We start from the raw sequence: 72,089 nt of genomic DNA, 5'->3' as shown, positions 1-72,089 counted from the left end.
TTGTTCCTTACATTTTTGTTTCCACAGCTGAGAGACATTGTTTTCATATATATATATTTGTGAAATAAAGACCGTAGGGCCGCGCGTGTACTTCCTCCTGGTTAGTAGGTCTTGACGCTAGGTTAAAGACCGTCGGTTCCTGGGAACTCCTAGGAATTGACTATTGCTACACAGAACGAAGTGCGTCAAGAAACGTTGCGGACGGTCATAGGGAATGGCATTTTCGAAGCTGATGGACTTGGAAAGAGCTCAAGCACAAAGATTCAAGCTGCAGCAACTCAGTCGTACCAAATGTTTTGTGTTCCAAATATTCGTACTGTTTGTGACTGTTTCTGCGTTATTGGCGGGTGGAGTGTATTACACAATGTCTTACTTCTTGCCTTCTACTATACCTACTCCTACCCCTGACTTTAAACTCACCTCCACTGTTTCTCCTCATTCTTTTCACATGTTACCTGAACACGAGCAGGCTAGACGTGCAGAATTCCGCAACAATTCCTTTATTCAGCTCCTTCATCAGCATCAGTTAGTGGTTAACACTACTAATTGTTGGGTGTGTGGGTTGATGCCACATACTACGGATAAGGGAATTCCATATCTGGTGTTACCGTATAGCTCCCAAGGGTCTGCTCGAGCATTTCAAACAATGTTTGGAAGCGCACTGGGTTTCCACCCCATTCGAGAACCACGTTCCCCCTACTCTGGTCCTACCTCGTACCAAAAACCTTTGTCTATAGCAATAGAGGATTTAGATAGCGATATCTATGATCCCTCGCTCATCCCTGAAGAAGAGGTACAAGCCTATAGGGTCCTAAGTAGAGGCGAATATAGTGTGTTCACTGGTGAAAAACAGCTTAAAAGCTTGCCTCCGATATGGGTCGTACCCCACACTGGCAATTTTTGTTTAATAGGTCGCGGCCGTAGATCAAAAGCCCGACTTGGAGAGAGTGCTTGCACTGAAAATTATATTTTGCCAATGGTCTCGTCCCCTGTGTTTTTGGCTGCCAAGGGTACATACTTTATTTGTCATGATCGTGCATATGCATGGTTGCCCTCTGACTTCATGGGCTCATGTTTTATCGCAAACTTGTTGCCTCCGACGTTTACTGTAGATGCAGATTATCACAAAACTAGAGTTGTGAGGGGCGTAATTAGCGAAGAGGATACTGCCGGTCAAGAGGCAGGAGACTTTTTCAAGGGTTTCCTCCCATTTTGGGGACCTATGGTTAATAGTAGGAACCTAAGACAGTTGACTCGAGTGGTAGAATCGACAGCTAATATTACTACCAGTGCCCTTGGTAATATCACCACAGAACTTCAGGCGGATAGACTTATGACGTTACAAAACCGTATGGTTTTAGATGTGATCTTAGCAGATCGAGGTGGGGTATGTAAGGTGATCCATTCGAGCTGCTGTATTTTCATTCCTGATAACGCTCCGACTGTCTATCAAGCCATCTCGAAGTTGCATAAGATCTCCGAATCCATACACGTGGATGTAGGGGATTGGACGCTACTTGGATGGTTTTGGGGCCTGATGTCGACTTGGGGTTGGAAAATTCTGACGATCATTGGAGTCGTTGTAGCGTTCCTGTTCACGTGTTGCCTTTGCGTGCAGTGCGGTCCTGCCTTATGTGGCCTCTGTGCTACAACGTGTATAAGACAGCCACCTGTTACCAAAGGGTCTCAATTGGACAGAGCTATGCTACAGCAACATCTCGAGGGTCTGATGAATATCGAATATGATTCCGACTAGTGCTTGCCTACATGAGGGCAAAAGGAGCGTCTGAGGTTCCGTGACAATTTTAAGTGATGTTTTCGACTCGCACGAATATGGTCGAGTCTGGTATCTAAGAACCGCAAATGACGAGTTTAGTAAGTGTGCGCAGTTTCGCTGTGCTAACTTAAACCGTTCGTTTGATATGTGGGTTTTTCATCTGTACCCACGGGTTCCATCTTAGATACGGCATCCATTTTGTCTCTTGCCCTCAAGTAGCCAGCGAACGGACACTGTCCGCTTCGTCACCCTGGGACTCTCAGGATATTTGTGGAAGACACATGTACTTTGTAAATATCTTTTACGATGAGGGGGATGATACTGTAAGGCAGATGGCCCCGCTCGAGGCTCATCTTGCCGTCCGGTTTATTGTCTCAGCCGTGCATCTCATTAGGCACGTCCCTTTGATGCCTGTATCTCGTGTTTCCCGATACCTCCCCTTTTACACTCTTTTCAATCCCCCACTGTCTCCATCTTCCTCTGCACCTGTCCTTGTCCCTATTTCGATCTGTTTTACTGCCGATTAGAATTCACTAATGTTGGGAAGATGGGTTTTTACAGTTGGGAACCGCCAAATGTTTCCGCACTTATGTTCCGGACCTTATGTGTACCAAAGTGACCAAAGCGACCCCTCTGGGGGATAATTATGGGAACCAGGTTGTAAACTTTTGTGTACCATGTTGTCCTATGAGTTAATTTTGTATAAAAGGAGCGATCCACAGAACCAATTTGAAGCAGTCTCCCCAAGTTGCACGTGTTGTACTTGTTGTGACTTCTGTGTTCCCTGCAGTAAATAAACCTTGAATCTTTGACGCCGAAGGAAGTGTCCCGTGTCTCTGTAGTTTGTGCGCCGAAACAGGTATCCCATGAAGGTTATAGGTGTTGTTCCCTGGCACCGCTGGTACTGTTAAAAAGTCCAGTCCTTCAGTACTCCCTCCTTCCTGGAATAGTGAAAGGATATTCTGGGTCTGTATATGTGATGGTATTCTTCTCTGTAAATAAAGGGGTTTGGGGTATTCCCTGACCTCTGAGGACAATTGCAAAAACACTAGATAATCCCAAATGTTCCCTCACACTCGGAGGCTCTGCTGGCCCAATTCAAGATTATCATATACAATAACAGCAAAGTGGAGGTCTTGGTTGTGCCTCCACTTTGCTTTTATTATATATGATAATCTAGAATTGGGGCAGCAGAACCTCCCAATGTGAAGGAACATGCAAGAACGGTGTATGCCAGCTTTTTGTCGCCATTAAAATATCCAGTCTTTAAATGTCACCTCACATCGTATTTTGTTGACATGTAACCATTTTGCAAAGTTCCGAGGTCGCATTTAGCTCCTGCTGCCCACTCTGTGTTAACTTTGTTTCCCATTTTCTTCATCCCCTAACAAACTGTACTGTCAGTTTTCTGTCTTCCTCAACTACCTAGAACTGACTGATTCTCACATATCATTCTTTATTCATCAGCCACTATCACCGTCACCTCTCTGACTTCTGCATTTAATAGCTCCAGTCACAAGTCAGGTATCATAAGTAGCAACTCACCTCACAACATGCATCAAATCATCTGTGAGTATTCATCTCTTCCACTTCAGCCACCTTGGCATTGAATCCTCCTAGGCCCTCCTTGTGAGGAGAAATGGTTCTTCCCTTCATGACCCACCTTGCAATGTAACCTGCAGAATCCTGGCTCCTCAAGGCTGATGGTGCGCACCTTGGCCCAGATGCTAGTGACCATATTCCCCAATAGTGAACCTTGGCACCTGTTGTCTCCTAACCAGTTCTGTTAATGTAAAAAAGTGAATCCCCTATCCACCGGTGTGCACACATTTGGGGGTTGATTCTGATCGTGGAAAAACACCGTCCGTACGATTCATATCCGGAGCCCTCTCCGTACGAATCGTAAACAAGCCGTACGACCCGACGAGTACGATCTGGACCGGGGTATGAGGACGGGATTCGTACGGCCCACGTCAGGTAAGGGCGATTCGTACGGAAAAGCACACAATCACATACACACCGTACGGTCCGTACACCCCATGATCTCAGGCGTATGCACCGTACCCCTGCGATCATGGGGTGTACGCACCCTACCCCGCGATCGCAAGGTGTACGCACCGTACACCCTGCGAACATGGGGTACGGTGCGTACACCCCATGATCACGGGGTACGGTGCGTACACCCCATGATCGCAGGGGTATGCACCATACCCCTGCGATCATGGGGTGTACGAACCGTACCCGGGGGGGGGGGTGTTCTGTACCTGTTTCGAGGCGAACTCTGCTTCTCCGGATGTTTTCGGCTCCCGTAGAAAAAGCATCGTACGGTGCGTACTCGACACGAATCGTACTTGCTGGGTCGGAAAAACCAGCCGCGAACTGTACGGATGTCGCGTACAGCGGGTTACGAGGGAGATTCGTACGGGGCTTTGATTCGTATATTCTCTGTACGATTCGTACGGAGTCCAGCTGCTGGTACGAATCGTACTTCGTCGTACGTACGGGGGACGTTGCAGGGTACGATTCGTACGGGAAAAACGCTCCGTACTGCTATTCGGAGCGTTTTTTCCCCAATCGGAATCGACCCCAAAGTGATGATCTCACGTTGAGTAAAATGTCAAATATGCTGTTCCTAACCAGCCCCCCCACAGCAATTTGAAGACTGTAGGTCTTACCCACTAGGGTAATGTTGTGTAATTAACAAATTCAATTTGAAATTTTGATTCACGGAAAGACTATGGTCCACCCGTCCAATTTAAATGCGGTCCGACCATAGTTTGACAACAGCAGAAACGTCTTTCGTTTCCTCCGTGGTCAAACTTTTCCGACTGTCCAGCGCTTTGGGATGTTTTTATTTTTTAAATAAAAAAAATGTGTAACTTTTACATATGGCCCCATCATGTTAGATGGAACTGTCCAGCAAACCTACAATGCATTGCCAGAAACCACCTTGACGTCTGTTCTTGATATGTCTGACAGCCTGGTGGGCTGCAGAGTGATTTACTCTGTCGCCCTGGCAGAGGACGAGCCATTTGCAGAAAATAAATTGAGCCCTTAGTCTCAAAAGTCAAAAAAGTGCTCCTGAGCCTGATTCCTCTCCGCTGATCTGACCCTAATATTTTGTTCCACTATTGTTAAGGGTAAAGAATGTTGTACTAAAATGTAGGAACATTGTTAACGCATGTCATCATTAAACGTACTCACAAACCCTGAAGTATATGTGATCCGCTGGGTGAGAACCATCAAGATCTTTAGTATAGTACCTCTAGGCCACATTTAGAAGGGCATGGATGATAATCACGTTATCACTGGTAAGTGTCACAACTTCACCTTGTAGAAGAGTGTAGAAGCGCAGAGCCCACCCTATACTAAAAAAGGATGACACAGTAATGCAAATAAAGAGAAGGGAAGGGGAGAACAGCAACAATAGGGCTGGAAGAGATGGGGCACAGTTAGCGCCAGCGTCCCCGTAATCTCAGCCCTCATAATGTCCACTATTCTGAATTAATCTGGGCATCCCCATACATGGCATTACTTGCCGGTAAATGCACTCCTTACCTGAGATTTATAGATTTAAAGAAAGCTTGCTCTTGGATTAGTGTTTAGGGGCAAACCTTGCACCTGCTAGGGTCTCCATGCTGAAATTACCAGAAAGCCATATAGTGTTGAATGTAAGGAAAGGCTGTTTTTTGGTGTTAACTCTATTTAGTCTTTTTCTAAATATTTTTGAGTGCCGCATGCTGCAACGGCCCAAAGGCAATTGAGTCAAATGTGCTAACATATTTTATCTCATTGCCCAATACATATTCCTATTGACAAACACTTACGTTTTAATGGTTTGCATACTGTCATAGGTTGGACAGAAGATTGCAGAAAAGGAACTGCTCTAATTATTATTGAAGATATAACTACATTTATGATCTTTGCTATCAGATATCTACTGTGCTGCTTTTTCTTGCCATTATCTATGTGTACGTGTTTGCAACGGTCTATACTAGTCAGCGACACTCGAGAAATCGTCCTCCATTCTTGCTCATTCTGCTAGCACAGTTTTTCGGATTAAAGAAAGTAAATTTTTCAAAACAACGGGTTCTGTCAGTGCTTAATTTAAGCCCGGTGGTTGCCGGGAGGGGCATGGGGGAGGCCGGGGGTGCGCCAGCACTCATTTTGGGGCCGGTGGACTCCATCAGGACATATTTTTCCTTTTCAGACATTCCCGAAGAGGGAGAGAGGGGAAAATACACAAACAGAAAAGAAGAAGGAAGAGTAGACGGAAGAATTGTCAACAAGGGAGAAGGCAGGAACCAGCGAGAGTGATGAGATAAAGGGTCAGGGAGTGCCTGGCAGCGGATGAAAGAGGCCTTAGATGGTTCAGGACTGCGCATCCGCAGTATTCAGTGCAAGGACATTTAATAGCACCGGCCAGGGACGGATTGGTACTACCCGCACTCGGGCATTGGCCGAAGGGCCGGTGTCTTAGTGCCCTCTGCGGGCCATTCTTTTTTCATTTCCCAGTCCACAGAGGGCACTGGAGAGAGATAGTAAAGCATCCTCGCTGCATGTTATATGATCATTCAGCGATTATCAATTGTGGCCTCTTCTAGAACCCCTGCCAAGCAATCACACTGATGGTGGACTGGGCAGTGGGTGATTGTGTGCCAGAATCAGCCTCCTTGGGGGCCAGGTGTTGCTCAGGCCATTGAGCCATTTTCACCTCGGCCCCGCTGGGGCCCACAAAGCACAAAAACAGTGTTTGCACTTGACACCTCGCCCACAGCCCTTCTCATTCAGGGTATAGTGGGCGAGGAAGAATGGGTCTCGCTGTGGGGCCCAGTTGATGCTGTGAACTCGCACCATCTTCACCTCAGCCTCCCTGCCTTCCCATTTATTTATTTATTTAATGCAATTTTATATAGCGCAAACTTTAACCAAAGGTGCCAGATCACTTTACAAAAGGACCAGTTACATAACATAAGGACTTCAGAGTACATGAGTTACATGAAAGATACAAACAGATAAACACATAGGGGCCCATTACGATGTCGGGCGGATTGCTTCCGCCTGGCTGGCGGTAGCCACTGCCGGCCAGGCAGAGGCAATCCGCCCGACATCCATTCCCGAATTCCCCCCGCCATATTAGTATGGCGGGGGAAATGCGGCGGACGGAAAGACCGTCCGCCGGGCGGCCGGGGCGGAAAATGTTTAATATGATGGTGGTGTCTCATAGACACCACCAGCCATATTAGTATGGGCTGTCAGTCATGCCTTTCTGTGGCGGCAATGCCGCCACAGAAAGGCATGCAGTCTTCACTCTGGGGGGCCCCCAGAATGAAGGAGGGGTGAGGGCTGCACAAGGTTTGCATACAAGGAAGTCACAGCACCGAGGTACGAGCCTGAGGCAGCCAGGAGCAGGTAAGCTTAACTTTTTTTATTTTGTAATATTATTTTAAACACTCCCGTGCCCCCTCCTGTGCTCCCCCCGTACCTCTGCTCCCCTGCACCCACTTCTGCCGCCCCTCATCTTTTGGTATGTGGCGCCCACCACTGCAAATAGTGAATAATATTATTCACCATTACTGTAATAAAAAATGGAGTGAATTAGCTGGAATATAACCCCAACAGTAAGCTAAGATAAGTAAAAAATGCAGTTGAATGTATGTTGTATGCATGCTAGTGGGTGAGAGTGAGAGGAACGGGTGTAGAAGAGTATAACAAGAGGGCCATGAGGAGAGATACTACTAAATCTCGGTATGTTAAGCAATGGGGCACCTGAAGAACAAAGGCAGCGTACTGGAACACACTTTGAAAAAAATCCTCAGTTAGTGCAGGCCAATATGGTGAACTGCTTGGAACACGTGACATTGAGATTTAAATCTGTTTCTCTTGTCAACTGGAAGCCAGTGCAGAGTCTTGAAAGCCGCAAGAGCAGAAGTGAAACTGGAAGCCCCTGGGCCAATCTGGCCACCGAATTTTGGACCCTCTGCAGATTTTTTGTATCAGGCCCACATGCAAATCCAAATAAATAGAGCCACAGTAGTCCAGGGGACTTAATGTAATCCTAAATCTTCCCACAATGGTAATACTACAGTGACACACCTCTCCAACTAAACAAATAAGTCCTCTTGCAATTGCTCTAGACAGTTAGAGTGCGAGGGTGCCACACTAGTGGCAGTTGTGAGCTATACAAATGCTACATACCTTAACATTTGATGTGTTTTATATGCCTTTTTAGATCCACACCACAGTTATCATTGTAATACAATATGAAGAGTTCAGAAAGCAATTGGAGAAAGGATAAATAACAACAAAGTAGCAAGTCGGTCCCAAGACTTGTTTGACACCCTTGCCCAGTTCCTCGTTATATGCTGGAACATTAAGTCCATATTTATGAGGGGGGAAATTTACTATTTAGAAATTGCTGTTAGATAAAACACTAGGACTCGTTGAGAGTGCGCCACACACCATACAGGGCCACTGGGTTGCTGTGAACTAGTGCATCTTGCAAAAGCCATCCAAAGGGGCTTTTGCTCCCGCTTTGTGACCCGAGCACTTTTACAGAAGGGTCCGCAGGCCCTTGTGCTTCCCCTTCTGTAATACCGATCAATCAATCAATCAATCAATCAATCAATCAATCAATCATAACATTTGTATAGCGCACTACTCACCCGCAGGGGTCTCAAGGCGCTTGGGGGAAGGGGTCTGCTATTGCTCGAACAGCCAGGTCTTGAGTTGTCTCCTGAAGGAGTGGTGGTCCTGGGTCAGTCGAAGGTGGATGGGGAGGGAGTTCCATGTCTTGGCCGCCAGGTAGGAGAAGGATCTACCTCCGGCGGTGGCTCTTCGGATGCGTGGTACGGCGGCGAGGGCGAGGTTTGTCGGGGGATGTCCAGGATGAGTCGGGTGGAGGCGTTCTGGATGAGTCTTTTCTGTAGCTTGGCTGTGGTTCCGGCGTAGAGGGTGTTTCCGTAGTCCAGTCGGCTGGTGACGAGTGCCTGGGTGACCATCTTCCTGGTTTCGGTCGGGATCCATCGGAAGATCTTGCGGAGCATGCGTAGGGTGTTGAAGCATGATGAGGAGACGGCGTTGACTTGTCTGGTCATCGAGAGGGAGGAGTCCAGGATGAAGCCCAGGTTGCGTGCATGGTCTGTTGGCTTGGGAGTGGTGCCCAGGGCGGGGGGCCACCAGGAGTTGTCCCAGGCGGAGGGAGATGGTCCCAGGATGAGGACTTCCGTCTTGTCTGAGTTCAGTTTCAGGCGGCTGTTCTTCATCCACTCGGCGACGTCTTTCATCCCTTCGTGTAGGTTAGTTCTGGCGGTGGCGGGGTCTCTGGTGAGGGAGAGGATCAGTTGGGTATCGTCGGCGTAGGAGATGATGTTGAGGCTGTGTTGGCGTGTGATGGCTGCAAGAGGTTTCATGTAGACGTTGAAGAGGGTGGGGCTGAGTGATGATCCTTGCGGTACACCGCAGATGACTTCGGTGGCTTCGGATCGAAACGGGGAAGGCGGACTCTCTGTGTTCTTCCGGCGAGGAACGAGATGATCCACTCCAGTGCCTTCTCTTGGATACCGATGTTGCTGAGTCGTTGAACTAGGGTGCGGTGACAGACAGTGTCGAACGCTGCAGAGAGGTCTAGGAGGATGAGGGCCGCTGTTTCCCCGTTGTCGAGCAGGGTTCTGATGTCGTCGGTGGCTGCGATGAGGGCGGTCTCGGTGCTGTGGTTGGGTCGGAAACCGGACTGCGAGGGGTCGAGGGATCCGTTCGTCTCGAGGAAGGCGGCAAGCTGTCTGTTGACGGTCTTCTCGATGACTTTGGCAGGAAAAGGGAGGAGCGAGATGGGGCAGAAGTCCTTGAGGTCGGTGGGGTCCGCTGTTGGTTTCTTCAGTAGGGCGCTGAGCTCGGCATTCTTTCAGCTCTCCGGGAAGGTGGCGGTGTTGAAGGAGGTGTTGATGATGTTCCGGAGTTGGGGTGCAATGGTGGAGTCGGCCTTGTTGAAGACGTGGTGGGGGCAGGGGTCGGTTGGAGATCCGGAGTGGATGGTGTTCATCGTGCAGGCTGTGTCTTCGGTGGTCACCGTGGTCCAGGTGCGGAGGGTGGCGGTGGGGGGCGTTGGTTCGACGGTTGGGTACGTGGATGGTGCGCCGAAGCTGTTGTGGATGTCGGTGATCTTGCGGTGGAAGAACGAGGCGAGAGAGTCGCAGAGATCTTGTGAGGGAGTGATGTCGTTGTTGCCGGTGCTGGGTTGAAGAACTCCTTGACGATGCTGAAGAGTTCCTTGCTGTCATGGGCGTTGTTGTCCAGTCGTTCCTTCAGTGATTTCTTCTTGGTGGTTCGGATAAGCTGGTGGTGCTTATAGTGCTGTGCCGTGTGTGTGTGCCGATAGCACTGGCACACACAAAGCGCCAGCGCTATCATCAGAGGGCTTTCCCTCATTTGCATGAGGACATGGCAAAATGCAAACAAGGGAATTCCCTGGTCTCTGAACCCATGCCATATTACAGACGTGGGCGCAGAGGCAAAGAAGCTTTCAGGAAGCGCACTGAGGTGGCACACTGTCAGTGTGCCCCCTCATGGTAGCCCGGTGGAGGGGGAAAAGGGGGTCCCTTGGCCCCCCAGACATCTCCTTGCAGGCAGGAGCAATCACTCACTGCAAGGGGATCTCTAATCTCCTTTAAAAGTGCAGGCGGGTTGCCACCTGCACAGTGAAACACAGAACAGCATCAAAGCAGCCTCTCCATTTTTTCACATAAATGCACTGCACTGGGGGAAGCAGAAGTTCACGGCTGCCCTGGGGACAGCGCATTCATCCTAATATGGTGCAATGTCCTTGGTTGCCCTTTTAAAATGCACAGTATGTATAATACGACCCCTGGTGTGGCTGTGTTTAAGGGGTAGTAGGTCGCTCGGGGTTTGAGGAGTTGTTGGGAGTATAAGTGGCTGGAAAAATGATGTTTTGAAAGATTGACAACGTTCTTGAAGACATTCAGATCTCTCTAAGCTTTGAAGTATGTGCCTGTTGTACAAAAAGAGCTTGAGAAATTGAACATCTGCCAGTGAAAATCTGCCATTTTCAGTGTTGGCATGGAGTAACAGTAGTCTCCCTTAACAAGTACCACCACCTGAGATAAAGACACCATTTGCAAGGTGGAGGAAGGAATAGAGACAATAAGATGGCTTCACTCCTGCCTCTTTACCACCAGTGGCCTATGAAACCCCTATGATGTAATATGTATGATGTAATATTTAGGGGCAGCAATAGCTATCTGTTTTTTACATCAATTGGCAAGATGAACCCCCTCCAGGTAGGACCGCCCTCCAGTCCACAGGTAGATGTAGTGCCCTGGAAGCCAAGTTAAAAGGGGGCCTGGGGATTCCCTTGGTGATATCCCGAGCATGTGCAGTGCTAGTGAGAGGATTTCCCTATTGATGGGCAGGGATGCTTGCTCACATCAGTAAAGGTAATCCTTAGAACTAACGCTGTGCCTCAGGAGCCCTGGATCTAAGTAATGCTCAGGGTTCCCTGCTGCACTGCTGGTATACCTTGGACTTCCAATCACTTGGAGACTGCTACTAGGCACTGTTTCCACCAGACAGACCCCCAGGCCCACCAGGTGGACCAGGGATATCAATATGGTTGTGCTTGACTCACCATGCAGATATCTGACACTGCCGCACCATTCTCCCACCCTAACTCAACCACCCAGGTAACCAAGTGCAATTATTGTCGGTGGCCCTTGTGTGGTAGGAAGGAGTAGGCCTTGGCGGGTCATTGCCTCTCCCCCAATACTTTATCTCCTGCTGGTTACAGCTCCAGGCCCAATGAAGACTGCTCAGGAGGTGGAGTGTCTGCTACAATGATCTGTGTGTAACCTGTATGTCACAGGTTCCAATAACAGGAAGACAGCTTGGTGGCTTTACGCACCTGTTGTGCAATTGAGCGAATGTATATGTCACATAAAGAGAGTCCCTTGAATGTCTTCATGAGGTAGGGTGACCAAATGTCCGCTAATTTCATTGAATGTGTGCAAATTAAGCCCAAAGTTCACTGTGCTATGGCAGTAGTGCACTGTGCTTTGTATGTTGGTGCACTATGTCATTTTATGGAATATATTACGCAGTGGGTGTTGGTGCACATTGCCACAAGTGGTGATGGATGCATTTACATTTTCTCACTCTGTGTCTCTGGACTATTAGTACCTATGAGATAGAAATCCCTGTTTATCAACAAAGCTCTGCTTCTTCTATTGTTATTCATCTTAAACTAGGAGAATAGTGTGGTGACTGTCTGTTGTGTCAGATGTCAAATTTTGCAAATGTTTGATAGTTTTCGATCTGTAAATTCGTCAAGTTGTATCCGATGTTCAACACTGCTGCACATAATATACAAACCAAAGAACATCCATCCATTTTTACTTTTACTTGCATCAACAGTCTATTTACTCACTGCTATAATATTGATTGACTTACAGAGATGTGGCCTTAAAATTGGCCTTTTGTCCTTATTTGTGTACTCAGTGTTTAACCTTTGTCCTGAATTTTTACAGTCCTAGCCCAGAATTTGACTCTATAGCAAGCGATCACTTTAAAGGTAACTGGGAACTGTTATTAACACCCTGAGAGGCCCATGGTTGGCTACTTGGTCATTGCATTCCTGGCGCTGTTACTACCAAGGGAGCCAACTGTGTCTGAGAATGAGCTCCTCTTGGCCGGAATAGCACTCCGTCCTTCTCCCTGGTGGTAGAGGTTGTTGCGCGTCCCTTGCGCCAGGCTGCATCTAGCACGCACAGCAGTCCTGCACTTTCTTGTTCTCATCCCTATAAATTGTTCCGTTGTTATTATGCTGGTCATGTACTAGAAAGAATCAGTACCCTTTCTGTTTAGAATTGTGACACAGTTTGTGTATGATCTTGGAATGTAGCACCCAGGGTGAGGCAATGTTACATTTCTGCTCCATTTGTTTTAGGATATGGTACTCCCTCCTTCCTGGAATAGTGAAAGGATATTCTGGGTCTGTATATGTGATGGTATTCTTCTCTGTAAATAAAGGGGTTTGGGGTATTCCCTGACCTCTGAGGACAATTGCAAAAACACTAGATAATCCCAAATGTTCCCTCACACTCGGAGGCTCTGCTGGCCCAATTCAAGATTCTCATATACAATAACAGCAAAGTGGAGGTCTTGGTTGTGCCTCCACTTTGCTTTTATTATATATGATAATCTAGAATTGGGGCAGCAGAACCTCCCAATGTGAAGGAGCATGCAAGAACGGTGTATGCCAGCTTTTTGTCGCCATTAAAATATCCAGTCTTTAAATGTCACCTCACATCGTATTTTGTTGACATGTAACCATTTTGCAAAGTTCCGAGGTCGCATTTAGCTCCTGCTGCCCACTCTGTGTTAACTTTGTTTCCCATTTTCTTCATCCCCTAACAAACTGTACTGTCAGTTTTCTGTCTTCCTCAACTACCTAGAACTGACTGATTCTCACATATCATTCTTTATTCATCAGCCACTATCACCGTCACCTCTCTGACTTCTGCATTTAATAGCTCCAGTCACAAGTCAGGTATCATAAGTAGCAACTCACCTCACAACATGCATCAAATCATCTGTGAGTATTCATCTCTTCCACTTCAGCCACCTTGGCATTGAATCCTCCTAGGCCCTCCTTGTGAGGAGAAATGGTTCTTCCCTTCATGACCCACCTTGCAATGTAACCTGCAGAATCCTGGCTCCTCAAGGCTGATGGTGCGCACCTTGGCCCAGATGCTAGTGACCATATTCCCCAATAGTGAACCTTGGCACCTGTTGTCTCCTAACCAGTTCTGTTAATGTAAAAAAGTGAATCCCCTATCCACCGGTGTGCACACATTTCGGGGTTGATTCTGATCGTGGAAAAACACCGTCCGTACGATTCATATCCGGAGCCCTCTCCGTACGAATCGTAAACAAGCCGTACGACCCGACGAGTACGATCTGAACCAGGGTATGAGGACGCGATTCGTACGGCCCACGTCAGGTAAGGGCGATTCGTACGGAAAAGCACACAATCACATACACACCGTACGGTCCGTACACCCCATGATCTCAGGCGTATGCACCGTACCCCTGCGATCATGGGGTGTACGCACCCTACCCCGCGATCGCAAGGTGTACGCACCGTACACCCTGCGAACATGGGGTACGGTGCGTACACCCCATGATCACGGGGTACGGTGCGTACACCCCATGATCGCAGGGGTATGCACCATACCCCTGCGATCATGGGGTGTACGAACCGTACCCGGGGGGGGGTGTTCTGTACCTGTTTCGAGGCGAACTCTGCTTCTCCGGATGTTTTCGGCTCCCGTAGAAAAAGCATCGTACGGTGCGTACTCGACACGAATCGTACTTGCTGGGTCGGAAAAACCAGCCGCGAACTGTACGGATGTCGCGTACAGCGGGTTACGAGGGAGATTCGTACGGGGCTTTGATTCGTATATTCTCTGTACGATTCGTACGGAGTCCAGCTGCTGGTACGAATCGTACTTCGTCGTACGTACGGGGGACGTTGCAGGGTACGATTCGTACGGGAAAAACGCTCCGTACTGCTATTCGGAGCGTTTTTTCCCGAATCGGAATCGACCCCAAAGTGATGATCTCACGTTGAGTAAAATGTCAAATATGCTGTTCCTAACCAGCCCCCCCACAGCAATTTGAAGACTGTAGGTCTTACCCACTAGGGTAATGTTGTGTAATTAACAAATTCAATTTGAAATTTTGATTCACGGAAAGACTATGGTCCACCCGTCCAATTTAAATGCGGTCCGACCATAGTTTGACAACAGCAGAAACGTCTTTCGTTTCCTCCGTGGTCAAACTTTTCCGACTGTCCAGCGCTTTGGGATGTTTTTATTTTTTAAATAAAAAAAAATGTGTAACTTTTACATATGGCCCCATCATGTTAGATGGAACTGTCCAGCAAACCTACAATGCATTGCCAGAAACCACCTTGACATCTGTTCTTGATATGTCTGACAGCCTGGTGGGCTGCAGAGTGATTTACTCTGTCGCCCTGGCAGAGGACGAGCCATTTGCAGAAAATAAATTGAGCACTTAGTCTCAAAAGTCAAAAAAGTGCTCCTGAGCCTGATTCCTCTCCGCTGATCTGACCCTAATATTTTGTTCCACTATTGTTAAGGGTAAAGAATGTTGTACTAAAATGTAGGAACATTGTTAACGCATGTCATCATTAAACGTACTCACAAACCCTGAAGTATATGTGATCCGCTGGGTGAGAACCATCAAGATCTTTAGTATAGTACCTCTAGGCCACATTTAGAAGGGCATGGATGATAATCACGTTATCACTGGTAAGTGTCACAACTTCACCTTGTAGAAGAGTGTAGAAGCGCAGAGCCCACCCTATACTAAAAAAGGATGACACAGTAATGCAAATAAAGAGAAGGGAAGGGGAGAACAGCAACAATAGGGCTGGAAGAGATGGGGCACAGTTAGCGCCAGCGTCCCCGTAATCTCAGCCCTCATAATGTCCACTATTCTGAATTAATCTGGGCATCCCCATACATGGCATTACTTGCCGGTAAATGCACTCCTTACCTGAGATTTATAGATTTAAAGAAAGCTTGCTCTTGGATTAGTGTTTAGGGGCAAACCTTGCACCTGCTAGGGTCTCCATGCTGAAATTACCAGAAAGCCATATAGTGTTGAATGTAAGGAAAGGCTGTTTTTTGGTGTTAACTCTATTTAGTATTTTTCTAAATATTTTTGAGTGCCGCATGCTGCAACGGCCCAAAGGCAATTGAGTCAAATGTGCTAACATATTTTATCTCATTGCCCAATACATATTCCTATTGACAAACACTTACGTTTTAATGGTTTGCATACTGTCATAGGTTGGACAGAAGATTGCAGAAAAGGAACTGCTCTAATTATTATTGAAGATATAACTACATTTATGATCTTTGCTATCAGATATCTACTGTGCTGCTTTTTCTTGCCATTATCTATGTGTACGTGTTTGCAACGGTCTATACTAGTCAGCGACACTCGAGAAATCGTCCTCCATTCTTGCTCATTCTGCTAGCACAGTTTTGCGGATTAAAGAAAGTAAATTTTTCAAAACAACGGGTTCTGTCAGTGCTTAATTTAAGCCCGGTGGTTGCCGGGAGGGGCATGGGGGAGGCCGGGGGTGCGCCAGCACTCATTTTGGGGCCGGTGGACTCCATCAGGACATATTTTTCCTTTTCAGACATTCCCGAAGAGGGAGAGAGGGGAAAATACACAAACAGAAAAGAAGAAGGAAGAGTAGACGGAAGAATTGTCAACAAGGGAGAAGGCAGGAACCAGCGAGAGTGATGAGATAAAGGGTCAGGGAGTGCCTGGCAGCGGATGAAAGAGGCCTTAGATGGTTCAGGACTGCGCATCCGCAGTATTCAGTGCAAGGACATTTAATAGCACCGGCCAGGGACGGATTGGTACTACCCGCACTCGGGCATTGGCCGAAGGGCCGGTGTCTCAGTGCCCTCTGCGGGCCATTCTTTTTTCATTTCCCAGTCCACAGAGGGCACTGGAGAGAGATAGTAAAGCATCCTCGCTGCATGTTATATGATCATTCAGCGATTATCAATTGTGGCCTCTTCTAGAACCCCTGCCAAGCAATCACACTGATGGTGGACTGGGCAGTGGGTGATTGTGTGCCAGAATCAGCCTCCTTGGGGGCCAGGTGTTGCTCAGGCCATTGAGCCATTTTCACCTCGGCCCCGCTGGGGCCCACAAAGCACAAAAACAGTGTTTGCACTTGACACCTCGCCCACAGTCCTTCTCATTCAGGGTATAGTGGGCGAGGAAGAATGGGTCTCGCTGTGGGGCCCAGTTGATGCTGTGAACTCGCACCATCTTCACCTCAGCCTCCCTGCCTTCCCATTTATTTATTTATTTAATGCAATTTTATATAGCGCAAACTTTAACCAAAGGTGCCAGATCACTTTACAAAAGGACCAGTTACATAACATAAGGACTTCAGAGTACATGAGTTACATGAAAGATACAAACAGATAAACACATAGGGGCCCATTACGATGTCGGGCGGATTGCTTCCGCCTGGCTGGCGGTAGCCACTGCCGGCCAGGCAGAGGCAATCCGCCCGACATCCATTCCCGAATTCCCCCCGCCATATTAGTATGGCGGGGGGAATGCGGCGGACGGAAAGACCGTCCGCCGGGCGGCCGGGGCGGAAAATGTTTAATATGATGGTGGTGTCTCATAGACACCACCAGCCATATTAGTATGGGCTGTCAGTCATGCCTTTCTGTGGCGGCAATGCCGCCACAGAAAGGCATGCAGTCTTCACTCTGGGGGGCCCCCAGAATGAAGGAGGGGTGAGGGCTGCACAAGGTTTGCATAAACAAAGCGGCAGGCACCACGCGGTGCCTGCCGCTTTGTCTATGCAAATGCTGAAATGCATTTCTAGCATTGTGGCGGGTGGTGCTGAGAGCACCGCCCGCCACAATGCTAGAAATGCAGGATGTGCCCTCCACTGTGGCGGGCACATCCTAATGCCCCCCACGGGACCCCTGCCCTTATGGCGGGCGGTCCCAATCCCCGCTAGGATGACGGGTGGACTTTGTCCGCCCGTCATCCTAATGGACCCCTAAATTCACATAAGAATGGTAGTAAGTGCATAAGTCTACTACAGATACTAGGGGTTAGAGTTACATATATACAAGTTGCAAATTCAATCAAGATTACATTTTAATGAAAGTTGAAGTGGTTAGGGTTGGACAAATATAAAATATATATTTACACAGCAATATCTTCACCCCATTGTTTGGGCTTGTGCTTTTAGCCAGGACTTCAGGGTGTTGTTCAACTCACATGCGGTGATTTTGGGCCTGGAGGGATCCCCGAGCTAGTAATGTCCAGAGCGCTCCACATGCAGCAGTCTAGGGACATAGCAGGGCCCCTTTTTGCCATGTTTTTTACAGGGACAGGCAGTTCCCACCAGCAGGAGCGCGGCGCCCCCCACGCTTCGAGGCACCAAGTGTGCCCTTGCAGCACCTACCAGTAGCAGGTGAAGTCAGCAACAGGCCTCCTCCCCACCTTGGCATCCACTGGTACAGGCAGTCCCTGGCCACATGACATTGCAAGCCATCTTCTAGAAGCCCCAGGTATGAAATGGCGACTGGCCTCTCCTCAAGCAGGGAGTATGTGTCTTGTCCCCACACAGATCTTCCGCAGCAACGGGGAAGGGAAAGCTCCCGAGGGTGGCGCGACCAGCGTGGCCCGCTCAGTCAGAGTCTCCCCCCTGAAGCCTACCTGATGACTGCCAGGCAGCTTCGGATCCCCAAGGCTTCCGCCGCATCTCGACGCCTCAAGTGTGGACTAGGGAAGATAGGAGAGAGAGCACACTTGATGTCCAGCGGATGCCTCCAGATGTGCGGAGCAAGGGGCTCCTGTTCACTCCTTGGGAAGGTCACCCCCCACCATTGATGTAGCGATTGCCCCGCTGTGGCGGGGAAGTGGAGACCTCAGCTGCAGTGTGTTCTGGGCTGCCCTGAGGCAGTGGAGGGCTGGGGAGGGTTGAGTTTTTAGTAATAGCAAGGGCCTCCCTGGTGTTCGGGGGCTCCTGCGCTAGAAGGCTGGGGAATAGTTTTGTAATAGAAGGGGCCTCGCTTTTTTTCAGTTGCTCAGTTTGTAGGCCACTGTCAACTTGACGCCGGTGTCCTTCCCAAGAACAATATCCTCCCATTTTCATGCCTTGCGTGTGAATATGCATATGTGGCCTACCAGCCAGAGTTGCAGAGATAGGGAATCAGGTTTGAATCCCAGCGTCTGCTCAACATCCTGTGATTCTTGGGAGATCAATTCTTCTCCCAGGCCCTTAAATAAAAAATCTGATCTTGTGTACTGTAATTGGTGCTCATTAATAGCGCTCAAATAGCCTTTCTCTTGGGCTGAATTCACACTATATAAAACTGTCAAAAGGAAAAACATCAATAAAAAAATAACCATTTGTTCATGCTTTATGATTCTGCAAAGGAACCATGGAAAGAGGTCGCTTTATAAAAAGACATCTGTATTTTTTAACACAGATTTTCTGATGCAAAATTTTCATTTAATTCCCTTTACTGCCTCACTGTTTTGTTCTCTTATCTTGTGGAGGCTGAGCTCTGACACTTAAGTCATTCCGTACCTCTTGTCCAGTGCACCATTCTATTTACATGTTCTTTTTGTTATTGTGGGAGAATTTAAGCTTACACTAAAATAACATTTCATTGCATTCTTATTTTCCAGTGACTCCCTCCTCAGCCTGCAAAGGGGGATATTGTTGAGTGATGTTTGTAGCTTTCCTTTCCCTCCCCAGCAGAAAGGGACACTCACATTTCCTGACTCACCTCCATATAGACACACCCCTCCCTCACTGCATGCATGAGTGGGAAAACAGCAGGCCTATAGGTTTCTGTCACTGCTCTGACCACAACCCCTTTCTCAAGCAGCCAGTAAGACTCAGTTTTTGGATTGAAGTTGGGGTAAGAATTCATAGATTTTCTTCCCGCCTCCTGATTACCACGCCCACGCTAGCCAGATGAGGGACATAAGGACTTACAGCACCCACAACCAGGAGGATCTTATCCAGAAGTAGCAGCAGGAGGTCAAAACGAAGACCTACCCAGCCCTCAGGTGCCCATAAGACCTGCTTCAACAGGCTGCCGACCTTGTACTATTCCTCCCAGGAGGAAGAAATTGATGCGTAGACCTTCAGTGACCCAGTCCAACTCCCGTGCCTTAGGAAGAAGACAGTCCTGACCCTCCCACACAGAACTACCAGGTGTTCACCCAGCCTTTTCTATTTAGTTACTCTTCTAACCAGATGCACCACAAGGCCAATCTCCAACTCAAGAGGGCCATCTAATCCCCTTGGCACCCCACTCTCCACAGGGCTTACCAAAGTAGGCTGAATAAAGCAGTATTCAAAGCCACATCTAGTGCGCCTCAATCGCGGTCCCACCAGATCCAGAAAATCCTGCACTATGCTCAGTGCAGTAGGTCTGCCCCAAATGCTTTACTGACTTACCACACCCAGCACCCAGAAATGCAATGTGTTACAAGCCAACCCATTCTTATGAAGCAACAAGGAATAGGTAGGAACCATTTTTAGAGAATTGTTTACCAATTTTTTGCAAAATTAACTGATTCATTTGTGTGCCATTTTTGCTCTATTGTAAAGACCTCGTCCACATTGCCGACATGGGACATATTTCTCTATATGCCAGGAATATTAATTAGTACGCTTTGGTTCGTTTTTAGCTGAAGTTTGTAGGTCATTCTGACTGAACTTTGTTTTAGGCCCTAGGTCGGAAAGTGACAAGATGTGTGTGTGTATTGATTTGAGGATATGTCTAAGACTTTGTGCAATGTGCTTTCTCAAAAGAGAACTGTTTGAGCCTCATTCTAAGCTAGGCCCTTCTCCATGCAATTCTTGACACTTTTTTTCTGTGCAGAAAGATTCCCTTTTCTAGCATGTTAAAGGTTCTTTTTGCTGATTTTCTATAGTTTTCATGGTTATTGCCATCCATAGAGGAGCTTTTCTGAAACGTAATTGCATCGGGTCTATTTAAGGGCTTAGGCCCTGTTAAGCCCAAACACGTGGCTCTATTCTGCCTGCAAGAGGAGGGCCATTTGGTATTGCACAACTTTTTCTGGTTGGTTGTGTTGTGTTATCATGCATGTGGCCCCCAGACCGTTCTTCAGAGTTGGTGCTACAGAATGTATCTTACACTTGGAGGAGCATTTGAAGAATTGTGAGGGATTGTTACACAGAACTGCAGTGCTCTTAGTCTTCTACAATGGTACAGGCTCTATAAGCTTTAAAAGGCTTAATTTACCAAAGATTTCTCTACAAATGAGACCTCTAAGAGTAACCAAATGGTATTTCACGAAAGGGCATGCCCCGTGAATGTGGGCCACTTTTTTCGGCAGTGCCTGGGCCAAATTGTGATCCCAAGCTTACCCTGGTACTAGCTGCGGTCTTTTGAGCAGTGTTTTGAGCATTGATCCTCCTTACATCACAAATTAAGCACTGGCTTCTGTACTCTACGCTCACCATAAAAAAGCCTTGTCTGCTGAATAATATGCAACAGTGCTCTGGGGAGATCCAAACACAACTGGAATCTCTGCCTGCAGGTTTCTGAGGTCTCTGTAAAACATGTGCCTGTGTGGTGGGTACCTCCCTGCATCTTCTGAAACATCATAAGAATGGCAATCTCCAATATTGTAGCCTTCAATCACATGCTACATTGGGCAAAGCCACAAAAGAATATTTTAAGAAGCCCCTCCTAATACATATTAGTTGATGTGGATAGGGCCAAGAAAGTAGAAAGAAATTGGTTCAAACATTTTTTTCTCAATTAAAAATCAACAGTTTGTAAATACTGAAATGTTCCTAATTTCACAACAAGACAATCAATAAACCTGATAGAGGTAAGGTGTCAGTGCTGGTTTGCTCCAGGTAGACAGTAAAGGCTTTTGCCTGCACATTCATCCTTTCAATAAAACCTAGGAGTGCTTAGAAACCTCTATGCCGCTAGTCCATCAGATAAACCATGTACTCAATGGGCCAATTCATAAAACATTTTTTACGCTGGCTATTTCATGTCCATGGTGATAAGTTAAGGGTGCAAACACCTTTACTACCTTATTATGAAAGCTGGTTTCTGGGTGTGGTAATGTGTGCCAAGAATGTTTTTCCATGTTTGTTGTGGCGGTGATGTCTTCTGTTGTTTTTTTTGTGCTGCATTATTGCAACGTGATGTTGTGCTGTACTGAGGTTGTTGTGTTGCCTTCTGTTTTAACTGCTTGGTTGTGCTGTGCCGTGTTATATGTTAATTGTATTTTTATGTTACTTTTTGCATGTTATCGTATTATGTTCTGTTCCTTACTTTGGGTATGTTGCTACATTTCAGGCCAAAAACAGAAGATGCCTTTCATGTACCCATTAGAAGCAACCATTCACCACTCTCTAAGGTGGTAAACATAGCACTGCACCAGCTATTAAAGCTCTTCAACTATTTAAGATACCAGTGAGAAACATAACTGCACACTCATGGTTTCTTAATACCAATGCTTCCTTGCACATGAATGTTATGATTTGCACTGATATATTACATAACTGAGTTTTCATGTTTATCCTGTAATAACCTGAAGTATTCAATAGCCTTAATATGCATGCTAAGTTTCTTGGGCCTTGAAGCCATTTTATATGAGTTTCTGCATCACATTGTAAAGTGTTGCATCATTTTCAAACTTGGCAAATAGATGCATGATTTTCAGAAAGTTGTGCCACACTATGTTTATATATTGTTATCTGTGTCTCCAGGACTTCTTGCAGTCTCTCAGAGAGAAGATCCTGCCTCCTGCTCATTAGATATTTTTGTTGAAGTAACAGGTTCTCTATCACATATTCATGTTCCATTGACTTGTATTAAAGAGAAACTTATAGGAACCCTCCAAAATTGCATGCATTTTAGCATTCTATGTTCCAGTTGCCTTTTTTGAGTGAAAGCTCTGGTTGGTTGAAATGACAATTGTCACTTGTTATTTTGCTATCCTTTGATTGCATTAAATGCAAGTTAGACGTTTAGGCTTTCTGACGTGCCATGTCATATTGTCATATTTTAACACCAGTCAGCTCAAAACAGCTGCAGAGTAAATAGTACTTGCAGCAGTCTTTCTCAGCTCCACATCTCTAGTTCAAATTGTGAGCACTCCTTTTGAATACCTTTAGTGGGGTTCCTCAAATAAATTGGGCTCTTTCAGGTGGGATGGCTACTCTCTGGGTATCATTGAGGGATGAAGCGAACTCTACCGAATTCCACTGAGTTACAACTCAGCGAGATTCTGCAGAGTTTTGTGAACTGGCAGGATTTGGCATGTTGTGCTACTCACTCAGATTTTTAGCACTGGGAGTTTGTTCAGTGGTAAAAATCCACACAAACTGCAACACGCGGTGCAGCAGAGGACTCTACTTCTCGAGTTGATTTTGCTGCCACTCCTGTAGATGTTCTACTTGAGCCGCAGCTTTCTGACCACAAACAGTCAGGACCACCTGCGATTGCCCGCGTTGAGAAAATCACTCTGGTTGCCCTCCTAGCAGCCAAAAATCACACTAGGGGACGTCAAATACTTTTTTGCATATAGATTTTGCGAATTATCATATGTATAGAACGTGTAGTAAATCACTTTAACTGTGCTATATTGTTTTTTTCTTTGTAAAGAAACTATGATATTAAAAAGTTCAATACATTTTCTTATCATACAAATCTGGCAATTTCACCTCCATCCAGATCTGTCTCCCTTCATCAAATAAAGAAACGCGTTGCTAAGCTCAAGATGTTTACCTTTATGTAAGTTGATATTTTCTACAATATGGGTATGTCTCCCAAATCAATGTGTTATACCTATCCTGACTTTCATCCTGGAAGACTGGAGTATATAAAACCTGCTTCATCAGATATGGATTCGGTATTTGGTACCCAAATTGTTTCTGACCTTTCTTACATTTCACAGGAAAAATATGAACCACCACCCAATTCTTTATTCACATCATATGTAAATGAAGTGATGGGTCCACATGGTTTTGTTGTGCCATCAATTAAAGGAACTTATTCTCCGACAACATTCAATTTTTTTAACATTTCTTATTTGTTTTAAAACAACGCAGAAAACATAGAGATTAAGCTCAGACTCGTGAGGCATTTAGATACATTGCTGATATATTTTACAGTCTCCAGTCAGATTTGTGAATTATCATAGGTTCATTCCAAGGGGAACAAGTAACTATGGTGCCTGTTCACAAAGATATTTTTCAATATGTAAGTTACTACTTCTGTTGTACTATTTTACATAAGCTCACTTCCGTTGTGGGGTGGCCTAAAAAAGTGTAAAATGTGAATGAAATTGAATTTTCCTGTTGAAAGTCTTATAAAATTAGTACATATAGAAAGGGATGTGTCATGTTTGGGTTTAAAAGTGCTTTATTGACAAAAGTATTTAAACACACACATTTAGCAATGGTAATAAAATTAACTATTTGAACATATGTGACTACAAAATTACAATTGAACAGGGGAAAATATATATTTTAAAAACATCAAGAAACAGTTCTATCAAAGAATTAAAAAACATATCTATAGAGAGTATATTGAAAACAAAATTGTTAAATAAAACAGTTATAATTTTGGGATTTTAACAAAAAAAGTAAAACAATGAATACATAATATGAACTAGAAACCATGTGTTTCTAATCCACAGAAGTACATTTGAGTGCAATTTGAATCGAAAGAGTAAGCCTTAAATAAATCAAATTCTGTTAGGAATTAATTAATTAATCAAGGACGTTTTAAAACTTCAATTGTTGTATTATCAGAAGTACTGTTTTCGGATAAAAGGGAAGTCAAAAGCAATCTCAACAAATCTCTTTTAATGGCTAATTGAACAAAGGTGCAACGTGACTGTATCTAATCTATGGTTATGGCACATCAAATTCCACCACTTAGGAAAGACAACATTATTAGTTTTTTCAAACTAGATGTTATAACGTACAATGCGATAGCAATAAGATCAACAGTGTTGCCCATAAAGATTCGCACACCAGATATCAGAGGAACTGACAACAATTGTTGTAAAATATCAAAAGGTGTCCTAAATTGAAAACGTTGCAGTAGTTTTAAACCATACGTATCTCCAAAATTGGCTAACTATGGGAAAGTAAAAAACATACACAACACAAACCTTTTTTCTCTATTACAGGACTTAATATAATTGTAGACTTCCATATTATATAGAGAACAAGGGGTACAAATTATCTATTGTAAAAGAAAAATAATGAATGAGTGGTTCTGAATGAGAAGTTTAAGGAATTTTATGACAGATTTGATTCCATAGGGAAATAGGAAAATACTTTTGATGTTCCTTTTTCCATAATATTTCAACATTACTTTTAGGTCTTTCAATATGCAAGTCATACATTTTGTTATACATGTAAGAGACATTCATTTCAGTGGAAAAGTCACAAATTTGAGGTGAAGTCAAAACATCTTCAAGGTGTATAGAGGAATGGTCTATATTATTTTGTCTAATAGCAACTATAGGCAACTCATATTTATTTTTAAAGCAAACTGAAATATTAAATGCTTTTTGTACCTCTGAAAGATGTAAAATGATTTTCAGTGATAAGTTAACTGATGCTTGTAATACCTTTATCTACACAGCTCTCCGATTTAGGTCTTTATTAGCTATTTTGAGATTAAAATCATATCATAATGTGGAGAATATTAGTAGTTGTCAATAAATGTGTGACATGAAATACCTGGCCATAAAACTAGAATCATTTAATAAAGGTGAAGAAAGTGACTTGGTCCTTTGATAAGTAAGGGCAAATTCCTTAAAAGAATAAGGTGAGATTAATGAAAGTTCAAACATACGTCAAATATTGGTGTGAGGAGGGCCGTTTTCCAAAAGAAAGGTTCAAACCTCTTTAAGGGTAAATGCTGAAGGATTCTTATTGAAATTGAGAAAAAACACATCACCATTAGCTTTTGTTTTTTAAGTTTAAAAAGAGAAATACTAGTTGGTTGTTCGTTCCATAAGAACTTATACAAAATACTATCAATCCATTTAGACATTTTTTGTGAAGGTATAACTGGAAGCATTGATAGATAAAAATTGATAATTGGTATCATCATCATTTTGCTTGTTTCTAGTCTACTACAACAGGATAAAAAGAGCATAGCCAAAATGCAGAACGAGTTGTTATCTTGGTTTGTAATACTTCGAATTTCACAGGAATCATGTCTTTAATAGTATGGGAGCAAAAGAGACTGTGTCCTGTTTGCAATGTTGCTAATAGAGAGTTGAAAGTTTCAAGGCCGATCCACAAAGACATGTAGGAAAATGTAAAGGAGTATTTCTGTAGTACTGTTTGCCATATGAATAAATGCCTTTGTAATTTCCTCCTGTTATATCCAGACCCCATCTGAAAAGCCTTGGCCATCTTCACTAGACATGTCCCATGTCATGGCATTGAGTATAGGCACACAGGTACAAGTGATGCTGGAGATGCCGGAGATGTCTTTCTGCTAAGTACACTGAAGAAAATATTTGTAGACATGCAGTTCACATCAATCTTTCAGCAATGAAGGCACGGACATCCTCCTCTCATGACTATACAATTGTCTGTGACATTCCTTTAAAGTAACGCTACTCCATGAAGGGCAGAAATGATCTGTTTCCTCTAGGGAAATATGTGCTAGGCTGATCACATAACTCTTGCTATCCTGTCACTAAATTGGCCACTAATTGCCAAGCAAATTATGTTTATGCATTTTTGTTCAAGCCTTTATTTTCCAAGGTTCCAACTTCTTTGCACAGAAATACAAGCCCCTCTGTGCCTCCAATGTTCACCTTTGGCTGAATCCACATAATTGCAAAGCGTGTAAATGGTTATGCATTCTCTGTTGCAGCTGTCTCCCCTGAAACAGCCTGTGTTTCGAAATAAGCATTATAGAGTCTGAAAGGGCAGGACATCTATAAAATATATGTCTCTAAACTCGAGATGTTAACTGAGGACTCATGTTTTGTCTCCATAGGTCTTCTTAGCAAGAGAAACCCTAATACAAGTAAAACAATATTCCTGGTTTTGGACGAAAAAGCCCCTTTTCAGCTAAAATGAACTTACAAGTGAGCCCCTAATTCCAGGCACATATCGATCTGTTATGGGCAGATGGAAACTTGGCAGGAAAATTGGCCAGAATTTGGGGAAATCATATGGAAATCTATACAGTAACACAGATGTCAGCATGTTATTTCTCATTCCAGTATTAGCAACTCATAATGGTCCAGTAAAGGCATGGAACTACTGCCTGGCATTAGGAATACCATGTACGGTATTACCATACCTTTTTACTGGCCCACATGTAATTGAGCCTCATGCATCCATTTAAATATCATATGTAACACGACACAAATATCAATTCTTAATAAATAACGTTGCGATACTGAAAATAATAAACAGCCCAATGTTTTGTTGTATAATAGACATTTTAGTATGTTGTAGTTTAGTTTTACAAATCATCTTACTGGCAAATATTGTCAGGTGCACACATTATATACTTCAACCGGTCTGTTCTAAAGTGTTATAGACAGGTAACAGTAGAAGTAACTATTCGTCAGATAACTTAGCCAAACTCACTATGTAGTTAGGAGATGTAAACGGAACTTAAGTGCACAAAAACTGAAAAAGGGGTGGACATTTTCACAGATAGTGATAGTTCTACTCTCATCAGATCAGTCTTACAAATGTCACTCACAACCATTGGGTTGGCAGTGGAAATGCCAGTTTTTTAGTGGGTAGCCCTGCAAAATGTTAATGGGTACTCCAAAGTATTTTGCAGATAGATTCCAACCCCGAAAATGCCTGTAAATATATTGTTGTAATAATTTAGAATATGTGCATGCCCTGGGTGGATAAGGAAATGATATATTCCCAAATTTCATGTGGATGTAGGTGAAGGGAATCTATCACGGTTTCCCAGGACAACAAAATTCAAGGATGCTGTTGCATATTTCACCATGCATACTGCTGTGGATTATTAACCATGCAGAATATTCACTGTTAGAAGAAAAGAGGAGTAGATGTACCCTTGAAAATAGAGGAGTCAATTGTATTGGGCACCACATTTGCTGAACCCGAGCAAAGAAATAAATGACATTTTATTTCATTTGCAGTTGTTTTTCACTGATATTTGTAAGATATCCTTTAACTTCTATTGGCAAAGTGCAGTCGACTCCATGTTTTTGTGCTTAGTGGTTTGGCTTATTCGTTCATCAGAAGTCAGTCTGTTTTTATAATGTGAAAATATTATTCGTGTAAAGTCACAGGTTGCCAACAGATTTTAATAGGACGTAATGTGAACTGCTGCAGGAAACTGCTGACTTCAATTACACTAAACGTTGACAAAATCTTACAAGGTTATAAGAATCAAATGAACTCAACCGTATTATTTTAGTAATAACAATGTACTTATCTGACACCCTGCTGTTCTGCGGTATATACATGTACCTTGAAGAAACTAATGCCTTGTATTGTTCCAATAAACTTTACCTGAATACATCAGCCCTTCAAATTTAAAACACATTTCTCTACTGTTTCTTTAGCCACTAGGGATCGTCTATGAAGGTTTTCGTGCACCTATATACAATTTACAACTTTCAGGATTCATGTATATTTCAAAGCACACAGTTAATGTGGAATGGTGGAAAATCTGTCTTGCATTTTTCAAGATGAATCTATTTGAAGTAAGGGCATGATGGTCATTTTCCTAAACTGTTTTCCTCCATTAATTACATGATTCTCTGGTAGCACACAATTCATGGTGATTTCGATGAAGGTGAAAATGTACTGAATTCTATTTCAGTCGCCAGAGCAGAATCAACCAATTAGTCATTTTGGTTTATGTTATTAGAGGTAGCTATCCCTTTCCTTAACCTAACTTTTTAATGAATACATGAGCAAACTACTGTATTGGTTGAATTATACATTTCTTAACCTGTGTATTACAAAATGTTAAATCCCAGTCTAAAAAAATGACATTCCTTTTGTGTAATAGTAAACATCAATTATTTGAGAACCACGGTTTTTCAATGGCTTAAAATAAAAATAAAACACCTTTGAAACTGTTCCTTACTTCGTCCATATATGAAAATTAACCTGCTGCGAAAATGCATCCATTACACTCCATCAGTGAGTGATAGAACTAGGGACGGCTTTAGGACTAATGGCGTTTGAGCCTCCAGCCTTCATTGGCGGCCCCCAATAACCCCATTCTCCATAGATTAATTACCTTACTACAACCTTTCAAGCATGTTCCTCATCTCTCAATAGCCCCTCTCTCTCACATGTATTTAACTTCTGTTATGGTGATACTCATACCAATGCATAGTGTCAGAGGACTTGATATCAAACATACACAATGTTCAGAGACAATGAATCATTCAAGTGTGTTAAACAATGTATAGGGTATGGTACATAAGACAATATGGACTACAAGGTGTAGGAGTTGCGTCATTCATACTAGTAGGCATTATATGTTAAGCGTGATTTGTCTGGAAAAGTGCAAACTCAGGTTTCAATCATAACACAGTGGTTGGGGTTGGCTTTACTACCAAGAAGTTATTTCTAGACAAACCCTTTTTTGCCAACATTAGGTTAAAAAAAAGATGAGGGAAAAACATAAGGTTCTAAACTGATGGTGCAAGTTTCCTAATTTTGCAAACAAACACAATTAACTGAAAAGTGCAAACATGTTTGCTGACTAACACATGCATAATAAATGCAAATGAAGTAACATTATGTACTGACGTCACCTGTGCGCCCGGAGGCGCTTTAAATTCCAGCCAGCCCCCGCATCACGGGGCCGCGCGAGGGCTAAGCCCAGGCCATGGGCGGGCCCGTTTAAGCCCGTTCAAGCACGAACAAGGACGGGACGGACCGCCTCTGTAACATCTACACTCTAATAAGGTCAGTGACTACTTGTATAGATCTACCATGTTCGGCAAAAACAGAGGTGGCATTTGTCTTTAAATTTTATGAAGATGCCGTTTTTAGCTTGGCGGATGTTGATAGAGCATTAAACTCAGTAATTGAGGGGAGAGCCCCAGGGATGGATTGTATACCTGCGGACCTATTTTTAAATGATAAAGAAAGATGGCGATTATATATCGTCCATCTATCAAATGCCATAGCCCAAGGGATGGCTGTCCACGACTCATGGAAGGGAGCAGAAATTGTGCCTGTCTACAAAAAAGGGGATAAGTTGTTAGCAGCCAATTACAGGCCTATTAGCCTGGTTGATTCTATCCAAAAAATAATGGGTCGCTTAGTCCTGGGGAAGATACAGGACTGGATGGACGAAGGGAACATCTTGAGTCCACTGCAGGCCGGTTTCCGCCCCAGGACTAGCACGATAGATCAAGTCTTTTGGTTTATAATCCTTTATTGGCGAACAGTGGTCCTGGAGAAAGGGGTACTCTATGCTGTATTCTTTGACTTGAGGGCGGCTTTCGACCTAGTCCCGCGCTGTGAACTTTGGCGAGTATTAGAAGAACTTGGAATGGCCCCGGAACTGTTGACCAACGAAGCTAGGGTCAGGTGGGGTAAGCAGGGTGAGGTTACGGATGCCTTCCCTAATGAGCGGGTTGTGAGGCAGGGTTGCGTCATGGCGCCTACCCTGTTCTCGCTCTTCGTGAATGGGGCAGCAGACTACCTCTCCCTGGTCCCTACTGATGCCCTGTGATGGCTGGCAACTGTGTCCCGATCCTCATGTTCGCGGACGACACTCTGATAATTTCAAAAAACCCAAGTGGTCTGCAACGGGCCCTCCAGCGCTTCACAGACTTTTGCCGACTGCGCGTACTTGAAATAAATACCGCCAAAACAAAGTTTATGTTTGTTACTGAACACAAGCTTTCCAAGTCATCTAAGCCATTTAGAGGAAGTATATATATGAATAACTGCCCGTTAGAGCAGGTTGACGCTTTCACGTACTTGGGGGTCAACCACCAAAGTGATATGCGCTGGAATAGTCAATTAGACCTGACCATATTAAGACACCAGCAACAGGCAGGTTTTCTTCTCAAAAGGTTTAAAACTTCCCTTATGAAACCTATTAGGCCACTCCTTGAGATCTACGGGATGAAGGTGTTAGGTTCGGTCCTTCATGGAGCTAAACTATGGGGGTTTGAAAATTTGAAAGATCTGACATTAGTTGAAAATGAATTTTTGTGTAAAGCCACTAGTGTCCCGAAAAGTACCCCACTAACACCTCTGTTTTGGGATCTTGGAAAAAGAGCTGTACACGAACTGGCCACTCTGCGTCAATTATTGTACTGGCGCAGATTATGGACAACTGAGGAGTTACACCATTATGCCCGGGGTCTCATGGAAATCACTGAAAAGGATCACTTTCATAAAATTAGCTGGCTGAAGGCAATTAGATCCCTGCTGGGGAAAATGAGTATGAGCGAACTGCGGGATGACCCAACAAATGCAATATTTCCATCTAAGAAAGTTATGAAGGACACATACTGGAAGCTGGTTACCTCAAAAAAATCCTTGAATTTAAGGCTTACCCAGCTTTGAAACCGTACTGGGATGCCATTGAGAAACCGTCTGACCGCAAGCTCTACTTCCAATTCAGGGTAGGCACCCTCACAACAAGGTCATTTTCAGCAGGGTGGGCTGGGACTAATGATGATAAATGTCCTAAATGCAGGGACAAACAAGAAACCATAAGCCATCTATTGTTCTTTTGTCCTCTGTATACTGCTCCGCGAGAAAAATGGGTAAAACCAATATGTCAACTAATTGGTTCCCGAAAGCATAAAGAGGCGTTAAGAATATTATGCACAGATCCCAGCCCCCTAATTGCAATAGCTATGGCAAAGTTTTTGAAATGGGCGTGGGTAATTCGATTGAAAATAAATTGACAATATCATGTGTAGATTCAATTAATGGGAGGGCACCCCTTACTATGATTAACTGAGTTACGAGGACTGACGTCTAGCTTCTAACTACTGTAATTTCTACATTCCCCTTTTTTAAACAAATATTAGACTGGTTTTAAGAGGCTGTATTTTAAAGTTGTATATTCGACATTAGTCTTGTGGAGTTTAATTTTCTTTTAATTATTTATGCAAATGTATTTCTAAATTTTTTTTATATTGTGATTAATGTATGTTTATGTGATACTTTTATGACTTAATTGTCGAATAAAGTTTAAAGAACAGATAAGTCAAAACTGCAACTAAACGAAAACTTTTCATTTCTATCATGAAAATGTTGAGCACACAATGAAATCTGCAGCTAGTTCTTTTAATTCCAATTTCAAAATGCAGCCCCCCCAGCGTGGCGCCTGGTGCGCTGACATTGGTCACACAACAAAGCCGTTACGGTATAGCACTCTTCTTCAAGCAAGCCATAGACTCTGGGGAATTATAGTAAAATACTCAGGGGCGGTTCCCCTATAGGGGTGTTGACCCCCTTCTGAGTGCCACCACACCTGAGACAGACTCATTTTCAATACATCCCCGGGCAGGCAAACATTTTTTTTCTATTAGGTGAGGGGCTACAATACTCTCTTTCCGGTCAAGGATAAGCTGGGATGATTACTGCCAGTTGAAGCAGTGTTGACCGAACTGTGGGGCATATTATCAAGCCTGTGCGATAAAATTATCGCAGCTTTATCGGCCGAAAACGGCCGATAAAGCGGCGATAATGGGCTTGATATTATGCTCTATGGAATTCCAATCGAAGTCCATGTTAGATGTGAAGACTAACATGATGTGAAGACATCTTACATGGGCTTCGATTGGAATTCCATAGAGCATATTATCAAGCCCATTATCGCCGCTTTATCTGCCGTTTTCGGCCGATAAAGCGGCGATAATTTTATCGCACAGGCTTGATAATATGCCCCCCGTATATGTTAGATTGGCCGGTGTTTTCACTGTTGTCAGCATAACATACACAGTTCATGCTTCCGGAATTGATGGTAGCAGGGAGCTGGCACATTTCTGATGGAAAGTTGTCTTTGCCTGACCCAGCCAATCTTGGCAGGGCTCTTATGTTGTTTACTATTATTAGCAGCATGGGAGCAGTGCTTTGATAGGCTGGGATGCTTGGGGCTTATTTTGTGTGTGACTACTATGTGCATATTAACAGCCAACCAGTGCAACATGGGAGAATCCAGAAGCCAAGCCAAGACATGATTATGTTTATTTATGGCAGTGCTCCATGCTTATAACGGTTGGTAAATGCTTTCCAAATAGAATGCGCCTCCATCTACCAATGGAATTTCATTGGTTTTATGTCAATAAAATGTCCAGCTAACTATATATGGTCTCTAACCTATGGTTTTTTCAGTGAATTTTCAAGGTTTTGTAAATGCAAATTCCTAACTATATATGGTCTATAACCTATGGTTTTTTCAGTGAATTTCATTGGTTTTTTAAAAGCTAATATCTATAGCTGTAAAATATATTCTTTATTACGTGACGTATCACGTAGCCACGTGAGACGCCTCATGACGCGTCGCATAACCGTGACGTATCAGCTCTGCAGCGCAAACAAAACCCGTAACGTAAGCGTGCCGGAGCACGCTTACAGATATATATATTTTTTTTAACCTTAATTAGACAAAATCCACATGTGCACATATCTTGAGGCCTTGCAAAGGCACATCAAACAAACAGTCCCTACAATTTTGCCAAGTTTGCTGGAAATCTATTCCCTTAATTTTTTTTTTACTGTTTCGCTTGGTTTTCCCCTTGTTACGCTTACCGGGACGCTACCCGGTACGCGAACCGGACGCTCCAAAAACACAAGATGGCGGACTCCCGTTACGCTGCCGGTTAGCTGCCCGGTTCGCGTACCGGGAAGCGCCTCTACTGCGAAAAATCGCGGGGGACTTTAATATCCCCCTCATCAATCCTAGGGGGTCAGGAGGGGTTTACCTTGCCCCCTTTCCTTCATTTCCCCCTTCTTTTTTCACCACATCTTGTCTCTCGAACCTACCGAGAGACAAGATGGCGGCCGCTCCGGACTGTTTACAATGTTGACAGCTACGCTGCCGGTTAGCTGCCCGGTTAGCTGCCCGGTGAGCTGCCCGGTGAGCTGCCCGGTGAGCTGCCCGGTTCGCGTACCGGGACGCGCCTCTACGGCGTAAAATCGCAAACAAATTTATTATTTTTTTTTTTTCCCCGCGGGGCACTTTAATATCCCCCTCATCAATCCTAGGGGGTCAGGAGTGGTCTACCTTGCCCCCTTTCCTTCATTTCCCCCTTCGTTTTTCACCACATCTTGTCTCTCGATCGTACCGAGAGACAAGATGGCGGCCGGTCCGGACTGTTTAGAATGTTGACAGACACCGGAGAGCCAATCAGCTTCGCTTCGCGAAGTTCCGTTACGCGCCAGGTACGCGAACCGGGGCGCTAACCGGAGCGCTGTCACAGATATATATTTTTTTTTAAACGTTAATTTCTCAAAATCCACTGGAGCACATATATTGAGACATAGCAAAGGCACGTCGGGCAAACCATATCTACAATTTTGCCAAGTTTCATGTAAATCTATTCAGCCGTTCGAGCTAAAAGTGAGTCCAACCGCCCTATGGAAAAATGAATGGGAAAAACGCGTTTTGGGACCCCCCTTTTTTCTCGGCCCCCCCTTGACAAAACCTCCCCAAATTTTCAGGGGCTGCTCAGAAACAAAATGTGCCATTTTCCTGAAACTTTCAGCCAATTCCGTCCACAAACGCCAAAGTTATTAGACATAGAATTTTCAGAAATCCCATAGAGAAAAAATCCTAACTATATATACCCACTGGCTATCGCCAGTAGGTAATATACATATATAAACATATATAATCTGCATATCTATATAAATATAAATGCATGCATACATATACATATATGCATACATATGCATGTTATTTACATGAAAGTTTTAAAAACACTAATAAAAGCAAAGCTAAAAAGCCACCTCATTACAAACAGAATGGCTTTAACTTAAACAAGGGCGAGATCTATTGCATTTTCAATGCTTGTTTACTTTGGTTCTATCAAGAAGGCATTCAGATGTGTCACACATTTGCCATAAATTCTGAATGTTAGCACTCCAGTTGCTCATTAGATCACTGTAGTAAAGCTAGTGCTCACCAGGGAAGTCTGCTGCTAATCATGGTTTGCAGCCATTTTCCCGCATTTTTTATCCCGCAGACTTTCAGTCCGCATACCATTATCCCGCAAGGTCATTGACCTCGCATACCATTATCCCGCATTTTTTCAAAACGCATGTGCATTTATCGCGCATGCCTTTACAAAGAATTACGTTTTAAAGGCATGTATGGTAAATGCATTTGCGTTGTGAAAACCACGATGACGAGAGAGGTAAGTGGGTTTGTGTTAATTTTTTCATGGGTTAGTGATTGTGTAGTGTAGTGTAGTGTTGTGTAGTGTAGTGTTGTGTTAGTGTAGTGTAGAGTTGTGGTGGTTGTTTAGTGTAGGGTCATGCTGGGGGTAGTGTTTTAGGGTTTAGGGTAGTGTTGTAGTGTTTGCGTAGTGTAGGGTCATGCTGGGGGTAGTGTTTTAGGGTTTAGGGTTGTGTTGTAGTGTTTGCGTAGTGTAGGGTCATGCTGGGGCTAGTGTTTTAGGGTTTAGGGTAGTGTTGTAGTGTTTGCGTAGTGTAGGGTCATGCTGGGCGTAGTGTTTTAGGGTTTAGGATAGTGTTGTAGTGTTTGCGTAGTGTAGGGTCATGCTGGGGGTAGTGTTTTAGGGTTTTGGGTAGTGTTGTAGTGTTTGCGTAGTGTAGGGTCATGCTGGGGTGTAGTATTTTAGGGTTTAGGGTAGTGTTGTAGTGTTTGCGTAGTGTAGGGTCATGCTGGGGGTAGTGTTTTAGGGTTTTGGGTAGTGTTGTAGTGTTTGCGTAGTGTAGGGTCATGCTGGGGGTAGTGTTTTAGGGTTTTGGGTAGTGTTGTAGTGTTTGCGGAGTGTAGGGTCATGCTGGGGTGTAGTGTTTTAGGGTTTTGGGTAGTGTTGTAGTGTTTGCGTAGTGTAGGGTCATGCTGGGGTGTAGTGTTTTAGGGTTTTGGGTAGTGTTGTAGTGTTTGCGTAGTGTAGGGTCATGCTGGGGGTAGTGTTTTAGGGTTTTGGGTAGTGTTGTAGTGTTTGCGTAGTGTAGGGTCATGCTGGGGGTAGTGTTTTAGGGTTTAGGGTTGTGTTGTAGTGTTTGCGTAGTGTAGGGTCATGCTGGGGGTAGTGTTTTAGGGTTTAGGGTTGTGTTGTAGTGTTTGTGTAGTGTAGGGTCATGCTGGGGGTAGTGTTTTAGGGTTTAGGGTAGTGTTGTAGTGTTTGCGTAGTGTAGGGTCATGCTGGGGTGTAGTGTTTTAGGGTTTTGGGTAGTGTTGTAGTGTTTGCGTAGTGTAGGGTCATGCTGGGGGTAGTGTTTTAGGGTTTAGGGTAGTGTTGTAGTGTTTATGTAGTGTAGGGTCATGCTGGGGGTAGTGTTTTAGGGTTTAGGGTAGTGTTGTACTGTTTGTGTAGTGTAGGGTCATGCTGGGGGTAGTGTTTTAGGGTTTAGGGTAGTTTAGTTGTTTAGTGTATGCTAAAGGCATATTCGTTCTAAAAGTTTTCGTTATTTTAATTTGCAGCCTAATAGTACATGCGGGATTTTTTTTGCGGACTGATGGTATGCGGGATTTCGTCATATATTTGCTAATCATACTTTCTATGGCAAAATGAACCCCCTCATTTTGTTCCTTTTTAAATTAAATGTTTTAAGAGTTACCACTTTATTCCAATCAAGATGGCTTCAGGTGTGCCATACCTTTGTAATAAGTAGGACTGTTAGCACTCTAGTTGTTCTTTAGAACACTCTGGGACATTCTGTCATTGGGCTATAGTTGGGCTACATCTGGCTGATATTTGGGCTACATTTGTTTTTTTTTGTCTCTGGTGGCCATCTTTGGGCTACATTGGGCTACATTGGGCTACATTGGGCTACATTTGGGCTCCAACATATATATAGCCCAATGTAGCCCAATATATATTTTTCAAAGTTAATTTTCGTAAAAACCACTGGAGCCTATATCTTGAGACATAGCAAAGGCACATCGGGCTACCAGTCCCTACAATTTTGCCAAGTTTGGTGTAAATCCATTCAGCCGTTCAGGCTAAAAGTGAGGCCAACCGCCCTATGGAAAATTGCATGGGAAAAACACGTTTTGGGACCCCCCTTTTTTCTCGGCCCCCCCTTGACGAAACCCCCCCAAATTTTCAGGGGCTGCTCAGAAACAAAATGTTCCATTTTCCTGAAAATTTCAGCCAATTCTGTCCTCAAACGCCAAAGGTATTCGACATAGAATTTTCAAAAATCCCATAGGAAAAAAATCCTAACTATATATACCTACTGGCTATCGCCAGTAGGTAATATATATAGATATATATATATATCTACATATATATATATTCACTGAAAAAACCATAGGTTATACACCATATATAGTTAGGAATTAGCATTTACAAAACCTTGAAAATTCACTGAAAAAACCATAGGTTATAGACCATATATAGTTAGGAATTAGCATTTACAAAACCTTATTTTACTCACACAAAACCATTGAAATTCCATATATAGTTAGTTGCACTAACTATATATCGCGCACCCGCAATCCACTGCTGATGATGTCACATATTACATCATTCATGACATGGTCAGTGACATCACTGATGACATCACTGATGACATCTCAAATGACATCACTGATGACATCTCAAATGACATCACAGATGACATCACTGATGACAACATCCAATGACTGTATGTTTCTGTAAAGTTAAAATATGTCTTACATATTGAAGAATGAGTGGATTTATAAGTGTCTGGATGAAGGATTTAGTAGGTGCATGACTGACTGTATGAGTGAGTGATTAAATGTGTCTCACTGAGTGCATGGGTTAGTGACTAAACTGTCTTAATTTCTGCATCATTATATCTTTTGTTCTGTAAACTGATGCATGTGTTGATCAGTAGCTATATGAGTAACTATATGGGTTATTGATTGGTTGCCCATGTATTTGTATGGGAGACTGAGTGTGTGTGTGGGTGTCTGGTAGGTGTATGACTCTGTGCATAGATGTGTGAGCAGTTGATTCACTAGATGTATGGGTTCAAAAGTGCATGTGGAAACAGCTGTATGGGGGGTTGACTGTGTGCATGAGTGTATTGGTGAGTGAATGGATATCTCAGTGCTACATGTCAGAGTAAGTACATATGTAAAACACAGTACATGTGAGAGTTGACATATATAAATAACTGTGCATAAGAGCCAGTGAATGTGTGAGTGGCTGTATGGATCATTGTGAACTTGTATCCGGGATTGTATAAGAGAGTAAATATGTGTTAGTATGTGTTTGAATAAGTAAGGTGTGTATCGCATGCCCTCCCCTCCGCCGACTACATCCTCCTGGGAGACCTCAACTTCCATCTGGAAAACAACAACGACCGCAACACCAGCACCCTGCTCGACAACCTCGCCAACCTGGGACTCAAGCAACTGGTGTCCACCCCCACCCACCGCGCCGGACACACACTCGACACAGTCTTCTCCTCCAGCAAAGACGTCAGCTTCAGCCACGCCACAGAGCTTCAATGGACGGACCACAGCTGCGTCCACTTCACCTTCAAGAGAACGACGACCCACCACCACCAGCAACAGACCGCCCGCAGAAGCTGGAACAAGATCACAGCAGACCAGCTCGCCACCTCCCTGAGCCAGCACCCTCCTGCCAGCTCAGCAGACCCCAGCCAGGCCGCCGACAACCTCACGAAGTGGATCAGCATCTGCGCGGACGAGCTCGCCCCTCTGAGGACCCCGCCTAGCAGACCCGGCAGCAAGAAGGCCCCATGGTTCACCGACGAACTCAAGAGCTCCAAGAAGAACTGCCGAGCCCTAGAGAAAGTCTGGAAAAGGGAACCGACACCGGACAACAGGACCTCCTTCAAACTCGCCACCCGGAAACACCACCAGCTGATCCGCGCCGCCAAGAAAACAGCATTCAAGGACCGGCTGGACAACAACGCACACAACTGCAAGGAACTCTTCAACATCGTGAAAGAGCTTTCCAACCCCAGCGCAGGAAACAACGACATCACCCCATCGCAAGACCTCTGCAACTCCCTCGCTTCATACTTCCACAACAAGATCGCGGACATACACAACAGCTTCAACAACCAACCAACGCACACCATGAACGAACAACCACCCCCCACCACCACCCTCCACGCCTGGACCCCGATCAGCACCGAAGACACCATCCGCACGATGAACTCCATCCACTCCGGATCACCAACCGACCCCTGCCCTCACCACGTCTTCAACAAGGCCGACGCCGTCATCGCACCCCACCTGCGAGACATCATCAACACATCCTTCGACACCGCCACCTTCCCTGAGAGCTGGAAGCACGCCGAACTCAGCGCTCTACTCAAGAAACCAACAGCGGACCCCACCGACCTCAAGAATTACCGCCCCATCTCGCTCCTCCCGTTTCCAGCCAAAGTCATTGAGAAGAACGTCAACAAGCAGATGGCCGCCTTCCTCGAGACGAACGGATCCCTCGACCCCTCACAGTCCGGCTTCCGAGCCAATCACAGCACCGAGACCGCCCTCATCGCCGCCACCGATGACATCCGAACCCTGATGGACAATGGAGAAACAGCGGCCCTCATCCTCCTAGACCTCTCCGCGGCCTTCGACACGGTCTGCCACCGCACCCTAGTGCAGCGCCTCGACAACGCCGGAATCCAGGGGAAGGCACTGGAATGGATCATCTCCTTCCTCGACGGAAGAACACAGAGAGTCCGCCTACCACCGTACAAGTCAGAGGCCACCGAAGTCATCTGCGGCGTCCCCCAAGGATCCTCTCTGAGCCCCACCCTCTTCAACGTCTACATGAGCCCCCTCGCGGCCATCGTACGCAAACACAACCTCAGCATAATCTCCTACGCCGACGACACCCAGCTGATCCTCTCCCTGACCAACAACCCCGCCGCCGCCAGAGCCAACCTGCACGAAGGGATGAAAGAGGTAGCCGAGTGGATGACGACCAGCCGCCTGAAACTGAACTCGGACAAGACGGAGGTCCTCATCCTGGGTTCCTCACCCTCCGCCTGGGACGACTCCTGGTGGCCTCCCGCCCTGGGCACCGCACCCAAACCGACAGACCATGCACTCAACCTGGGCGTCATCCTGGACTCCTCCCTCTCCATGACCAGGCAAGTCAACAACGTCTCCTCAGCGTGCTTCAACATCCTACGCATGCTACGGAAGATCTTCTGGTGGATCCCCACCGAGACCAGGAAGACCGTCACCCAGGCCCTCGTCACCAGCCGGCTGGACTACGGCAACGCCCTCTACGCCGGTACCACCGCCAAGCTCCAGAAGAGACTCCAGCGGATCCAGAACGCCTCAGCCAGACTCATCCTCGACATCCCACGAACCAGCCACATCTCCGGACATCTGAGAGACCTTCACTGGCTCCCCGTCAACAAAAGAATCACGTTCCGCCTCCTCACCCACGCACACAAAGCCCTACACGACCAAGGCCCGAGCTACCTCAACAGCCGAGTCAACTTCTACGCTCCCAAACGCCACCTCCGATCAGCCAACCACGCCCTCGCCGCCGTCCCCCGCATCCAAAGAGCGACATCAGGAGGAAGGTCCTTCTCCTACCTGGCCGCCAAGACCTGGAACTCCCTCCCGACCGACCTGCGCCTGACCCAAGACCACCTCTCCTTCAGGAAGAAGCTGAAGACCTGGCTGTTCGAGCAGTAGCGGCACCCCCTCCCCCCCAGCGCCTTGAGACCCTTCGGGTATGTAGCGCGCTTTATAAGTGTCACTGATTGATTGATTGATTATAACTGTATAGTTGAGAAAATGGAGGTGTGATTGATTCTTTGCATGACTGACTAGGTGTGTGTGTAACTTCATGGATGAGTGACAGTCTGTGAGTGTCTGTTTACACTGAGTGTATCTAAGGTTATATTAGAGTCTGAAGAGGTTCATCGTATTATCACATGAATGATGTCATCAGTGATGTGATCAGTAATGTCAAACCAGTGATGTCATCAGTGATGTCATTTGAGATGTCATCAGTGATGTCATCAGTGATGTCATTTGAGATGTCATCAGTGATGTCATCAGTGATGTCACTGACCATGTCATGAATGATGTAATATGTGACATCATCAGCAGTGGATTGCGGGTGCGCGATATATAGTTAGTGCAACTAACTATATATGGAATTTCAATGGTTTTGTGTGAGTAAAATAAGGTTTTGTAAATGCTAATTCCTAACTATATATGGTCTATAACCTATGGTTTTTTCAGTGAATTTTCAAGGTTTTGTAAATGCTAATTCCTAACTATATATGGTGTATAACCTATGGTTTTTTCAGTGAATTTCAATGGTTTTTTAATAGCAAATATCAAAAGCTTTAAAATGTATTCTTCTTTAAATCGAAAAATGTATTTTATATGTTTTTAATACAATTTTTTAATGTATTTTTTTTAATATATTTTTTTGTTTCGCTTCCGGTCCGCGAACCGGGTAGCTTCCCGTTAGCTCAATTTCTTGCCGCGACCTGGTCCGCGAACCGGTAAACGTTCCGTTTGCGCAACTGCCACGTTAGAAAACAACATCGTGACGCATCGCGTAATCGCGAAGTATCGCGTTGTCGGGTAATGCGTCATATGACGCGCCGCGTCAGCGCACCCGGAAGCGCTCCGGTCCGCGAAGCGAAGCGCGAAGCGCAGCTTCCCGGAAGCGATCCGGGGCGCGGAGCGGAGCGCGTAACGTAAGCATAACAGGTCATGTGATTTGTCATGTGACTTGGTAATAACACTTTTCATTGGTTCATTCCACTTTTGGTTTCCTAATGTTGTTGGGCTAGGTCATGTGACCTAAAAATAACACTTTTCATTGGTTTAGAACTATTTTTTTTCCCAAATGATGAAAACCCCTCCTTGTTTTTACCTCATTCTTACTTTCTACTTCCAGAGAGCAAGACCTATTTTTCACAATGGCTTCTGTAATAGCTGCAGCTGGTGCTTCTCAGCAACCACCACCACCACCACCACCACCAAAAGGACCATCTCCAACACTGGACTTTGGTAGAGAGGAAGATAATGAGGACGAAGAGGAGGAGGAGGAGGAAGAGCAAGTAAGGCAGTTCCTGCCAGAAACACCAAGGCAGAGCCATATTAAAGAGCACTACATATGGCAATTTTTTAAAATTCCACCTGGACAAAATAAGGTCAATGCACCCCAGGTGTCTTGTTTGATATGTAAAAATATACTTTCTCGTGGCAACCCCAACAAGAAATACAGCTTTGGCAATCATACAATGATTTGCCACATGGAGCGATGGCACCCTAATAATCTTTCCCAAGCACAAGTAAGGGATCTTGCTGCCAATCCCCCAAATGTCATCCCCAGCACCTCCAGTGGACAAAGCTCATTCGCCGGACCAGACAATATTCAAGCTCCTTTTGAACACTACAAAATAGTTTGTATATATTGTGGAGGAACTATTTGTTATAGAGAGAAGAGTATTACTTTGATTAACCGAGCTGGAGAAAATCATAAATGCAACAAGATGAGAAAACAATGAATCCTTTTTTTTTTTTTTTGCTCCTGTTGAGACATGTTCAAACCCTGCTTTTTTGTTATTTCCTCTAAAAAAAAAAAAAAAAAACACAAAATAGTTTTCTAAAATCAAAAAAAAATCAAAAAATTGTTCAGAAAATTAATAAAAAAATTAAAAGAATAAAAAAACAGTTCTTTTCAGAACTACCTTCCATTTATAACAAAATTGCCCAAATTTTTATACCCTGTCTTTCTTTTTTCCTCATAGTACGCTCCTCGGACCGCTTCCCGGTGCGCGTACCGGGCGCTCCCCACGCAAAAACAAAGAAAAAAAATATTTATTTTTTTGCCCCGTGGGGCCCTTTTAAAGCCTCCACATCAAACCTAGGGGGTCAGGGAGGATCTACTATGCCCCCTTATGGTCATTTCCCCCTTTGTTTTGGCCTCCTCTTGTCTCTCGATCCTACCGAGAGACAAGATGGCGGCCGCTCCGGACTGTTTAGAAGGTTGACAGACACCGGAGAGCCAATCAGCTTCGCTTCGCGAAGTTCCGTTACGCGTCAAGTACGCGAACCGGAGCGCTACCCGGAGCGCGCTTACAGATATATATCTTTTTTTGAACGTTAATTTCTCAAAATCCACTGGAGCACATATCTTGAGACCTAGCAAAGGCACATCAGGCTAACAGTCCCTACAATTTTGCCAAGTTTCGTGCAAATCCATTCAGCCGTTCGGGCTAAAAGTGAGGCCAACCGCCCTATGGAAATTAACATGGGAAAAACGCGTTTTGGGACCCCCCTTTTTTCTCGGCCCCCCCTTGACAAAACCCCCCCAAATTTTCAGTGGCTGCTCAGAAACAAAATGTTCCATTTTCCTGAAAATTTCAGCCAATTCCGTCCACAAACGCCAAAGTTATTAGACATAGAATTTTCAAAAATCCCATAGAGAAAAAATCCTAACTATATATACCTACTGGCGACCGCCAGTAGGTAATATATATATATATATGTAGCTTTGTTAGTCCAATTACCCTGCATAACCGGCGATCTCTTAGCGGTGCGGTTTCCAACGGCAGGAACACGCCGTTAATTATTTTAGCACTCTTTTGGCAGCCCAGAAAAGACGGGTCGCACTCACCAAAGGGAATCACTTAGTTAAGTTTTCTTTTCATTGCGTTTTCATTCCATTTACATTTGTTAGACGGTCACTCTAACAAGACAAACAAATCCGACGCGTTTCGCAGCAGCCGCTGCTTGATCACGACATCTAACAACAGTTTTCTTTTTCTCGTGATTTAAACAAGTTTGAAAATCGGACAATTACATCATTTCCTGTCATTTTTTTTAGCCTGTCCCTTAGGCTTGTGGGACATGTAGTATGTACCTATTGTTGGAAATACAAGTCGTGCAAACTTTCAAAACGTAATTACGGATTTTATCAGTAATCGGCAACATTATTTACAGACACAATCAATGTTAACCCCGTTTGTTAATAATTCAGTATGGTATACAATCAACAGTTTCGCCGCTACATGTACATAATGTTGTATGACTCGATATCAACTAATATATATATGAAATTAATATTCTTCATTTCATGATATTGATGTTTTTATACTATAGGTGTACATATAGCTCCTCCGACTGATATAAACCAAACGGGGTCATTGTCCTGAATTTTAAAATATGTCGAGATTCCTTTTCGACGGAGTATTTTTTCCAAATTGCCTCCTCGTTTGCTTTCTGTCACTTGGTCGATGACATAGAATTTTAGCATTTTCCAATCCCCCTTGTGGACCAATTCCATATGTCTGGCTATGGCATTGTTTTTGTCTTTATTTGTGGTTGCACGCGTGTGTTCCAAAATCCTTTTTTTCAATTCACATGTTGTACTCCCTATATATTTGAATTTACAGGGGCATTCAACTATGTACACCACGTATCTGCTTTTACAGGTAATTAAAGTTTGGATTTTCCACACCATTTTGTTAGCCATTTGGATTTCCGATGTTGGTTTGGCTATTTGACAGACCTTGCAACTGTAGCATTTGACAAAGCCTTTGGTTTTTAGCCATTCTTTGCTTTTGTTTTGAGTATCTAGATGGCTGTGCACCAAATGGTCTTTGAGGTTTTTTGCTCTGCGATACGTCACTGTTGGGTGATCTCCCACCGTTTTTCCGATGGTACCATCCAGTTTTAGGATCTTCCAGTTCTTTTTTAAGATTGAGTTCACCATTTTGGAATTTTGGGTATAGTCTGTGATAAAACTTATTTCTGTTGGATTTGTTGTCACTTTTGTTTTTGTTGTCAAGCATTCAATTCTTGTCTTTTCATTTGCTTTTTTCCAACAATTTCCTACTGTGCCGGCACTGTATTTTCGATTTTTAAATCTTTTTGCTGAATTAGTGCTATGCTTTAGCCATTCATTTTCCTCACTGCAGATTCTGCGTATACGGAGAAATTCTCCGTATGGGATACTTTCAATTAGTGATTTCTGGTGGAAGCTATCAGCTTGCAGGGTGGCATTTGTGGCAGTTGCTTTACGATGAAGAGTGGTTTCAATTTTGTTTTCCTTTATGTAGATTTTCATATCCAGGAAAATAGCTTCACTTTTTTCCATTTGGTAAGTGAATTTTAAGGTTTCTATACTTGTATTCAGTATATATCAAAGTATTCCTGGAATTCCATTGCTGTTCCTTTCCACACAATTGGTAGATCGTCAATAAATCTTGACCACTGGACAATTTTTTCCACATACTTGTTGTTTTGAATGTTCCATGCCACTTCCCTTTCCCACCATCCCATGGTGAGGCAGGCATAGCTTGGGCTACAGGAAAAACCCATAGCCGTTCCGTTTCACTGTTTGTAGATTTCGTCTCCAAAGAGGAAGATTTCCCGTTTAGACAGATTTCCAACATTTCCAACAGCATTCGATTATGGTCACTTAGATGTATGTTTCTTTCTTGTAAGAAGTATTTACAAGCCTTTATACCCATGTCATTTGCTATGGTGGTATACAATGAACTAACATCCATTGTGATCAAATACTATGAGTCATCCCAAGTGATTTGCTCAATTTTTCTGAGGATACGCTGGTGTCCTTGATATAAGAATCCAGGTTTTCTACAAAGGGTTGCAAAAAATAGTCTATGTAGTTCGCCATTGGCTCTAATAACGATCCATTTGCTGAGACTATTGGCAGTCCGAGGGGTTGCACAGCATCTTTGTGCACTTTTGGGGAGGAAATAAATGGTGGCCATCACTGGGTGGTCCACCACTAATTATTTTCTCTCGTCTTCATCGATTAGTTTTTGAGCTGTCCATTTATAGATTCGTTCATCTATTTCTCTTTTCATTTTGGTAGTTGGATTCACTTGTAACCTTTCTTAATAAGTTTCATCCCCAAGTTGTCGATGTGCTTCATTTATATAGGCTTGTTTATCTAAAATAACGACATTTCCGCCCTTGTCGGCTATTTTTATCACTATTTCCTTATCATTTGAACGGTTAAAGAGAGCTCCCTTTTCCTCTTTTGTTAAGTTGTCTTTATATCCTCTTTTTTTCATTTTATACAAATCATGTATGACAGCTTCTTGAAAAAGGTCTATTTTGTTCCCCGGTTGTAACTGGAGATAAAATCTTGATGTTGGGTGTTTATTGCTTAGGCCTGCACCAACTTGTTCATAAGCCTCTTGGAGAGTAATTTCTTCATCTTCCAAGGCGTTTAGATTTAGTAGCGTTAGATATGCTGTTTCGTCTTTAGCTTTTAGAGTGGATTCAGGGGTTTCCTTTTGACTAACTTCTTTCTTTGGATGTTCTATGAAATATTTGGAGAGCTTCAATTTTCTTATATATAAATATAAGTCTATTCTTGTTTGTGCGATGTCCATAGTTTTAGTGGGGCAGAAATGTATGCCTTTTTTGAGAAGAGTCACTTCTGTTTCAGATAGTTGTCGTTTGGATAGGTTAACTACTTGGAGTTCCATTGTTTGTACTTCATTTACATCATTGATTTCAAGATTATGGTCTGATAGCGTTCCTTCCTTTGGGCCATGCTTCTTGTTGTTGCTCCAGTTTTCTCCGTTGAACCGCTTGCTCCGTCTTCCTCTCCGCTGCGGTTTTTTCCTTTTCCCTGCCAAGGGCGTCCTCTGCCCCTTCCTCTTGCTTGGTTCTGCGCTCCGCGGTTCTGTTCCCATTCCCTTGGTCGAAGAACCAGACGCATGTCCCCTAAAAAATCCTGTTTTTCCCTTCCTGTTTAGTTGTCAAATTCCTACCCACTTACTTGTTCAGTGGATGTTAAGGATGAAACGCTACTGGAGACACTTGCTGTCTCATACCCTGGTATGTTCTTTCTAAATGGATCAAACTTACGAGCGAATGTAAAAATTCGTCCTTCAGCGTAGTCAACTGTATCCCTTACGAATTTTGAGTGTTTCCGTTGTCTGACTACCTCCTCATGTTTTTGTATATGGCCCTCTAGTTCCTCTTTATATTTGGTAATATCTGGGCCTAATTTCAATGCTTCCAGTTCTTTTTCCATCTCACATAGTTCTTCCTTTATTTTATTTAAAGCAATGTCTATATGTTTGACTAGAATTTCAATCAAACCTAATGAAGATTTCAGTACAAAGTTTCCCCAATCCTCTAATAAATCATTGGTTGCATCCTGGTAATTAGGCATTAACATTATCCGCAGTCCTCTTGGTACTCGTTGTACCTCCAGGTATTTTTTTAAAGCCAAGTCTTCCCAAGATTTATTTATTTCCTTTTTACTCAGTTTTTCCCAAACTCGAAGTTTGCCTTTTACATCCAATTTCCCAGTTATGTTTTGCGTTTGCACATCTTTTTGTATTTGGTCCTTTTCAAACATTGATGTCAGAAATTCTTGTCTATTCGCTTCTCTTTTTTCCATTTTGTCTTGCTTAGAGTGTTATTTATACCGCTTTTTGCCGTATTATACTTTGTTATTCACTGTTTTTATCTTGGCGAAACCCTTTGTTCGAGACTTTAGACTTGCAAAGAACTATCTCTCTTTTCAAAGCTTTCGTTTCCTGCTTAGAACTATTAGCATCTATTTGTGGCTTTCATATGCAATATCTCGACAAAATGAGCGAAACGATCGGTTCTTGTTATTTTTAAACATGCATTTGCTTTTTATTTTGTTTACGCTCGGTCCGAAATATAATATTAGCTATTGGCTGTTGTGCCTCTTACCTCCACCTGGAGATGTGGGTGTAGCCTTGCAGTTTCATCTTTCAAAATCGAACCCTCAATCGTTCGCGATCACCGAAGCAGGTTTCTTTATGTTGCTTTGTTAGTCCAATTACCCTGCATAACCGGCGATCTCTTAGCGGTGCGGTTTCCAACGGCAGGACCACGCCGTTAATTATTTTAGCACACTTCTGGCAGCCCAGAAAAGACGGGTCGCACTCACCAAAGGGAATCACTTAGTTAAGTTTTCTTTTTATTTCGTTTTCATTCCATTTCCATTTGTTAGACGGTCACTCTAACAAGACAAACAAATCCGACACGTTTCGCCGCAGCCGCTGCTTGATCACGGCATCTAACAACAGTTTTCTTTTTCTCGTGACTTAAACAAGTTTGAAAATCGGACAATTACATCATTTCCTGTCATTTTTTTTAGCCTGCCCCTTAGGCTTGTGGGACATGTAGTATGTATCTATTGTTGGCAATACAAGTCGTGCAAACTTTCAAAACGTAATTAGGGATTTTATCAGTAATCGGCAACATTATTTACAGACACAATCAATGTTAACCCCGTTTGTTAATAATTCAGTATGGTATACAATCAAGAGTTTCGCCACTACATGTACATAATGTTGTATGACTCAATATCAACTAATATATATATGAAATTAATATTCTTCATTTCATGATATTGATGGTTTTATACTATAGGTGTACATATAGCTCCTCCGACTGATTTAAACCAAACAGGGTCATTGCCCTGAATTTTAAAATATGTCGAGATTCCTTTCGACTGAGTATTTTTTCTAAATTGCCTCCTTGTTTGCTTTCTGTCACTTGGTCGATGCCATAGAATTTTAGCATTTTCCAATCCCCCTTGTGGATCAATTCCATATGTCTGGCTATGGCATTGTTTTTGTCTTTATTTGTGGTTGCACGTGTGTGTTCCAAAATTCTTTTTTTCAATTCACATGTTGTACTCCCTATATATTTTAATTTACTGGGGCATTCAACTGTGTACACCACGTATCTGCTTTTACAGGTAATTAAAGTTTGGATTTTCCAAATCATTTTGTTAGCCATTTGGATTTCCGATGTTGGTTTGGCTATTTGACAGACCTTGCAACTGTAGCATTTGACAAAGCCTTTTTTTTTGCCATTCTTTGCTTTTGTTTTGAGTATCTAGATGGCTGTGCACCAAATGGTCTTTGAGGTTCTTTGCTCTGCGATACGTCACTGTTGGGTGATCTCCCACCATTTTTCCGATGGTACCATCCAGTTTTAGGATCTTCCAGTTCTTTTTTAAGATTGAGTTCACCATTTTGGAATTTTGGGTATAGTCTGTGATAAATCTTATTTCTGTTGGATTTGTTGTCACTTTTGTTTTTGTTGTCAAGCATTCAGTTCTTGTCTTTTCATTTGCTTTTTTCCAACAATTTCCTGCTGTGCCGGCACTGTATTTTCGATTTTTAAATCTTTTTGCTGAATTAGTGCTATGCTTTAGCCATTCCTTTTCCTCACTGCAGATTCTGCGTATACGGAGAAATTCTCTGTATGGAATACTTTCAATTAGTGATTTCTGGTGGAGGCTATCAGCTTGCAGGGTGGCATTTGTGGCAGTTGCTTTACGATGAAGAGTGGTATCAATTTTGTTTTCTTTTATGTAGATTTTCATATCCAGGAAAATAGCTTCACTTTTTTCCATTTGGTAAGTGAATTTTAAGGTTTCTATACTTGTATTCAGTATATCAAAGTATTCCTGGAATTCCATTGCTGTTCCTTTCCACACAATTAGTAGATCGTCAATAAATCTTGACCACTGGACAATTTTTTCCACATACTTGTTGTTTTGAATGTTCCATGCCACTTCCCTTTCCCACCATCCCATGGTGAGGCAGGCATAGCTTGGGCTACAGGAAAAACCCATAGCCGTTCCGTTGCACTGTTTGTAGATTTCGTCTCCAAAGAGGAAGATATTCCCATTTAGACAGATTTCCAACATTTCCAACAGCATTCGATTATGGTCACTTAGATGTATGTTTCTTTCTTGTAAGAAGTATTTACAAACCTTTATACCCATGTCATTTGCTATGGTGGCACAATGAAATAACATCCATTGTGATGAAATAATATGAGTCATCCCAAGTGATTTGCTCAATTGTTCTGCGTATATCGCTGGTGTCCTTGATATAAGAATCCAGGTTTTCTACAAAGGGTTGCAAAAAATAGTCTATGTAGTTCGCCATTGGCTCTAATAACGATCCATTTGCTGAGACTATTGGTCGTCTGGGGGGTTGCACAGCATCTTTGTGCACTTTTGGGAGGAAATAAATGGTGGCCATCACTGGGTGGTCCACCACTAAATATTTTCTCTCGTCTTCATCGATTAGTTTTTGAGCTGTCCATTTATAGATTCGTTCATCTATTTCTCTTTTCATTTTGGTAGTTGGTTTCACTTGTAACCTTTCATAATAAGTTGCATCCCCAAGTTGTCGATGTGCTTCATTTATATAGGCTTGTTTGTCTAAAATAACGACATTTCCGCCCTTGTCGGCTATTTTTATCACTATTTCCTTATCATTTGAAAGGTTAGAGAGAGCTTCCTTTTCCTCTTTTGTTAAGTTGTCTTTATATCCTCTTTTTTTCATTTTATACAAATCATGTATGACAGCTTCTTGAAAAAAGTCTATTTTGTTCCCCGGTTGTAATTGGGGATAAAATCTTGATGTTGGGTGTTTATTGCTTAGGCCTGCACCAACTTGTTCATAAGCCTCTTGGAGAGTAATTTCTTCATCTTCCAAGGCGTTTAGATTTAGTAGCGTTAGATATGCTGTTTCGTCTTTAGCTTTTAGAGTGGATTCAGGGGTTTCCTTTTGACTAACTTCTTTCTTTGGATGTTCTATGAAATATTTGGAGTGCTTCAATTTTCTTATATATAAATATAAGTATATTCTTGTTTGTGCGATGTCCATAGTTTTAGTGGGGCAGAAATGTATTCCTTTTTTGTGAAGAGTCACTTCTGTTTCAGATAGTTGTCATTTGGATAGGTTAACTACTTGGAGTTCCATTGTTTGTACTTCATTTACATCATTGATTTCAAGATTATGGTCTGTTAGCGTTCCTTCCTTTGGGCCATGCCTCTTCTTGTTGCTCCAGTTTTCTCCGTTGAACCGCTTGCTCCGTCTTCCTCTCCGCTGCGTTTTTTTCCTTTTCCCTGCCAAGGGCGTCCTCTGCCCCTTCCTCTTGCTTGGTTCTGCGCTCCGCGGTTCTGTTCCCATTCCCTTTGTCGGAGAACCAGGCGCATGTCCCCTAAAAATCCTGTTTTTCCCTTCCTGTTTGGTTGTCAGATTCCTCTCCAATTACTTGTTCAGTGGATGTTAAGGATGAAACGCTACTGGAGACACTTGCTGTCTCATATCCTGGTATGTTCTTTCTAAATGGATCAAACTTACGAGCGAACGTAAAAATTCATCCTTCAGCGTAGTCAACTGTATCCCTTATGAATTTTGAGTGTTTCCGTTGTCTGACTACCTCCTCATGTTTTTGTATATGGCCCTCTAGTTCCTCTTTATATTTGGTCATATCTGGGCTTAATTTCAATACTTCCAGTTCTTTTTCCATCTCACATAGTTCTTCCTTTATTTTATTTAACACAATGTCTATATGTTTGACTAGAATTTCAATCAAACCTAATGAAGATTTCAGTACAAAGTTTCCCCAATCCTCTAATAAAGTGTTGGTTGCATCCTGGTAATTAGGCATTAACATTATCCGCAGTCCTCTTGGTACTCGTTGTACCTCCAGGTATTTTTTAAAGCCAAGACTTCTCAAGATTTATTTATTTCCTTTTTGCTCAGTTTTTCCCAAACTCGAAGTTTGCCTTTTACATCCAATTTCCCAATTATGTTTTGCGTTTGCACATCTTTTTGTATTTGGTCCTTTTCAAACATTGATGTCAGAAATTCTTGTCTATTCGCTTCTCTTTTTTCCATTTTGTCTTGCTTAGAGTGTTATTTATACCGCTTTTTGCCGTATTATACTTTGTTATTCACTGTTTTTATCTTGGCGAAACCCTTTGTTCGAGACTTTAGACTTGCAAAGAATTACCTTTCTTTTCAAAGCTTTCGTTTCCTGCTTAGAACTATTAGCATCTATTTGTGGCTTTCATATGCAATATCTCGACAAAATGAGCGAAACGATTGGTTCTTGTTATTTTTAAACATGTATTTGCTTTTTATTTTGTTTACGCTCGGTCCGAAATATAATATTAGCTATTGGCTGTTGTGCCTCTTACCTCCACCTGGAGATGTGTGTGTAGCCTTGCATTTTCTTCTTTCAAAATCGAACCCTCAATCGTTCGCGATCACCGAAGCAGGTTTCTTTATGTAGCTTTGTTAGTCCAATTACCCTGCATAACCGGCGATCTCTTAGCGGTGCGGTTTCCAACGGCAGGACCACGCCGGTAATTATTTTAGCACACTTCTGGCAGCCCAGAAAAGACGGGTCGCACTCATCAAAGGGAATCACTTAGTTAAGTTTTCTTTTTATTTCGTTTTCATTCCATTTCCATTTGTTAGACGGTCACTCTAACAAGACAAACAAATCCGACGCGTTTCGCAGCAGCTGCTGCTTGACCACGGCATCTAACAACAGTTTTCTTTTTCTCGTGATTTAAACAAGTTTGAAAATCGGACAATTACATAATTTCCTGTAATTTTTTTTAGCCTGCCCCTTAGGCTTGTGGGACATGTAGTATGTACCTATTGTTGGCAATACAAGTCGTGCAAACTTTCAAAACGTAATTAGGGATTTTATCAGTAATCAGCAACATTATTTACAGACACAATCAACGTTAACCCCGTTTGTTAATAATTCAGTATGGTATACAATCAACAGTTTCGCCGCTACATGTACATAATGTTGTATGACTCGATATCAACTAATATATATATGAAATTAATATTCTTCATTTCATGATATTGATGTTTTTATACTATAGGTGTACATATAGCTCCTCCGAGTGATTTAAACCAAACGGGGTCTTTGTCCTGAATTTTAAAATATGGCGAGATTCCTTTCGACGGAGTATTTTTTCTAAATTGCCTCCTCGTTTGCTTTCTGTCACTTGGTCGATGCCATAGAATTTTAGCATTTTCCAATCGTGAAAAATTACTGCGTCAAAAAGAGGCATTTTTCATTTTGTTACTCGACACCCGGGCCCCCAATGGGCTTAATGCTTTTGTTGAATTACACCATTTTCTATGAATTTTATATATCCTTCATTTGACCTTACATTGTACAGTTAAAATTCTGTTTTCTTGGGCATTGTTTCATGAGTTCTAATGAATTTGTTTGCTGTATTTTGCACATTATTATGGGTGGTTTTCATAATAGCTCTTCCGTAGTCAGTACCAAGTTTTTCATTGTGTCACGCAATGAATTTTAAAGCATTTGCACTTTAGCACGAAGGCACTTCTTTTCTTCACTCTATTGATGTGGCATGTATGACAAGGGAAGATTATGAATTGGTTCTAGCAAGCAGTATAATCAACACCTTTGGACTGAAGTCAAATAGACCATTATGAATGCACTGGCAATGAACTGTTCCCATAGATTGATTTTTTATCATCTTTGATTTTTTATCATCTTTGATGTTTCAGGTGTGATATTCATGTTCTGTTTGGTACTTTACTGTTATAGTCCTTAGGTAAATGTGTTGAGATCACAATTGGTTTTGATGCTTCATTGTTATTCGCTACACTGATTTATACCAATTCTAGTTACAATTTTTTGCGCACTATGCAGTGATTTTGTATCCCCCTGTCTCCATTTATGTAAATACACATTTTGAGTGAAAATGACCACTTTAATGGTGAATTGTATATCTATTTACTGCTATAGTCCTTAGGTAAATGTGTTGAGATCACAATTGGTTTTGATGCTTCATTGTTATTCGCTACACTGATTTATACCAATTCTAGATACAATTTTTTGCGCACTATGCAGTGATTTTGTATCCCCCTGTCTCCATTTATGTAAATACACATTTTGAGTGAAATGACCACTTTAATGGTGAATTGTATATCTATTTCCTTTCTTGCTACCCTTGCGTCCTGTTTCTTCAGGCGCTTGGGCTTTTAATTTCAATTTAATGCACGTCCTACTCCTGACGCGTCATGTGATCAAGCTCCGTTCGCGGAGCGAAACGCGTCAGGGAGGGCACTGGCTCTTACACCTTATCTGCAATTAAAAATGGATTGCTGGAATTGACTTTCGCATTGTGGCTTTTGTTCGTGTTATAACACTTCTTGATTGCTAAAGAGGTCCGCGCCTGTTGTTTCCGCCACGTTTGGCGGTCAGGATTCAGCATATATATATATATATATATATATATATATATATATATATATATATATATATATATATATATATATGTATATGTATATATATATATATATATATATATATATATATATATCAAAGCTCCAAACTTTGTTCCCATACCCGGCCGGGTTGGGAAACCAAGAAAACAGCACTCCCGGGCTCAAAAAGATGCAGGCAGAAGTTTTTATTACTTAAGCAAACGCGTTTCGGGACAGCGTCCCTTCGTCAGTGGTTCAACATTGTAAACTACGCAGCGCCATTTTTAAAACCACAGTCGGACATTGAAATGAACGGCGGACTCAAAACATTATTCAAAGCGACAGCGCCATTTTGGAGTGGTCAATGCAGTCACAAAATAGACAATAGTATGCATTATTCAAACATAATTTTCAGCTATTGTCTCAAACAATTGCTTTAAACAGTTGACACAGTTTAAGCCGTGTATCGGCCTTGACTCACACTATTCATTTCTTCATAATTTTCTAAGTTTACGGGGTGTTTCCATGTTTGGGCCAGGCTTCGAAACTGCTAAATTATTCGTCAAGAATTGACGGATATGGTTTTTACCCATATCAGAAAAGGAAAAATCCTCCATAATCTTGCCGTGGATCGGCAATTGCAGCACCAACGGCTGCATTATCAGTTGCACTAGCCTGGTCCCATCCATTAATCACCCCTCCTACAACTAATTAAAATTCACAATTTTAAACAGACAATTACAATCCCACCACCCACAACAACTCCAATGTTTTCATATTACTACTCATTCTCAATTCATCACAGTTACTAGGTCATATACAATTTTCAACAACTCATCCTAGATGAGTTGCCATCTCCTCACCCATGTTCAGACCTCCAGGTGCCTTAGATTCGAGATCAATGATGTAACGTGACTCGAGTCTCCTGAGAGTTAAAAGCCTGTTTCCACCTCTTGCACTTTCTGGGACACAGTCCAAACAGAAAAATCTCAATAGATCCCTATTGCTATTATGTTTAATTGCAAAGTGGCGGGCAACAGGGTAGGAAAAATCCTTATTCATGATGGCTCTCATGTGTTCTAGTACTCTAAGTTTCACGGGATTGATCGTACTGCCAACGTACCTCAGTTGGCAGGGACACATGAGGCAATATACAACATGGTCTGTCAGACATGTCATAAACTTATTAATCTTTCTCCCATTATGACATCCTCTTACTTGGTAGGACAGTGTACGTTTACTAAAGGCGCAGGCTTTGCACTTTCCACATGGAAAGAAACCCCTTGCATCCTTTAGTGTACCTTTGATGTTTCGTACAGGTTCCAAATGGCTGTGTACCATAGCATCTTTTAAGGATCTGGCTTTTCTAAAAGTCAGCTGTGGGGTTAAAGGTATATCTGGCCCCACTATATGGTCAGTTTTTAGAATATGGCAGTGCTTGGTCATAATAGCCCTGAGTTTCGCAGAATCTGCCGAGTAGGTGGTGACCATGCGGAATTTCCCTTCAGCAGTAGATCTTATTTTCCTTGTAAACAAAGAGTTGCGTGGCAGTTTCTTGACACGGTTAAGGGTGTCAAGTAAAAGATTTAGTTTATAACCTCTCTCAACGAATCTGTCTATACTATCAGAGACCGCTAGGTTGAAGTCTTCCTCATGGGTACAATTCCTTTTTAATCTAAGGAATTCCCCATAGGGGATACTGTTGATCAATTTGCGGGGGTGGCTGCTGGTTGCAAACAGAACACTGTTGCCCGCAGTGGGCTTGCGGTAAAGGGAAGTTGAAACTTTTCCATCCTTCACGATCACCTGCAAGTCCAAATAATTGACCTGAGTTGCACTAATGTCCCCAGAAAATTTGAGATTGCAGACATTTTGGTTTAGCAGTTCGACATATTTCTTTACTTCATCGATAGACCCATTCCATATTAGGAACAGGTCATCGATGTACCTGTACCATTTCACCACTTTGTTGGTCCATGTGGCGTTTGTTGGTCCCCAGGCTTCCTGCTCCTCCCACCAGCCCACGAATAAATTTGCGTAGCTGGGGGCGAAGCAGGAACCCATCGCAGTACCCGACTGCTGCCTGTATAGAGTCTCCTGGAAAAGGAAAATGTTATTATGTAGGCAAAAGCTAACCAATTCTAACAACATTTCATTATGCATAGCGTATTTTAATGACTTCTTTCTCAGGAAATAATCTATGGCATGGAGTCCTTGTCTATGCTCAATGCATGTGTACAGGCTCGTTATATCGAGCGTTGCCATCACATAGGTAGGTTGCCATATTACAGTTTCAATCTTCTCTATGAAGTCCGTCGTATCTCGTATATAAGACTTCAATCCTAGAACGAACTCGAATAGATAATGATCCAAAAATTTGGAGAGGTTTTCTGTCAGTCCACCAATGGAGGAGATGATTGGCCTCCCTAGGGGTGTGTCAATATTCTTGTGAACTTTTGGTAAATGATAAAATGTTGGTAAAATGGGATTAGAATTCTTCAAAAACATATATTCTTCCAATTCCAACATTTGTTTGCAGTGCCATTTCCTCAAAAGTTCATGTAGAGTCTCAATACTTGAAAGATACTCTTTCTTGTCAATCTCCATATAACAGTGGGCATCCTGTAGTTGGCGTTTAGCTTCCTCTACATATTTCTCCCGTGACATAATTACGATATTTCCCCCTTTGTCTGAAGGTTTGCAGACAATAGATTTATCTTCAGCCAGGGTCTTTATCGCCATTCTCTGCTTCTTGGTGATGTTATAGTTTTCAATTTGTCCTTTATTAGTTGTTCTCATAGCCATCAAATCCTTGATGACAGCGTCAGAGAATGTGTCAATGGCATCTGTTGAGGTTTGGGGTACAAATTTAGATGGTAATTTGTACCCACTGTTGGGAACTTCCTGATCAACACCAACATGCGCCAGTCTCTGAGAATAGGTGGTATTGGGAACATTAGCTTCACATTCATTTTCTTGGCGCAAATCTTCTAGGAGCTCACATGCCGTCAAGTCATTGACTGTTAGAAGATCGATTCCTTTCTTGTTGCCCCGTAAATATTTAGCCTCCTTTGCTGTTGGTTTTACTTTAAAATATTTGTGCAATTTAACCTTCCTGATAAATTTATAAAGGTCTATACGTGTTTGGGTATATTCTAAATGCACATTAGGGCAAAATGTGAGTCCAAGTTGTAAAACAGATTCTTCACATGGGGAAAGGATTCGTTTGGAAAGATTGACAATCGTTAAAGAATCTTGTTTCACCACCTGTTGACTTTCCTGCTTCTTGTTGCACGCGAGGCTGTACTGCTTTTTCCTCTGCCCCTTCCTCTTCCAGCCACCTCTTCTTGTTTGTCTTCCTCCTCCGGTGGTTTGTTTTTTCCACCCCTTAACCAACTCTGTTTGATAACGTATATATATATATTACCTACTGGCGGTCGCCAGTAGGTATATATAGTTAGGATTTTTTTCCTATGGGATTTTTGAAAATTCTATGTTGAATAACTTTGGCGTTTGAGGACGGAATTGGCTGAAATTTTCAGGAAAATGGAACATTTTGTTTCTGAGCAGCCCCGAAAATTTGGGGGGGTTTCGTCAAGGGGGGGGGGCGAGAAAAAAGGGGGGTCCCAAAACGCGTTTTTCCCATGCAATTTTCCATAGGGCGGTTGGACTCACTTTTAGCTCGAACGGCTGAATGGATTTCCACGAAACTTGGCAAAATTGTAGATATTGTTTGCCCGATGTGCCTTTGCTAGGTCTCAATATATGTGCTCCAGTGGATTTTGATAAATGAACGTTAAAAAAAATATATATATCTGTAACAGCGCTCCGGTTAGCGCCCCGGTTCGCGTACTTGACGCGTAACGGAACTTCCGGTTAGCGCCCCGGTTCGCGTACCTGACGTGTAACTGAACTTCGCGAAGCGAAGCTGATTGGCTCTCCGGTGTCTGTCAACATTCTAAACAGTCCGGAGCGGCCGCCATCTTATCTCTCGGTAGGATCGAGAGACAAGAGGTGAAGAAAAACGAAGGGGGAAATTAATGAAAGGGGGCAAGGTAGACCCCTCCAGACCCCCTAGGATTGATGAGGGGGCTATTAAAGGGTCCCGCGGAGCAAAAAAAAAAAAAAAAAATGTCTTCGTTTTTTCGCGTTAGGGGCGCTACCCGGTACACGAACCGGGTAGCTAACCGGTAGCGTAACAGAAGTCCGCCATCTTGTGTTTCGGTCGAATTTAATCACAAGATGGAGGAAAAACAATGTGGGAAATGGGTATAAGGGGGCACGGGAGACGTATCCTGACCCCCTAGGTTTTCTGAGGGTGGCTGAGGAGGCCCATATATGCGGAAAAAAAAACCATTTTTTTTTCAAATTTTCGCGCGGTTAGCGTCCGGTTCGCGTACCGGGTAGCGTTCCGGATAGCGTAACAAGGGGAAAACCAAGGGAAACAGTAAAATAATATATTTAGAGTGCTTTGAGGTAGGGTAGCTCTGAATAGAGCTGTTGTGTTGTGTGGGTGATGAAAGTACCAACATGTAGGTACCAATGAAGAGTCTAAAATTCAGTGTACACCGTCTCCTCTGTAGATGTCTTGCATGTTCTAATATGGAATCCATAACCTTGTCTGTCAGGAAAGCAGAAACAGATCCTTTGAGCACTCCCTGAGCACATAGTAATATTAAAATGTTGAATCTTTAACCATTAGTCTGACTTTTTAAAATAATTACTCTACTATTATATCTTATATTTGGAAAAAAAAATAATGTCTCAAGCAATTTTTAATTTATAAATAACATTTTATTTATGTTAAATTTAAAAATTGTTGGAAATTTCGAGTAAAAGTTCATCTGGAATTTCTTCATCTTTATTTTCATGAATTGTCTCTTTTTTATCAAAATTGTCCATGAATTCTAAAAGTTGTTTGTCCACAGCCTCATTATAAAAATCCTCTATGTCCTGTTGAATTTCTGATTGAAGTTTGGCTTCCTGAGCTTCTTTATCCATAATTGCTGTTAAGGTAGCATAAAAAGAGAGAGAGAAATAGAGTTTAAGTTAGATACTTCTACATTTTTATTTTTTAATTAACGTGTACAACATAGTTCTGAGTTTTTAACAGTGAATTTATGTTTGGACAGTGTATGGTACAAGGCAGGAAGTAGAAATATAAAGTACAGCATGTGATGAACTCTAACTCAAACAATGACTACAACAGAGAAGCCTAAGTCAATCCATAACTATAACTGAGGGACAGTAAATAACTAACAGAAAATGTTTTAATAAAAATAACTTTAGGTGCACAACATATTTCCCCTTAGAAACTCTAACTCAAACCATGTCTAACTCAAACCATGACTACAACAGAGAAGCCTAAGTTAATCTATAACTATAACTGAGGGACAGTAAATAACTAACAGAAAACGTTTTTATAAAATTAACTTTAGGTGCACAACATATCTCCTCATAGAAACTATTAACTCACCTTTACAAAAGTGTCTAAGGTTTTGCCAGGAAATGCTCTTTAAATGTGCCTCAGGGAGGTCCAGTCAAAATGGCTGTCATTCCCTCTTATTTTTCATATATATTCATGTACCAAACCAATCAAATGACAGCACATAAAAATACAACTTGAAAGTTATGTTATCATTGGTTGAAAATGTCAACTCTTTCCAATGTGTTTTTGTCATGTAATTTACCTAAGGATATTTAGACAGGGCTAGAGCCTGAATGGCTTGATGGAATTCATTCAAATTTGGGGAAATGGTAGGGACTGGTATGCATTAGGAACTATTTCAAATTTGGTGAAAGTGTCTGCAGTGCTTTCTTTGTAAATTAACTTCCCACCTTTTTTTAACTGCGTTTGCCGTTGCGCGCCCCGGTTCGCGGACCGGGAAGCTAACCGATAGCGTAATGGGAGTCCGCCATCTTGTGTTTCGGATGAATTTAGACATAAGATGGAGGATAAAGAATGTTGGGAAAGGGTATAAGGGGGCACGGGAGACGTATCCTGACCCCCTAGGTTTTCTAAGGGTGGCTGAGGAGGCTCATATATGTCAAAAAAGAAAAAACAATTGAATTTTTCGCGAGGTTAGCTGCCGGTACGCGAACCGGGTAGCGAACCGGGAAGGGAACAAAAGTGAAAATTAGTGAAAAAGGTACATTTGAAATTTTAAAAGAGTAATCATAGTTAAGGTAGCTCTGAAAAGAGCTTTTGGGTTCTGTGTAAGTTCTAGGTACTTATAAGTAGGTGCCAATACATAGTCTTAAATTCAGGATGAAAATTCTGTTCCCCTCATCTGAGAAGTGAACTCCATCTCCTCTGTAGATATCTTGCATGTAGTAACGCAAGTTATTGTTGTAGATGGAGCCCATTCCATGGTCTCTCATGTAAGCTGAAACAGACTTATTTACATGCTTCCTCGATTTCTCAATTTGTGGACAAAATTGTTGGACCACCTCCATTTCTGTTTTTGGCATATATTTGAATATACCAAGGCAGTTTGAGGAAAAAGTGCCATCAATTGCTCAAAGGTGTCCTTTAAAAGCATTTCCAGACCTACCCCAGTCAAAGTGCCCAAGTCATTTCCTCCACAGTGCACAATTAACAGGTCAGGGTTTGGCAAATGCAAAAAGGTTTTCACCAATGGTATCAATTGGTGACATCTTAATCCTCTGTGGCCAATCCAGTTGATTTCCACATTTTGTAAATTGAGGTTGTGTAAATTTCTGTTATCAGCATACCTTTGAGCCCAGTGGATGTAACTATGTCCAACAATCCAGACAGAAAACATGGTGAGAGGAGGTTCTGCTGCAGTCAGATGAAGTGTGGGAATGAAATGGCAGTTGAAACAGTAGGAGTTTGTAATGAAAAAAACTGTGGAGTTTCAGTGCTAATGATTCAGTAGCAGTGATTGGTGGATTTTGATAGCTGAACACAGAAAGTTAGGGTGCATGGATGAGTTCTTTGAAAGATGTAATTTGAGTGGTCAAGAAAAAATCATTTTATGAAAGATTGCACTGAATATGCAGGTGTACTGAGAGTTCAGAGTTCAATTGAAACATTGTTGTGTGTACTTGTAAACATGAGAGGTCTTTCAGGAGGTGGTTGCTATGGAAAAAAGGCAGAAAGGGCAGAGGGGGGAAGGGTTTCGATTTGAAAAAAGTGAGGGAAGAGTTTTGATTGGGTGACATGAGAGATATGTGTGATGAATTACAGCATTTCTGTGCCTTTGTTGGTTGCAGCCTCTGGAGTGCATACCCTTTGCTCTGCTAAAGAAAAATTGGTGTGTGTCTGAGACTGTTTTGAAACTCAAAAAGTATTTGCTAAGGTGAGAAAAGATTCATTTAATTTAGATAGAGAATAGTATGCTTTAGGGAGAAAATTATGAAGAAAGTTGTGTATTTAAAATGTTGCTTTGTGTCAAGTGTTTTACAAATAGATTTTGTTTCTTTGAGTTTCATAGCCATGTTAAAAGTGACGCAAAAGTGGTGCAAGGGCCTTAAAAATACGCTTTGATGTGTGTTAGGGCATTTTAAGTCACTTCCCCATGAATCTGGGTGAATAATTTGATTACTTAATGTGTTTAAAAACGTTTCTTGAAGTCAATTAGGTTTCTTGATATGTGCTGCTAGAGTTTCATAGCCAGCATGGGGCATATTTAGAAGGACTTTGAGCCACTTTCACGTTATTTTCCCCATGTTAAAGGTGACGCTAAAGTGATGAAAGGGCCTTGTAAGTACACTCTCATGTTTGAGCCGTTTTCATGTTATTTTCCCTATGTTAAAAGTGACGCAAAAGTGGTGCAAGGGCCTTGTAAAATATGCCCTCATGTGTGTTAGGGCATTTTAAGTCACTTCACCATGAATCTGGGTGAATAATTTGCTTACTTGATGTGTTTAAGAACGTTTCTTGAAATCATTTAGGTTTCTTGATATGTACTGCTAGAGTTTCATAGCCTGCTTGGGGCATATTTACAAGGCCTTTGAGTCACTTTCACATCATTTTCCCCATGTTAATAGTGACGCAAAAGTGGTGCAAGGGCCTAGTAAATACGCCCCCATGTCTGTTAGGGCATTTTAAGTCACTTCACCATGAATCTGGGTGAATAATTTGGTTACTTGATGTGTTTAAGAACATTTCTTGAAATCATTTAGGTTACTTGATATGTACTGATAGAGTTTCATAGTCAGCATGGGCCATATTTACAAGGCCTTTGAGCCACGTTCACATTATTTTCCCCATGTTAAAAGTGACTTTAAAGGTGGTGCAAGGTCCTTGTAAATACGCCCTCATGAGTGCTTTGCAAATTTAAGTCATTTCCCTGTGGTGCAAGGACCTTGTAAATACGCCCCCATGTGTGCTTGGCAAATTTAAGTACTGACAGGGTGTGCTTGTACATAGGAGCTGTGTTGTGTTTTCAAATTATGACCAGAAAATCGTTTTTTTTAAAAAAATAAATGCTTTTTACATTTATGAGAAGGTCAAAATGGTGTCTGCTTCTTTAAATAAATATTTCACTTTCCACCATGAATATGGGAGAATAATTTCCTTGTTTGTCGGTTTAAAAACACGTTTCTTGAAGTCATTAAGGTTTCACAATATGTTCTGCAAGAGTTTCATAGTCAACATGGGGGCAAATTTACAAAGCTTATGAGCCACATTCACGTTATTTTCCCCACGTTAAAAGTGACTTTAAAGGTGGTGCAAGGTCCTTGTAAATAAGCCCTCATGAGTGCTTGGTAAATTTAAGTCATTTCTCCGTGGTGCAAGGCTCTTGTAAATACGCCCGCATGTGTGCTTGGCAAATTTAAGTACTGACAGGGTGTACTTGTACATAGGAGTTGTGCTGTGTTTTCAAATTATAAAAAACACAGTTGATGGACAGAATGTAGAACAATGTCATACATTCACCCCAGTACAAGGATCTGGGCCTAAATCCATCGTTTTTTTGCACTCCACACCACCCTGGGTTAGACACTGGCTATATGCAAATCAGCTCTGACCCTGTGCCTCATGGGAACAGTCCAGTTCGAACTACCAAGCCATGTCTTTCCCAGACCGGAATCAAGCATCCAAGGACCGGTTTCTGGCTATCAGCCTTCATCAGCCTGGATAGCTTGACTCCAGTGGTGTGGAGAGCCTGGGACTCACGTCTGAGCATTCCCAGCCCACTCGGGGTGAAATTGCAAAAAACACAGTTGATGGACAGAATGTAGAACAATGTCATACATTCACCCCAGTACAAGGATCTGGGCCTAAATCCATCGTTTTTTTGCACTCCACACCACCCTGGGTTAGACACTGGCTATATGCAAATCAGCTCTGACCCTGTGCCTCATGGGAACAGTCCAGTCCGAACTACCAAGCCATGTCTTTCCCAGACCGGAATCAAGCATCCAAGGACCGGTTTCTGGCGATCAGCCTTCGTCAGCCTGGATAGCTTGACTCCAGTGGTGTGGAGAGCCTGGGACTCACGTCTGAGCATCCCCAGCCCACTCGGGGTGAAATTGCAAAAACACAGTTGATGGACAGAATGTAGAACAATGTCATACATTCACCCCAGTACAAGGATCTGGGCCTAAATCCATCGTTTTTTTGCACTCCACACCACCCTGGTTTAGACACTGGCTATATGCAAATCAGCTCTGACCCTGTGCCTCATGGGAACAGTCCAGTCCGAACTACCAAGCCATGTCTTTCCCAGACCGGAATCAAGCATCCAAGGACCGGTTTCTGGCTATCAGCCTTCATCAGCCTGGATAGCTTGACTCCAGTGGTGTGGAGAGCCTGGGACTCACGTCTGAGCATCCCCAGCCCACTCGGGGTGAAATTGCAAAAAACACAGTTGATGGACAGAATGTAGAACAATGTCATACATTCACCCCAATACAAGGATCTGGGCCTAAATCCATCGTTTTTTTGCACTCCACACCACCCTGGGTTAGACACTGGCTATATGCAAATCAGCTCTGACCCTGTGCCTCATGGGAACAGTCCAGTCCGAACTACCAAGCCATTTCTTTCCCAGACCGCAATCAAGCATCCAAGGACCGGTTTCTGGCTATCAGCCTTCGTCAGCCTGGATAGCTTGACTCCAGTGGTGTGGAGAGCCTGGGACTCACGTCTGAGCATCCCCAGCCCACTCGGGGTAAAATTGCAAAAAACACAGTTGATGGACAGAATGTAGAACAATGTCATACATTCACCCCAGTACAAGGATCTGGGCCTAAATCCATCGTTTTTTTGCACTCCACACCACCCTGGGTTAGACACTGGCTATATGCAAATCAGCTCTGACCCTGTGCCTCATGGGAACAGTCCAGTCCGAACTACCAAGCCATGTCTTTCCCAGACCGGAATCAAGCATCCAAGGACCGGTTTCTGGCTATCAGCCTTCGTCAGCCTGGATAGCTTGACTCCAGTGGTGTGGAGAGCCTGGGACTCACGTCTGAGCATCCCCAGCCCACTCGGGGTGAAATTGCAAAAAACACAGTTGATGGACAGAATGTAGAACAATGTCATACATTCACCCCAGTACAAGGATCTGGGCCTAAATCCATCGTTTTTTTGCACTCCACACCACCCTGGGTTAGACACTGGCTATATGCAAATCAGCTCTGACCCTGTGCCTCATGGGAACAGTCCAGTCCGAACTACCAAGCCATGTCTTTCCCAGACCGGAATCAAGCATCCAAGGACCGGTTTCTGGCTATCAGCCTTCATCAGCCTGGATAGCTTGACTCCAGTGGTGTGGAGAGCCTGGGACTCACGTCTGAGCATCCCCAGCCCACTCGGGGTGAAATTGCAAAAAACACAGTTGATGGACAGAATGTAGAACAATGTCATACATTCACCCCAGTACAAGGATCTGGGCCTAAATCCATCGTTTTTTTGCACTCCACACCACCCTGGGTTAGACACTGGCTATATGCAAATCAGCTCTCACCCTGTGCCTCATGGGAACAGTCCAGTCCGAACTACCAAGCCATGTCTTTCCCAGACCGGAATCAAGCATCCAAGGACCGGTTTCTGGCTATCAGCCTTCATCAGCCTGGATAGCTTGACTCCAGTGGTGTGGAAAGCCTGGGACTCACGTCTGAGCATCCCCAGACCACTCGGGGTGAAATTGCAAAAAACACAGTTGATGGACAGAATGTAGAACAATGTCATACATTCACCCCAATACAAGGATCTGGGCCTAAATCCATCGTTTTTTTGCACTCCACACCACCCTGGGTTAGACACTGGCTATATGTAAATCAGCTCTGACCCTGTGCCTCATGGGAACAGTCCAGTCCGAACTACCAAGCGATGTCTTTCCCAGACCGGAATCAAGCATCCAAGGACCGGTTTCTGGCTATCAGCCTTCATCAGCCTGGATAGCTTGACTCCAGTGGTGTGGAGAGCCTGGGACTCACGTCTGAGCATCCCCAGCCCACTCGGGGTGAAATTGCAAAAAACACAGTTGATGGACAGAATGTAGAACAATGTTATACATTCACCCCAGTACAAGGATCTGGGCCTAAATCCATCGTTTTTTTGCACTCCACACCACCCTGGGTTAGACACTGGCTATATGCAAATCAGCTCTGACCCTGTGCTTCATGGGAACAGTCCAGTCCGAACTACCAAGCCATGTCTTTCCCAGACCGGAATCAAGCATCCAAGGACCGGTTTCTGGCTATCAGCCTTCATCAGCCTGGATAGCTTGACTCCAGTGGTGTGGAGAGCCTGGGACTCACGTCTGAGCATCCCCAGCCCACTCGGGGTGAAATTGCAAAAAACACAGTTGATGGACAGAATGTAGAACAATGTCATACATTCACCCCAGTACAAGGATCTGGCCTAAATCCATCATTTTTTTGCACTCCACACCACCCTGGGTTAGACACTGGCTATATGCAAATCAGCTCTGACCCTGTGCCTCATGGGAACAGTCCAGTCCGAACTACCAAGCCATGTCTTTCCCAGACCGGAATCAAGCATCCAAGGTCCGGTTTCTGGCTATCAGCCTTCATCAGCCTGGATAGCTTGACTCCAGTGGTGTGGAGAGCCTGGGACTCACGTCTGAGCATCCCCAGCCCACTCGGGGTGAAATTGCAAAAAACACAGTTGATGGACAGAATGTAGAACAATGTCATACATTCACCCCAGTACAAGGATCTGGGCCTAAATCCATCGTTTGTTTGCACTCCACACCACCCTGGGTTAGACACTGGCTATATGCAAATCAGCTCTGACCCTGTGCCTCATGGGAACAGTCCAGTCCGAACTACCAAGCCATGTCTTTCCCAGACCGGAATCAAGCATCCAAGGACCGGTTTCTGGCTATCAGCCTTCATCAGCCTGGATAGCTTGACTCCAGTGGTGTGGAGAGCCTGGGACTCACGTCTGAGCATCCCCAGCCCACTCGGGGTGAAATTGTAAAAAACACAGTTGATGGACAGAATGTAGAACAATGTCATACATTCACCCCAGTACAAGGATCTGGGCCTAAATCCATCGTTTTTTTGCACTCCACACCACCCTGGGTTAGACACTGGCTATATGCAAATCAGCTCTGACCCTGTGCCTCATGGGAACAGTCCAGTCCGAACTACCAAGCCATGTCTTTCCCAGACCGGAATCAAGCATCCAAGGACCGGTTTCTGGCTATCAGCCTTCATCAGCCTGGATAGCTTGACTCCAGTGGTGTGGAGAGCCTGGGACTCACGTCTGAGCATCCCCAGCCCACTCGGGGTGAAATTGCAAAAAACACAGTTGATGGACAGAATGTAGAACAATGTCATACATTCACCCCAGTACAAGGATCTGGGCCTAAATCCATCGTTTTTTTGCACTCCACTGGACTGTTCCCATAAGGCACAGGGTCAGACTGATTTGCATATAGCCATGTCTGAACTGGGGTGGCTGAGTGAACTAAAGAATGGTGATGGATTAAACCCAGATCAGTTGACCTGGGGTGAGTGTTTGATTTGTTCAAACTCTCCGTCCATCATCCCCTTTTGTATCGCTTTGTTCGCCCTAAGTGTGGCAGGGTATACTCAGACGTGAGTCCCTTGTTCACTTGGCCACTGGATTCAAGATAGCCTGGCTGATGAGGATTATGAATCCGAAACCGGTCCCAGGATGCTTGTTTCCGGTCCAGGGAAGACATGGCTTGGCAGTTCGGGCTGGACTGTTCCCATAAGGCACAGGGTCAGACTGATTTGCATATAGCCATGTCTGAACTGGGGTGGCTGAGTGAACTAAAGAATGGTGATGGATTAAACCCAGATCAGTTGACTGGGGGTGAGTGTTTGATTTGTTCAAACTCTCCGTCCATCATCCCCTTTTGTATCGCTTTGTTCGCCCTAAGTGTGGCAGGGTATACTCAGACGTGAGTCCCTTGTTCACTTGGCCAGTGGATTCAAGACAGCCTGGCTGATGAGGATTATGAATCCGAAACCGGTCCCAGGATGCTTGTTTCCGGTCCAGGGAAGACATGGCTTGGCAGTTCGGGCTGGACTGTTCCCATAAGGCACAGGGTCAGACTGATTTGCATATAGCCATGTCTGAACTGGGGTGGCTGAGTGAACTAAAGAATGGTGATGGATTAAACCCAGATCAGTTGACTGGGGGTGAGTGTTTGATTTGTTCAAACTCTCCGTCCATCATCCCCTTTTGTATCGCTTTGTTCGCCCTAAGTGTGGCAGGGTATACTCAGACGTGAGTCCCTTGTTCACTTGGCCAATGGATTCAAGATAGCCTGGCTGATGAGGATTATGAATCCGAAACCTGTCCCAGGATGCTTGTTTCCGGTCCAGGGAAGACATGGCTTGGCAGTTCGGGCTGGACTGTTCCCATAAGGCACAGGGTCAGACTGATTTGCATATAGCCATGTCTGAACTGGGGTGGCTGAGTGAACTAAAGAATGGTGATGGATTAAACCCAGATCAGTTGACTGGGGGTGAGTGTTTGATTTGTTCAAACTCTCCGTCCATCATCCCCTTTTGTATCGCTTTGTTCGCCCTAAGTGTGGCAGGGTATACTCAGACGTGAGTCCCTTGTTCACTTGGCCACTGGATTCAAGATAGCCTGGCTGATGAGGATTATGAATCCGAAACCGGTCCCAGGATGCTTGTTTCCGGTCCAGGGAAGACATGGCTTGGCAGTTCGGGCTGGACTGTTCCCATAAGGCACAGGGTCAGACTGATTTGCATATAGCCATGTCTGAACTGGGGTGGCTGAGTGAACTAAAGAATGGTGATGGATTAAACCCAGATCAGTTGACTGGGGGTGAGTGTTTGATTTGTTCAAACTCTCCGTCCATCATCCCCTTTTGTATCGCTTTGTTCGCTCTAAGTGTGGCAGGGTATACTCAGACGTGAGTCCCTTGTTCACTTGGCCACTGGATTCAAGATAGTCTGGCTGATGAGGATTATGAATCCGAAACCGGTCCCAGGATGCTTGTTTCCGGTCCAGGGAAGACATGGCTTGGCAGTTCGGGCTGGACTGTTCCCATAAGGCACAGGGTCAGACTGATTTGCATATAGCCATGTCTGAACTGGGGTGGCTGAGTGAACTAAAGAATGGTGATGGATTAAACCCGGATCAGTTGACTGGGGGTGAGTGTTTGATTTGTTCAAACTCTCCGTCCATCATCCCCTTTTGTATCGCTTTGTTCGCCCTAAGTGTGGCAGGGTATACTCAGACGTGAGTCCCTTGTTCACTTGGCCACTGGATTCAAGATAGCCTGGCTGATGAGGATTATGAATCCGAAACCGGTCCCAGGATGCTTGTTTCCGGTCCAGGGAAGACATGGCTTGGCAGTTCGGGCTGGACTGTTCCCATAAGGCACAGGGTCAGACTGATTTGCATATAGCCATGTCTGAACTGGGGTGGCTGAGTGAACTAAAGAATGGTGATGGATTAAACCCAGATCAGTTGACTGGGGGTGAGTGTTTGATTTGTTCAAACTCTCCGTCCATCATCCCCTTTTGTATCGCTGTGTTTTCAAATTATGACATGAAAATGGTTCATAAAGAAAAGGAATGGTTTTTACATTTATGACAATGACAAAAAGGTGTCTGCTTCTTTAAATAAATATCAAGGGAGGTGAGTAATGTACATTGCTCTGTTGCATACAGTCCTCATCTTCTGCGTACTCTTGGATATGCTAGACTACATCTGCACAATGAGATACCTAAGCTGAGGAAATACAGGTGATGTGATTGTGAAATGAGCAAAAATATTTGCACGTTTTTCAATTATATCACCTGTGTTTCCTAACATTACGAATCACATTGTGCAGATGAGGTTTCGGCCTGTCCAGGGAGACAGAGGAGGTCTGGCCTTTGTTCAAGAGTGCAGTGGACATGACTCACTTCGTTGGTAGGCCTGCACATGTATTATCTCCTCTGTTCTCTTCAACAAGCCTAAATTTCATCTGCAACCCTGAGTAGGCCTTACCTCAAACAAACCTCTGAATAGGCCATACCTTATCGGCATTCTGAACCAATCATTTAAAATGTTAGGGGCAGATTTATGATGGCCGTGCGCTTCTTTTGCGCTGCCGTTGTGTCACTTTTGTGACGCAGCGGTGGTGCAAAAGATGCACCATGTTGCAAGATAGGCCTCACTTCATCTGCAACAAGATACCGTCAGCTTAAAATGTATATATTTAGGACTGTGTAGGGGGCATGGAGAAGCTGAGGCTTCTGTAAGTGTCAAAGTTGTTGCATACAGTGCTCATCTTCTGCGTACTCTTTGATATGCTAGACTACATCTGCACAATGAGATACCTAAGCAAAGGAAACACAGGTGATGTGATTGTGAAATGAGCAAAAAAAATTGCACGTTTTTCAATTGCATCACTTGTGTTTCCTAACATTACGAATCACATTGTGCAGATGAGGTTTAGGCCTGTCCAGGGAGACAGAGGAGGTCTGGCCTTTGTTCAAGAGTGCAGTGGACATGACTCACTTCGTTGGTAGGCCTGCACATGTATTATCTCCTCTGTTCTCTTCAACAAGCCTAAATTTCATCTGCAACCCTGAGTAGGCCTCACCTCAAACAAACCTCTGAATAGGCCATACCTTATCGGCATTCCGAACCAATCATTTAAAATGTTAGGGGCAGATTTATGATGGCCGTGCGCCTCTTTTGCGCCGCCGTTGCGTCACTTTTGTGACGCAGCGGCGGTGCAAAAGATGCACCATGTTGCAAGATAGGCCTCACTTCATCTGCAACAAGATACCGTCAGCTTAAAATGTATATATTTAGGACTGTGTAGGGGGCATGGAGAAGCTGAGGCTTCTGTAAGTGTCAAAGTTGTTGCATACAGTGCTCATCTTCTGCGTACTCTTTGATATGCTAGACTACATCTGCACAATGAGATACCTAAGCAAAGGAAACACAGGTGATGTGATTGTGAAATGAGCAAAACAAATTGCACGTTTTTCAATTACATCACCTGTGTTTCCTAACATTACGAATCACATTGTGCAGATGAGGTTTAGGCCTGTCCAGGGAGACAGAGGAGGTCTGGCCTTTGTTCAAGAGTGCAGTGGACATGACTCACTTCGTTGGTATGCCTGCACATGTAATATCTCCTCTGTACTCTTCAACAAGCCTAAATTTCATCTGCAACCCTGAGTAGGCCTCACCTCAAACAAACCTCTGAATAGGCCACACCTTATCGGCATACTGAACCAATCATTTAAAATGTTAGGGGCAGATTTATGATGGCTGTACGCCTCTTTTGCGCCGCCGTTGCGTCACTTTTGTGACGCAGCGGCGGCGCAAAAGATGCGCTATGTTACGACATATTTACAACTTGATGCATCTAGGCAGATGCGTTACGCTGTAAAGTCCTGTGCCACATGAAACCTGCGTCAGGTTTCATTTGGGCGTTTTGTTGCAGGGTGGGCGTTCACTTGCATGAAAGCCCTGTAAAACTAACACAGTGAAATTTACAAGATTTCACTGAGTCAGCTTTATGGCATTGCTGAATCAAATCCTTACGCCTGTTTGAAACAGGCATAAGGAGTGATGCACCATGCAATGTGTGGCTTGCCACTGTGCATTGCAGTAGTCATGTCGCGCTTGCGACGTGATTTCTGCAATGCGCCGCTTTTGCGGTACAGATGCGTGACGCATCTGTGCTGTTTTTGCCCCATGGTGCTCCGCATTGTAAATGCGGCACACCATGGGTGGCAGAGCAGCGGCGCACGTTAACTGGTGCATCCCTGGGGATGCGCCAGTTAACATAAATCTGCCCCTTTACATTTAAACTACTTACACATGAAGACACCAGGAAGTGCCTAGGGAGCATTGGCAACGTTAATATATGGTTAAACTTCAATTATGCTGAACTGCGTGAAAATATGCATCAAGCGAAGGATGAAGATTACAAGAATATTCTACAAGAAGTTAGAATCGGAAAAGTGACCGAGCATGGGAAAGAAGCTTTACATGCACGATTACTGTCAAATTTGTATCCAGAAGAAGACGTTCTGCCAGAGAATATTTTTCGGAAAATTACTGAGAAGAAATCTGGAATATGTTTGATGTCAACTTTCTTTTAGTAGCTTACACAACTTCAATTTAGTTTTCTCTTCTATCCTTCTTTTCTGTCACTGAAAGTATCTTCCTTTTTTTTCTATTAGTAATTTACTCAATTACAATTTCTTTTTGTCTCTGACTGTCTATCACCGTTTCTTTCTCTTTTTTTTCTGCATGTTTATCTCTAACTTTATTTCTTTGTAAAATTGGATGATTTTCAATCTTTTCCCTTGTCTTTTCTAATTTTTAAATACATGTTTTAATATTTTTCAAATTTTTGTTCTTTCTTTCACAGATTGAAAGTATAAAAATAACAAGTGACTAAGTTAACGACAATTATAAGGTAAGTGTTTTGTACTATTTTCGTTACATTTCTATCACATTTAACTTCTATTAGTTCCACTGCTTCATTTCTTTAACCCTCAGTTTCCTGCCTTTGCTACTTCCCTCATTCCTTTTTCTATTACTTACTTACTCTACTCCTTCCACTCCTTTTCTCAGTCCCTCTGTTCTCATAGTTCCTCACTCCTGTTCACTCAATCCGTCTCTATTACTGTCACTGTCTCTCACTCATCACTCTTTCACTACTTCTTCATTATGGTTTCTCCCTGTAGTTCAAGCACACTATGTTATTTACATTTCTTTGCTGTTTCAATTATTCCTTTTCTGTCACTTCTTCTTTTCTGCTTTCTGTTTTTTCTCTCTGTTATTCCACATGTTTTAACCTTAGTCACTGTCATACATCTTGTTTGATTCCTATTCACTTTCGCTCACTGTTTTCTTAACACTTTCCCTCATGGTTGTTCTTTTATTCCGGTTCTATCCCTACCTCTCATTCCACATCCTTTACTGTTTTTCTTCTTAATTGGAACATTCACTCACATTCTCTAAGAAACTCTTGTTTATTATTCTTCTACTCTCCTTTTTTTCTTTCACTTCCTTATCTATGT

This window comes from Lissotriton helveticus, chromosome 2_1 (genome assembly GCF_964261635.1).
Source record: "Lissotriton helveticus chromosome 2_1, aLisHel1.1, whole genome shotgun sequence".
Classification (NCBI taxonomy): domain Eukaryota; kingdom Metazoa; phylum Chordata; class Amphibia; order Caudata; family Salamandridae; genus Lissotriton; species Lissotriton helveticus.
This window is presented reverse-complemented; position numbering follows the sequence as displayed.